The following is a 70,335-nucleotide window of genomic DNA, read 5'->3' as shown; positions in this document are numbered from 1 at the left end:
TCTGTAATCCCAGCACTTTGAGAGGCCAAGGTGGGAGGATCACTTGAGGTCAGGAGTTCAAGACCTGCCTGGCCAACATGGTGAAACCCCATCTCTACCAAAAATATATAAATTAGCCAGGCATGGTGGTGCACGCCTGTAATCCCAGCTACTTGGGAGGCCGAGGCAGGAGAATTGCTTGAACCCAGGGGGCGGAGGTTGCAGTGAGCCGAAATCGCGTCACTGTACTCCAGCCTGGGTGACAGAGTGAGACCCCATCTCAAAATAAAAATTATGGCTGGGTGAGGTGACTCACGCCTGTAATCCCAGCACTTTGGGAGGCTGAGGCAGGTGGATCACCTGAGGTTAGAAGCTCGGGCCGGGTGCGGTGGCTCGCGCCTGTAATCCCAGCACTTTGGGAGGACGAGGCGGGCGGATTACGAGGTCAGGAGATCGAGACCATCCTGGCTAACACAGTGAAACCCCGTCTCTACTAAAAATACAAAAAATTAGCCGGGCGAGGTGGCGGGCGCCTGTAGTCCCAGCTACTCAGGAGGCTGAGGCAGGAGAATGGCATGAACCCCGGGGGCGGAGCCTGCAGTGAGCCAAGATCGCGCCACTGCACTCCAGCCTGGGCGACAGCGAGACTCTGTCTCAAAAAAAAAAAAAAGAAGCTCGATACCAGCCTGACCAACATGGCAAAACCCAGTCTCTACTAAAAATACAAAAATTAGCAGCTGGGCACAGTGGCTCACGCCTATAATCCCAGCACTCTGGGAGGGCGAGGCGGGTGGATCACCTCAGGAGTTCAAGATCACCCTGGGCAACATGGTGAAACCCATCTCTACTAAAATACAAAAAGAAAAATTAGCCGGTCATGGTGGTGCACACCTGTAGTCCCAGCTACTCAGGAGGCTGCAGCATGAGAATCGCTTGAGCCACGGAGGTGGAGGTTGCAGTGAGCCGAGATTGTGCCACTGCACTCCCGCCTGGGCTACAGAGTAAGATACTGTATCAAAAAAAAAAAAAAAAAAAAATTAGCTGGGCATGGTGGTTCAGGCAAGTAGTCCCAGCTACTGAGGAGGCTGAGGTGGGAGGATCACTTGAGCCTGGGAGGCGGAGGTTGCAGTGAACCGAGATTGTGCCACTGCACTCCAGCCTGGGTAACAGAGTGAGACCCTGTCTCAAAACAAAAACAAAAACAAACAAATTACAAAACCAAAAAAAAACTTTTTTCAATGGGATGCATTAAATTAAAAAAAATAACTTTTAGTAGGCTGGACGTGGTGGCTCACACTTATAATTCCAACATTTTGGGCAATGAAGGCAGGAGGACTGCTTGAGCCCAGGTGTTCAAGACCATCCTGGACAACATTGTGAGACCCCGTCTCTACTTTAAAATTTTAGGCCAGGCATGGTGGCTCACACTTGTAATTCCAGCACTTTGGGAGGCTGAGGCAGGAGGATCACCTGAGGTCAGGAGTTCAAGAATAGCCTGGCCAACATGGTGAAAACCCGTCTCCATTAAAAATACAAAAAATTAGCTGGGTGTGGTGGCAGGCGCCTGTAATCCCAGCTACTTGGGAGGCTGAGACAGGAGAATCACTTGAACCCAGGAGGCGGAGGTTGTGGTGAGCAGAGATCATGCCATTGCACTCCAGCCTGGGCGACAGAGCAAGACTCCGTCTCAAAAAAAAAAAAAAAAGGCCGGGCGTGGTGGCTCACGCCTGTGATCCTAGCACTTTGGGAGGCCAAGGCGGGTGGATCACCTGAGGTCCAGAGTTTGAGACCAACCTGACCAACATGGAGAAACCCCGTCTCTACTAAAAATGCAAAATTAGCCGGGCATGGTGGCGGGCGCCTGTAGTCCCAGCTACTCAGGAGGCTGAGGCAGGAGAATGGCTTGAGCCCGGGAGTTGGAGGTTGCGGTGAGCCAAGATCGCGTCATTGCACTCCAGCCTGGGCAACAAGAGTAAGACTCCGTCTCAAAAAAAAAAATTAGAAAAATAAATTTTCGATAAGAAAAAGTGTTTTGTCTCTGTCTTACTAGTGTGCATACTGGCCTTGTTAGAGCCATCTCTCCTTGAAATGTTCTGTGCAGCACTCTGAATACAAGCAGTAAGTGACAGGGTGGACTTGGCCTTGATTGTGTTTGATACATTGTCTATAAAGAAGTCATGGTAGCTCTATGCCATGAACAATACTTTTTAAGCAGATTTTAATCTTTTTTTTTTTTTTTTTTTTGAGAAGTAGTTTGTTCTTTTGCCCAGGCTGGAGTGCAATGGCAGGATCTCGGCTCACTGCAACCTCTGCCTCCCAGGTTTAAGCGATTCTCCTGCCTCAGCCTCCCAAGTAGCTGAAATTACACGCATGTGCCACCAAGCCTGGCTAATTTTTTTTTTTTTGAGCTGGAGTTTTGCTCTTGTTGCCCAGGCTGCAGTGCAATGGTGCGATCTCGGCTCACCACAAACTCCACCCTCTGGGTTCAAGCGATTCTCCTGCCTCAGCCTCCCAAGTAGCTGGGATTACAGGCATGGCCCCCAGGCCCGGCCAATTTTGTATTTTTAATAGAGACGGAGTTTCTCCATGTTGGTCAGGCTGGTCTCAAACTCCCGACCTCAGGTGATCTGCCCGCCTTGGCCTCCCAAAGTACTGGGATTACAGGCCTGAGCCACCATACCTAGTTGATCTTTTTTTTTTTTTGAGAGGAAGTCTCGTTCTGTCGCCCAGGCTAGAGTGCAATGGCATGATCTCAGCTCACTGCAACCTCTGCCTCCCAGGTTCAAATGATTCTCCTGTCTCAGCCTCTCTAGTAGCTGGGATTACAGGCGTATACCACCACAGCCAGCTAATTTTTTGTATTTTTAGTAGAGATGGGGTTTCACCATGTTGGCCAGGCTGGTCTTGAACTCCTGACCTCAAGTGATCTATCTGCCTCAGCCTCCCAAAGTGCTGGGATTACAAGCGTGAGCCACTACGTCCAGCCAGATTTTAATTTTAAATAGATTTTTCCTTCGGTTTTTTTGTTTTGTTTTGTTTTGTTTTTTTGAGACAGAGTCTCCCTTTGTTGCCCAGGCGGGAGTGCAGTGGCACCATCTGGGCTCACTGTAACCTCCACCTCCTGGGTTCAAGCAATTCTCCTGCCTCAGTGCCCCCTAGTAGCTGGGATTACAGGCACACGCCACCACGCCCGGCTAATTTTTGTATTTTTAGAAGAGACGAGGTTTCGCCATGTTGTCCAAGCTGGTCTTGAACTCTTGACCTCAGGTGATCCTCCCACCTCGGCCTCCCGAAGTGCTGGGATTACAGGCCTGAGCCACCATGCCCAGGCTTTCCTTCTTGTTTTGTAATAAATGACCAAAATTTGTTTGTGTGTAATAATGTTAATAAGTTAACATAGATATGTTATATTTATTATGTAGTATAGTATATATTATGTATTATTATATTATATTCATTTGTATTATTATATAATAAAACATATTAACTTATAAATGAGTTAACAAGAAGATGGTCAGGTTCCTACCACCTTGAAGGTAAAATCCAGTATCTTTTTTTTTTTTTTTTTTTGAGACAGAGTCTTGCTCTGTCACCCAGGCTGGAATGCAGTGGCGTGATATCTGCTCACTGCAAGCTCCGCCTCCCGGGTTCATGCCATTCTCCTGCCTCAGCCTCCCGAGTAGCTGGGACTACAGGTGCCCGCCACTACGCCCGGCTAATTTTTTCTATTTTTAGTAGAGACGGGGTTTCACCGCATTAGCCAGGATGGTCTCGATATCCTGACCTTGTGATCCACCCGCCTCGGCCTCCCAAAGTGCTGGGATTACAGGCGTGAGCTACCGAACCCGGCCAAATCCAGTGTCTTAAGCATGGCTATGAAGTTCTTCACAGCTTATCTTCAAATTACTTTATCATTTCCCTATTCATACACACCAAACCCTTAAGCTGCACTTCTTTCATGACTTCATGTCTCCTGGTCTTTTCACTTTGCCTGGAATGTCCTTCCCCCACCTTCTGTACCTCATGAACACTTACCTAGTTTTTGGAACCCAGACCAAAGGGCACCTCCTCCGTGAGGCTTTTGCAATGCTTCCAGTGTCTGGGATTCTCTATATCTCATTGCTTTCCCCTCTGTTCTCCTATAGAATTTGCGTCCATGTCTCTATATTCACTTTCTTTCTTTCTTTTCTTTTTCTTTTTTCTTTTTTTTTTGAGATGGGGTCTCTCTCAGTTGTCCAGGCTGGAATGCAGTGGCACAATCTCGGCTCACTGCAGCCTCTGCCTCCCAGGTTCAAGCAATTCTCCTGCCTCAGCTTCTCAAGCAGCTGGGATTACAGGCACCTGCCTCCACGCCCAGCTAATTTTTGTATTTTTGGTAGAGACAGGGTTTCACTTTGTTGGCCAGGCTGGTCTCAAACTCCTGACCTCAGGTGACCCACCTGCTTCGGTCTTCCAAAGTATTCGTGCAGAGCTTATAGCTTGCAGTGAACGCCAAGAATGAGTTCTCAGACAATTCCAGCTGAGCAGGGCGGGGGGCAGCTCTTCTAAGAGAGTCAACCTTAGCATCCGTCTGTCATTTATTGAAAGGGCTTGTTAAACCACAAACATCCACTAGATGGCTTTTTTGAGGTCGGGTCGTGAGGCACCTGTGGCCTTGTAAAAGCACTCAAACTGCATTCTCAGGAGGCTGTTTTCAGCGTTCCTTATCACAGCACACACTCCACTCCCTGTCCTGTTTTCAGGGTCGAGTTTCCTTCTCATGCACAAATAAAACATACACACAGTGCCTTGGTATTTTTCCATGCCCCCACCTCAAATGCCTTGTACATAAGCTTGAATATGTTGCCATGTGCCTCCCACATCTCCCCCTTCTTTAATTCTTAGAGCTTGCTGGTCATCCCATGCAATGTAATTCTTCCCTGGTATCATTCTTCCCTGGTCACAGATGCATCGAGTGGCAGCACAAAGCCTTCTGCAAATGCCTAGCAAACAGATACAAAAAAGAATAAGTACAGCGGCCGTCATCCAAATGCATATATTTAACCCGGACAACAAAGTGTTCGGGTTTAACCATTGAAGCCTTCTTGTAATTGTTGAAGGGTACTTGTTTGTAATTACTGCAACCATTCTTCAAGTCGTTTCTTTAATTCACACTCAAGAGTGGAAATCTGAGAAGACAAATGGTCGTGAAAAGCCCCTTGCAGATGTGCTTTCACTCTCTCCCAATTATATTAGGAGCTATTATATGGCAGGGGTGTGATACAGATAGAATTATATTGCCAATCACAGTGTAAATTTTGACGGGTAACGAATGCCTGCTGCTGATTCCCCAGCTACGTAACAGAAGCTTCAAGTGCCTTCAGGTGAGACAGAATAGTTTTATCAATATTTACCTGTTCTTGAAATTCATGGGTTACATTATATACCATGTGGTTCTCCACTGAGGCTGTGTGAATAGATTCTGTCAGAGAAACAGCTGCAGTAGCAGCAGTTGCTAATATAATAATAGCTGAGACTAAAAAGGCAATTAAAGTGGCCAGAAATATCTTTTTTTCGAGTATGAGACAGCGCTTTTCTAAATAGCTGCAGGGTAGAATCTACTTCCCGGCTCGGGGTTAAATTTACAGGCAGCCACAATTCCACACACCATTTTAAGATCATGACATAGCTTATATTCAACTGTGTAACATTTCGGTGAGACAAGCATGTAGCATACCAACTACTGGAAGAGACTTTAATACTATAAAAGGATTGATTCTGCTCTATGTTAGGAACACCTTGCCCAAACAAAAGTATATAAGGCTGCATAGTACAAATCAGGACTGTGTCAGTAACATTATTATGCAAAGAGAGGGTATAGTTGCCACCGCTAGTAATATACTCACCATGTGAAATAACCCGTTCAAAAAGGGAAATCCTAATCTCCAAATTTGGGTATGAGCAGGGCTTAAAGCTTCTTTCCCTTTCAGTTGTAATACTGGTCCTGAAAGCCCACATTGTGACTAGGTAATAGAACTATTGGAGGGACTCCTAAGTCCAATAGTCTGATTTGCAGACATAAGATTACCATAGGGACCCCAATGAAGTAAGGTGACATTATCAAACAGAGGCCCTTGACACGGTGCAGGCTGTCTGCACGGCGACCACTGGATGGCCTTAAACTTATGTCGCCAGTCCCTACTCGGACGGCATATAGGAAGATCGGGCACTTGTGAAGCTTCATTAGAGACCTCGGTAAGATTAGTGGCAATAGTAGAAATAAAGGTCAAGTTTGCAAGCTTAGTATCCCTTTCAGGCTGACAGTAAAGATACCCCTGAGGGATGAGAGTAACACACTTACGTGCTATTGTGGAAAAACAAAGAGGGGGGTTACTAGACAGTAAAATCAAGGAGTCATTAAGTTTAATCCATCCCAAATTTTCAGTTAAGGGGTAACACAGGGGCATCCATCGGCCTTCTGTCCAAGAAGTATCATTAGATGACAAAGGCAGGTCAGCATCCCACCATGTAATAACATTAAAAACAGGGGGATTTAGAACATGACTCAAATAAACATGTTCTTGAGCTGATCCCACTTGACAAAGGACAAGAATTACCAGCCACCCCAACATCCATGTCTGTCTTACTTACTCAGAAGTTTCCCCAATTACCACCAGATACATAAGAAACCGATTCTCTGCAGTTGCAGGGGCTTCCATGGCTGCAAGCCGAATAGATGCCTGTTGATCCAATTTCTTTAGCTGTCCCCAGGTAATGTCAGGTGCCTTCCGAGTCATCACCATCATTGTCAGTTGGTTCTCCAACAACAGGTCTTGTTCTCGAGAAGAGAGTCCCATATTCCCCCTTTTTTGTTTATTAAGATACACTTCAAGAGTTTGATGAGCTCATTTAACAATGGCCTGACTGGTTGAGTTATAAGGAATACCAGTTTTGTCTTGTATGTGCCAAAGTTGCAATGCATATGCAAATCAAGCACTAAGATAGCAAGGTCCATTATTAATTTTTTTTTTTTTTTGGTGAGATGGAGATTCACTCTTGTTGTGCAGGCTGGAGTGCAATGGCGCCATCTCGGCTCACCACATCCTCTGCCTCCCAGGTTCAAGCGATTCTCCTGCCTCAGCCTCCTGAGTAGCTGGGATTACAGGCATGTGCCACCATGGCTGGCTAATTTTGTATTTTTAGTAGAGACAGGGTTTCACTGTGTTGCCCAGGCTGATCTCCAACTCCTGACCTCAGGTGGTCCACCTGCTTCAGGCTCCCAAAGTGCTGGGATTACAGGCCACTGTGCCCGGCCCATTATTAGTTTTTATAGTGTGTGGAAGGCTTAGAGTTATAATAGATTTAAACAAATGAGCAACTGCATCTTTAGTTTTTTCTCTGGTCTGGAGGGTAGCATGTATCAGGCCTGTATATGTGTCCATGGTAACATGGAGAAATTTGAAACATCCAAAGGGTGGATACTGAGTAGCATCAGTTTGCCAAATAGCATTAGGCAGACCTCGTGGGTTGGCACCAAGGCCTAAGGAAAAAGGGGAAAGAGAATGCCGTTGGCAATCAGGACAAGTTTTAATAATCATGCGAGCTTGAGCAAGTGTCAAATGAAACTGTTGTTTAAGACTGCGGGCATTCTGATGAAAAAAAGCATGATCAGCTTGAGCTCGCAAAAAGGCAGGAGAATTTGCAAACCACATCTGTGGTCATACCAGAGTATCAGCTCGAGCGTTCCCTTCTGATAAGGGACCAGGTAGCCCAGAACAGAATGAGAGCGGGTATCTGTGATGTAAAGAGGGTGACGACAGGCACAGAGGAGCTCTTGCGCTGCAAGAAACAAAGCTAATAAGGGTTTATTAGTAATGCCCTTTTAACATGTGCAAGATCTAAATGAGTAATACTATATACCACATAAGCGGAATCACTAACTATATGTCTTGGTGAGGACAAGTTTGTAAGGCCAATATCAGGGCACGTAACTCTGCCTGTTGTGTAGTTTTTAAAATGCTCCTGGATTTTGTGCTGCCAGTTCTGCATGGCATCTTGCCACACTATAGCTGCTTTTTCAGTTTTTTTTTTTTTGAGCCATCTGTAAGGACAGTGGTGGCATGAAGTAAAAGCCTCAGAGACAACAATAGATACAAACTTAACAGGCACAGTTTGTAAAAAGTCCAGGAGCTTAGAGGCTGGTAAATGAAAGCTGGTATTACCAACAAAGTCAGTCATTGCTACTTGCCAATCAAGATCACAAGCTAAGAGAATATGAAATTGTTCCTCGCTTAAAGATAGGAAAAGAACAGCAGGGTCATATCCTGACAGCTGGATGCAACGTTGGCATCCTTTTATGAGAAGAGAAGCTATTAAATCTGTAGCCTTTTGCATATGTTTAAAGGGATTATGAGACAGGTACATAACATATAAAATACAGAAATGGCAAAAGATAAACCTACCTGTTAAACTAAGGCATGGAAGGGATGGATATTTTAAGTGATTTTTACTATATTTTGGCCCTTGAAAGTCATTAGAATGTGACTGCAAGTTGCCAGGATAATAAACCTGCATTGAGTTAGCTTCTAAGTGTGCAAAAAAGAAAAAAATAAAAAATAAAAAGCTTTATTTTCCTGCATCAGCCTTTAGCTGGAATGTCTCAGAAGTGAGCTCGGGAAAGTAGGGTTGTGGCTGGTTTCTTTTTATTCATTCTGGGCTCCTTAGGTAGCTTCTCTTTTTAATGGCCCACCACTTGTTGCTGTCCTTACCCTGAGAGGAAGGAAGGAAGACTACAAGTGGCAGTAAGAGGCTAGAGAATGACCGAGTGGTAAAGCGCGTGTGTAAGTGTGGAGGCTGGAGGCAAGAGAGTAACAGGCTGGGAGAAAACCACTCCCCTTGTCTTCTAGGCCCCCTACGCCTGGAGCCAACCCTGTTAGGTAAGGTACTGAAAATGTACTTTTTATTATTTTTACCACCCCCAAGCAGAGAGGCTTAGGGGAGGAGCAGACATGCAGCACAGGGTCTGCTTTGAAGTTTCTTATCCACAGTGTTTTTAAACATTTTATAAAAAAGCAAAACAAATATTTCTTACTGCTGCGTCTGTCTTCTGAAGATGACAGCAGCTGGCAGAGCTCGTCCACCTTAGCCTAGTTAGCATTTAATATATGGCTATGGGAAAGCGTCCCTTATTAGCGGGCTCCTCCCCCAGGGTTCTGTACTCTAGGCTGCTCCACAGTCCTCTGCCCACCTTAGGCTAGTAAGGTTGGGGTGCACATGGACTGTTTCTTAGCCCTTTCCCTCCGGGGCCAGGGAAGACAAGGAATTGCTTGTCAACTGAGACATGCGAGGGGTGGCAGGGAAGGGCAGAAGGAGCAGCACACTGAGCAGCAGGCCACTTCCTGGGCACAGTTACTAAGGCATGTGACCGTGGTGAGGCGGATCCTCAGGACCCGGCTGGAGCTGCCTGCTCTGTGCCTTTTGGCCTCCCCTCCATCACCATAAACCCAGAAAGGGGTAACCTGCCCAGACTGCCAGTGACCACATGGGCACTCCCTGGCATCTTAGCAACTCTCCTGCCCCAGGCCTCTGTGGGCAGCAAGAAAGCTAGAGCTAGCTGGGATAAAACCCAGGAGGCAGCATGCAACTTCCCCTTATACTCCAGAAAAACAGAAAAAAGACAAGGCCAGAAAGGCTGATGCTAGAAATAGGAAACGGGAACTTGCGTATTAGGAAGACAATCATAATCAGCCACTTTCCTTCCCTCCTGGCGGCACCCCTCCAGCAGGGAAGTTGGTTGAGGAGACGCGGTCACCCGATCATGCCGATGTTGGCTGACCAGAGGGTCTTATCTAAGAACTGTCCCTTGGGCGGCCTCTAGTCTTAAGGGGCATGGGAGGTGCTGTTGGCTGAACGGGGCCAACAAATGCAGGTCCCTTTAAGGGTGGAGGAAAGGAGGGCAATGGGTTTTCTATAGGGGGAGGAAAAGGCTCCGGTCCGTCCTTATCCTCACTAGAAAAAATGTCCTCCGTAGGCCCCTCTACAGAAGGGAATGAAGTAGAGGGAGGAGCACTGCCCCGCCCCCGCTGTTCTGGTTCCTGTTTTTCCTCACTAGAAGAAATCTCTTCCTTATTCCCCATAGAAGGGAATGAAGTGGGGAGAGGAATCACTCCCTTTAAATCTTCTGAATTATTTTCAGGTGGAGATAATGGGCCATCTAACCGCGATCTGGCAGATAAAGAGGACACAACGCAGAGTGTACCAGCGCCCAGGTGGTCAAAATAGTAAAATTAGTAAAATGACCTTCCTCATATCCTCTTTTCAGGCAGCGACCTACCCGCTCCCATAGCTCTAAATCTAAGGTTCCTTGATCAGGAAACCAAGGACATTCCTGCCGAATTAAAACATGAACTTGTATAGAGCTCCAGGCTCTACAGTGCACTGGATAGCCTTAAGTAGCTGTTGTACTGTTTTAAAAAATACTTTCTGGGCCGGGCGCGGTGGCTCACGCCTGTAATCCCAGCACTTTGGGAGGCCGAGAGGGGCGGATCACAAGGTCAGGAGGTCGAGATCATCCTGGCTAACACGGTGAAACCCCGACTCTACTAGGCTGACGGGCGCATGTAGTCCCAGCTACTCGGGAGGCTGAGGCAGAGAATGGCGTGAACCCGGGAGGCGGAGCTTGCAGTGAGCGGAGATCGCGCCACTGCACTCCAGCTTGGGCGACAGAGCGAGACTCCATCTTAAAAAAAAACAAAAACAAAAAACTTTCTGTTCTTTGGTCATTTCCTGACCCATGATAACCCAACCCCTGATATTTTACGTGTGGGTTGTGTCCTCCTGATGGGAGTTAGGAATCTCTCCCTTTAAATCTTCTGAATTCTTTCCAGGTGGAGATTCACCGAAAATTGATGAGCTCTCCTCCTTCACACGTAACTTCAAGGCGATCATGTTGGGGACACCACTTGCAGAGCTTATAGCTTGCAATGAATGCCACGAAATGAGTGCTCAGGCAATTCCAGCTGAGCGGGGTGGGGGGCAGCTCTTCTTCTTCTTTTTTTTTTTTTAATTATACTTTAAGTTCTGGGTTACATGTGCAGAACGTGCAGTTTTGTTATATAGGTATACACGTGCCCTGGTAGTTTGCTGCACCCATCAACCCGTCACCTACATTAGTTATTTCTCCTAATGTTATCCCTCCCCTAGCCCCCCACTCCACAACAGGCCCCGATGTGTGAACAGACACTTCTCAAAAGAAGAGCCAAGAGACACATGCAAAGCCAAGAGACACATATGCAGCCAAGAGACACATGAAAAGATGATCATCATCACTGGTCATTAGAGAAATGGAAGTCAAAACCACAATGAGATACCATCTCACGCCAGTTAGAATGGGGGTGGCTCTTTTTTTTTTTTTTTTTTTTTTGAGACGGAGTCGCTCTGTCGCCCAGGCTGGAGTGCAGTGGTATGATCTCGGCTCAGTGCAACCTCTGCCTCCTGGGTTCAAGCAATTCTCTGCCTCAGCCTCCCGAGTAGCTGGGATTACAGGCACCTGCCACCACTCCCGGCTAATTTTTTGTATTTTTAGTAGAGATAGGGTTTCACCATCTTGACCAGGCTGGTCTTGAATCGTGATCCACCCGTCTCCGTCTCCCAAAGTGCTAGGACTACAGGCGTGAGCCACCGCGCCCGGCATTGCGGGATAGCTCTTCTAAGAGAGTCCGCCTGGGCATCGGTCCGCCAAGTATTTATTGAAAGGGCTTGTTAAACCACAAACATCCACTAGATGGCTTTTTTGAGGTCGGATCGTGAGGCACCTGTGGCCATGTAAAAAGTACTCAAACTGCATTCTCAGGAGGCTGTTTTCAGGGTTCCTTATCACACCACCACACAGTCCACTCCCTGTCCTGTTTTCAGGGTCGAGTTTCATTCTCATGCACAAATAACATACACACAGCGCCTCAGTATTTTTCCATGCCCCCACCTCAAATGCCTTGTACATAAGCTTGAATATGTTGCCGTGCGCCCCCCACAGTTGGCATCACAAGCATGAGCCACCACGCTGGCCTATATTAGCATTATTATTACCATTTTCATGGTTAATGTGTCTGTCTTCTTGAGGGAAGGAGCATGTTCTATTTCTTCCTTATTTCTTGTACTGAGAGCTCTAGAAATGTTCGATAAATGAGGGAATGATGAAATGAAACAAATACATGGAACTGGAGAAAGTTACCCTTATCTCTTTGCAGGATATGAATTGAAGAAACCCACTTATCTTTCCAAACTTGGACTGCAAGTGAGAAATGGCAGGGTCACTGATGTGGAAGGGAAGACCAAAGGGTGTTATAGTGAGTCATATACCAGCTTGGAGCCCTAGACCTGGGGGGGTGGGGACATAGGTCACCTTTCTTGGCTGTTGACACAAATGAGAGTTATAAAACCTCCACCCCTTAGTTCCATTACACTTCATACCTGTTTTTCCTGTCCCTGCGTTTGGAAGCTTGCCTGTACCTTTTAAATATGCTCTCTGTAGCAAGCGACTTCTAGGTTTAATAAAGAAGAAGAAAAACCCATAGGTTTCTAGATTGGAAACTAGGAAAACTGTGGTATTCCTGAGTTGTAATCAGGAGGTCATAGAATTGAGAAAATAGTAATTAGCTGATTGGAAATGAAGAAATGCTTTTTCTTAGAGTACCTTTGAATAAATTATTTCAAATGATTATGAGTTGACTCATCTTTTAAAATTGTGGAAAAGTTCTTTTTTTGTTTTGTTTTGAGACTGAGTCTTGCTCTGTTGCCCAGACTGGAATGCAGTGGTGTAATCTTGACTCACTGCAACCTCCAGTTCCTGGGTTCAAGTGATTCTCCTGCCTCAGCCTCCCGAGTAGCTGGGATTACAGGCACCTGCCACCATGCCCAGCTAATTTTTGTGTGTGTGTATATATATATATATATACACACACACACACACACACACACACATTTTTTTTGAGACAGAATCTTGCTCTGTTGCCCAGGCTGGAGTGCAGTGGCCCAATTTCGGCTCACTGCAACCTTTGCTTCCTGGGTTCAAGCAGTTCTCCTGCCTCAGCCTCCTGAGTAGCTGGGATTACAGGTGCGCGCCATCACGCCCAGTTAATTTTTGTATTCTTACTAGAGGCAGGGTTTCACCATGTTGGTCAGGCTGGTCTTGAACTCCTAACCTTGTAATCTGCCTGCCCCAGCCTCCCAAAGTGCTGGGATTACAGGCGTGAGCCACCCTGCCACCATGCCCAGCTAATTTTTGTGTGTGTGTATATATATATTATATATATATATAATATACATATTATATATATATATATAATATATATATATATATATATAGACGGAGTTTCACTCTTGTTTCCCAGGCTGGAGTGCAATGGCACAATCTCAGCTCACCACAACCTCTGCCTCCCAACCTCTGCCTCCTGGGTTCAAGCGATTCTCCTGTCTCAGCCTCCCAAGTAGCTGGGATTATAGGCATATGCCACCACACTTGGTTAATTTTTTTTTATTTTTAGTAGAGATGGGATTTCATCACATTGGTGAGGCTGTTCTTGAACTCTTGACCTCAGGTGATCCACCTGCCTCAGCCTCCCAAAGTGCTGGGATTACAGACATGAGCCACCACGCCCAGCCTGGAAAACTTTATTTTGAAATAATTTTTGGGTCGGGCATGGTGGCATACACCTGTAATCCCAGGACTTTGGGAGGCCGAGGAGGTTGGATCACTTGAGTCCAGGAGTTCGAGACCAGCCTGGCCAATATGGCAAAACCCTGTCTCTACTAAAAAATAGAAAAATTAGCTCTGCGTGGTGGCGCATGCCTGTAATCCCAGCTACTCAGGAGGCTGAGGGGCAGGAGGATAGCTAGAACCTGGGAGGCGGAGGTTGTAGTGAACTGAGGTTGCACCACTACACTCTAGCCTGGGCTACACAGCAAGACTGTATCACAAACAAAAGAAAACTAAAAGAAAATAAAAAGAATTATTGGTTCTCAGAAAGTTACAAAAATAGGTGCAGTGGCTTGTGCCTATGGTCCCAGCTACTCAGGAGGCTAAGGTGGAGGATCAGTTGAGCCCAAGAGTTGGAGGTTGTGGTGGGTGACAGGGTGAGACCTTGTCTCAAAAAAATAAAAAATCAATATAAAAATAAGCGAAACAAAAAAATTGACCCTGGTTGACAATCCACAGACCTCATTTAGAGTTTCACATGTAAGTGTGTAGTTCTGTGCTATTTTATCACCTGTCCACCACCACATAGCCACTACCACAATTAAGATACACAATTATTGCATCACTAAAAGATGGTTTTTTTTTTAAGACAGAGTCTTGCTCTTGTCACCCAAGCTGGAGTGCAATGGCACGATATTGGCTCACTGCAACCTCCACCTCCTGGGTTCAAGCGATTCTTCGGCCTCAGCCTTCCGAGTAGCTGAGATTACAGGCACCCGCCACCACACCCAGCTAATTTTTGTATTTTTAGTAGAATCGGGGTTTCACCATGTTGGCCAGGCTCGTCTCAAACTCCTGACCTCAGGCGATCCACCTGCCTCGGCCTTCCAAAGTGCTGGGATTACAGGCATGAGCCCGGCCAACTAAAAGATTCTTTTACAGTCACACCCATTCTCCTCTCCTCCCTGCCTCTCCTCTCCCCATTCTTGGGAATGTTTTATGTTTTCTTATATTTGATATTTCTCGCTATTGCAAAAAAATAAGGGACAGATTGTCCCATCAATTTTTGTGCTGTTCTGAAAGACTAAAATAGAAAGGAGCACAGTTAAGAAGTTAGAGACCTTCTGTGCCCACCAGCAGGAAAATCATTAGTAGTAACACAAAGAGGCCAGGCACGGTGGCTCATGCCTGTAATCCCAGCACTTTGAGAGGCTAAGGCAGGAGGACTGCTTGAGTCCAGGGGTTTGAGACCAGCCTGGGCAACACTGTGAGACCCCATCTCTACAAAAACATTAAAAAATTAGCAGGGCATGGTGACATGTGCCTGTGACCCCAGCTCCTCAGGGGGCTGAGGTGGGAGAATCCTTTAAGCCCAGGAGGTCAAGACCAGTGAGCTGTGATCGAGTCACTGCACTCAAGTCTGGGTGACAGAGTGAGACCCTGTTTCAAAAACAACAACAACCAAAAGTAACACGAAGAGTCCTCCCAACAGAAATGATTCCCATTCCTATAATTGGATAGTTTCCAGGAAAATGTACATTAGCTCTGTGTAGATAAGCACTTGGCATGGTACTTAAAACTCATAGGACCTCAACAAATATTTATCAGGCAAGTACACTGTTTGAACAGGGAGCAAGGAATTCCCTAACAGATTCCTAAAAGAGATGTGAAACAAGTCTCCATTTGTCCCAGAAGGCAGTTGTTTTCAAATTAGTAAAGCTTACAGCAATAAAAGCAAATTTTTCTCTAAACTAAACAAAACCTGAGCGAAAAATAGGCTAACAGGCTATCTATTTGGTTTTTCTTTTTTTTTGTTGTCGAGACAGAGTCTCACTCTGTCGCCCAGGCTGGAGTGCAGTGGTGCGATCTCAGCTCACTGCAACCTCTGCCTCCCAGGTTCAAGCGATTCTCCTGCCTCAGCCTCCCAAGTAGCTGGGATTATAGGTGTGATAGTCACCATGCCTGGCTCACTTTTGTGTTTTTAGTAAAGATGAGATTTCACCATGTTGGCCAGGCTGGTCTCGAACTCCTGACTTCAGGTGATCCGTCTGCCTTGGCCTCCCAAAGTGTTGGAATTACAGGCGTGGGCCATCACACCCGACCTATTTGGTTTCACTTATTCACAGTTCCTTAATTTATTTCTCCAAGCAGGAGACAAAACCAAAACCAAAAACAGGCTGAAGTGGTGACTGAAGTCTCTCACCTGAAGCCCCAAGACTTAGGGTGCCCCCTAGTCCTAAAAATCCTGTCTAAGTCTCTCTTCTCAACATTGCGCAGCCTGTCTTCTGCTGGAAAGGAAAGGTACAGATGTGTGGCCAGCTAGATAATAACAATAGTTATCAAGTTGCCAGAGCGCTTACCTTAGCACAGTGCTAAGGACTTTAGCTGTAATATCTCATTTAGTCCATATGACAACCCTGTGAAATGTGTGATTTTATTATCTTCATTTTACAGCGAAGAAAACAGACTTTAAGAACCTAAATGTTGGGTCAGGCACGGTGACTCACGCCTGTAATCTCAACACTTTGGGAGGCTGAGGTGGGAATATCACTTGAATCCAGAAGTTCTGAGACCAGCCTGGGCAATGTAGCAAGTATCCCATCTCTACGATCAAAAAATTAGCCGAGCGTGGTGGCATACACCTGTAGTTCTAGGGAAGCTGAGGCAGGGGGATCACTTGAGCCTAGGAGTTCGAGGTTACAGTGAGCTTGCACCACTGCACTCCAGCCTGGGTGGCAGAGTGAGACTTTGTCTGAAAAAAAAAAAAAAAAAAAAAAAAAAAAGCGGCGGGCCAGGTGCAGTGGCTCAGGCCTGTAATCCCAGCACTTTGGGAGGCCAAGGCGGGCAGATCACGAGGTCAGGAGATGAGATCATCCTGGCTAACATGGTGAAACCCCATCTCTACTAAAAATACAAAAAATGTAGCCGGGCACGGTGGTGCGTGCCTGTAGTCCCAGCTACTCGGGAGGCTGAGGCAGGAGAATGGCGTGAACCCAGGAGGCAGAGCTTGCAGTGAGCCGAGATCGTGCCACTGCACTCCAGCCTGGGCTACACAGCGAGACTCCGACTCAAAAAAAAAAAAAAGAACTTAAATGTTTTGCATAAGTCTACACAACTAAGCTAGTGGAAGACAAGGGATTTGAACTCAGGTTAGTATAATAAGTCAGCCCTAGGCAGTCTTGGTATTCATTAGGTCTGAGGTGTGACACAGAAATCTGCACACAGTACTTTTAAAAGCTCCCGGGTGATTCTGACTTACTGACTTCTTGGGAAGCATTGCTAGAATCTACTTCCAGCAAAGGAATCCCCTGCTATTCAAATGGGGTGGGAACATGAAGAGAACTAATAGATAAACTTATATGAGCGGTACTATTACTTCACAAACCCATACTTCAGGTAGACAATGCTAAATGACTAATTGCTTTTGCCTGATGCTTTGGATGAAATGTTTTCTTAAGTTGTGTCTTTATTATTTATTTATTTGTTTAGAGACAGGGTCTCACTCTGTCACCCTGGCTGGAGTGCAGTGGTATGATTTTGGCTCATGGCAACTTCCTGCTTCCTGGGCTCGGGTGATCCTCCCACTTCAGCCTCCTGAGTAGCTGGGACCACAGGTGCACTAAAGAATGTTTGTATTTTTTTTCAGAGATGGGTTTTGCCATGTTGCCCAGGCTGGACTGGAACTCCTGGGCTCAAGCGATCCACCCCCTTCAGCCTCCCAAAGTGCTGGGATTACAGGCATGAGCCACTGTGCCCAGCATATCAATTTATTTTTTATTTATTTATTTATTTTTTTGAGACGGAGTCTCACTCTGTCACACAGGTTGGAGTGCAGTGGAGTGATCTTTGCTCACTGCAAGCTCCGCCTCCCAGGTTCACGACATTCTCCTGCTTCAGCCTCCCGAGTAGCTGGGACTACAGGCGCCCGCCACCACGCCCAGCTAATTGTATTTTTAGTAGAGATGGGGTTTCACTGTGTTAGCCAGGATGGTCTCGATCTCCTGACCTCATGATCCGCCCGCCTCGGCCTCCCAAAGTGCTGGGATTACAGGCGTGAGCCACCGCGCCTGGCTTATTTTTTTTATTTATTATTATTTTTTATTAATTTTTTTTGCACACAAAAACAATAAACATTTTCTAAAAATACATACAAACAAAAAGATGCGTACCAAACATATTAGGAAGGTTGCACATGGGAAGTCGGGGAATAGAAATGGGGGGTGGGAGTTAAAATAAATGAGAGAGGGACTTTATATGTATCAGTGATAATAACTCAATCCTCTATTTGACAAAGAAAAGGGAGAAGGAAGAGGAAGAAAAAGAAAGTGGGATAAAGGATCAGAAAGGGAGGAAAATAGAAAAAATTAGAGTATGACTCCAGGGTAGACCTGTTTTGTTGTCACTGGGTTGGTTGGTTTGTCTGTTGTATTTTTCATGTTTCGCCAAGTTGGCCAGACTGGTCTCGAACTCCTAGCCCGAAGTGATCAACCCGCCTCGCCCCCCAGAGTGCCGGGACCACAGGCGTGAGCCACCACGTCCAGCCCCCACATTGCTTCTGGCCTCCGTGGTAGACCTCCCAGACGGAGCGGCCGGGCAGAGGCGCTCCTCACTTCTTCCCAGACACGGGGCGGCCGGGCAGAGGCGCTCCTCACTTCCCAGACGGGGCGGCCAGCGCCTGGCTTATTAATTTATTTTTAAGCTCATCAGACCACTAGAAGCCTGAGTTAGTGTTGCAAGCACTCTCACCAGAAAGGGAATTAAATTACCTTGGAGCTATGCAGCACAAGTTTAGTTACCTCTATCACTGAGATACATAGATTCTGGCATGGGGTTCTATTTGAAAGTTTTTCATTTATTTTTCCCTTTTATTTATGTATTTATTGTTTGAGACAGTCACTCTGTCACCCAGGCTGAAGTGCAGTGATGTGATCTGGACTCATTGCAACCTCTGCCTCCCGGGTTCAAGCAATTCTTGTGCGTCAGCCTCCTGAGGTAGCTGGGATTACAGGTGCGTGTCACCACACCTGGCTAATTTTTGTAATTTTAGTAGAGACAGGGTTTCGCCATGTTGCCCAGGCTGGTCTCAAACTCCTGACCTCAAGCAGTCCACCTGCCTCAGCCTCCCAAAGTGTTGGGATTACAGGCGTGAGCCACCGCGCCGGCCTGTTTTTCTTTTTTGAAAAAGATCTATTAGAGATGTAGAAATTCTACGTAGGAAGAAATACAAATAAAGAGATATAATACCAAAAAAAGTTTCTTTTAATCTGAAGCATACACATATATTTTGGCAAATGTAGATGTATAATTGGACCTAATGAAATGTTCTTAAAATCTAAAGGCTGCCCTATGATGAATGTGTGTATGAATTAACATAAAAACTGGCTTTGTATATACAGGCCAACAGATACAAACTGGATTTGTTATTTCATTCACAAGAACCAAGGGGGAAAAGATCTCAAGTCACACTTGGTTTCAACACACCAAGCCAAACAACTAATAAACCGCCCACGAAGAATGAAACTATTCTGAGCTCATCATTCTGCAGATGCAGATTATAATATTAAGATATGCATAAAATTCTATAAAGTAGACAATAACTGACCTTTTATTGAAAAGAGGAGGAGTCAAAGATCCTGAAAGGGTTGGGACTGCCTGCAGTCAGTCCCTAGGGAACTTCCTCTTGTCACCACACCTCTGAGACGTCTGAGCTCACTGTGAGCAAAATCCCGCAGTGGAAACTGTTAAGCCTCTTCGAAGTAAATCATTCTTGTGAATGTGACACACGATCTCTCCAGTTTCCATATGCTGAGATTCTACTTATTCATCAGTTTGATGTGCTTGGCAAGATCAGGTAGGTTATTTACTGACTGGTTTTCTTAACTGCTTAAAAAATAGAATTAGTTGTGTTGTCATTTTGCATGTCATCATTTCACTTCCTTCAGTGAACTTAAGTTCTATAGAGTCGTTTTTAAGGAAAAAGATTTAGGAAGCCTGTATCATTTCCTTAACCTTTCCTTTAAAAAAAAAAAAAGATATAGGTTAGATGAACTTTCTCATCCTGAAAAAAATTTCTCAATAATAAAAGAAGCTATTATGTCTTCAAATTAATTTCTTCTTATTTACAACAATCAAATATGCTGAAAAAGCTAGAAGTCTTATTTTCTTTCTTAGCCTATTTATCTGTGCCTTTCTAGTTCTGTGAAATGAGATGATTTATTTTCTGGAAATGTAAAAATCTATCTTGTATTTAATATGTGGAGGGTTGGTTTTTATATTTTCTTTCTTTTTTTTTTTTTTTTTTTTTTGAGACGGAGTCTCGCTCTGTTGCCCAGGCTGGAGGGCAGTGGCGCAATCTCGGCTCACTGCAAGCTCCGCCGCCCGGGTTCACGCCATTCTCCTGCCTCAGCCTCTCCGAGTAGCTGGGACTACAGGTGCCTGCCACCATGCCCGGCTAATTTTTTGTATTTTTAGTAGAGAAGGGGTTTCACCGTGGTCTCAATCTCCTGACCTCGTGATCCGCCCACCTCGGTCTCCCAAAGTGCTGGGATTACCAGCGTGAGCCACCGCGCCCAGCCGGTTTTTATATGTTCATGCATTGAGAGTTTATTTAAATTATTCTTAGAGAAAACATAATTTTATATAGACAAACTCCTTGGAATGGTTCCTGGCATTCTTATAACTTAAAAATTATTAATCATAATGAAGAAATCAAAATTAAAACTCTAATGTACCAGATAATGTAACAAAAATAAAGTGAAATGCTTAAAAAAATAAAATTCGACACTTTGCAGCCTTTTTAGGTATTCAGTTTTGTTTCAGATAGCTGTGGTAATGAAGGTTGATATAATTTTTTGAAGGGCAAAGTGTAAATATGTTATATATTAAGACCTGTAAAAATGTTCATATACTTTAAGCTAGTAAAACCATTGCTGGGAATTTATTCTAAATGAATAACTTTTAAAAGAAAAAAGCCTCCTATGCAGAGATAAGTCTAACTATATGACTTTCAATAACTTGAAACTAGATATAACCAAAATGTTTCTACATACAGGAATGGATAAAAGACGGTATATCAACTTAATTTTTTTAAAGTAGCCGTTAAACTAATTCTGATGATACGCAGAAATAAGCAAACATTTTTAAAGTAACGCAAAGTAGAAAAAGTAGAACTTAAATTTGTTGATAAACTATAATTACAACTATGTTAAAATCATGTGTGTATGCATGTGAATGACGTTTAGAAGGGAAATGGAAAAATAGGATTTCTGGCCTATAAATTTTTCTTTATATATGGTTTTGAGGTTGATTTTCTAGTAAGTTAAAATCATACCAATGATGATATTTTTAACTAAGAAGTCTATATTTTAAAGTATATGTTTATTATCTTTTTTTTTTTTTTTTTGAGACAGAGTCTTGCTCTGTCGTCCAGGCTGGAGTGCAGTGGCATGATCTTGGCTCACTACAACCTCCCCTTCCCTGGTTCACATGATTCTCCTGCCTCAGCCTCCCAAGTAGCTGGGACTACAGGAGTGCGCCACTGCACCTGGCTAATTTTGTATTTTTAGTAGAGATGAGGTTTCACTGTGTTGGCCAGGATGGTCTCAATCCTGTGATCCACCCGCCTTGGCCTCCCAAAGTGCTGGGATTACAGGCGTGAGCCACCGCGCCTGGCCTATTATCATTTTTAAATTAAAAAAATTAAGATAAACGGCCAGGCACAGTGGCTCATGCCTATAATCCCAGCACTTTGAAAGGCCAAGGCGCGTGGATCACCTGAGGTCAGGAGTTCAAGACCAGCCTGGCCAACATGGTGAACCCCGTCTCCACTGAAAATACAAAATTAGGCAGGCCTGGTGTCATGCACCTGTAATCCCAGCTACTCAGGAGGCTGAGACGGGAGAATGTCTTGAACCTGGGAGGCAGAGGTTGCAGTGAGCCAAGATCATGCCACTGCATTCCAGCCTGGGCAACAAAGTGAGACTCCATCTCAAAAAAAAAATAATAATAATAATACAAATGTAGAGGTATCTTAAGTGGGTCAGGGCCAACCCTAACACAAAAACAAGAGATGGCTTGCGGGTACCTTCTTCCAGTCTTTCATTATGTATCTCCATTTATAAAGTTGAAAAAATGGCAACTTAATTTTTTGTGACCTTCCTTTTCCTTAGCATCTTCTCAGAAGTAAAGTCTTGTTTTACATGATTCTAGAAGACTGTCACTGCTGCATGATAGAATCTCAGCAGACAGAGACACACAAGAATAAACTTCTGTAGGTAGAAGGAAAAAAAATAGTATGGTTGTAAGCTAATTCTAGTCTTCTCAGTGTCTAGGAAACCATAAACTTGGAACTTTCATTAGGGAGGGTGTTGAATAATATTCATCTGGTAGCAGACATTATTAATCTCAGACACATGGACTTTTTTTTTTCCCTTCTGCTTGCAGTTTAAAAATTAGCAAGCATTAAAATGGGCTTCAGAAATCCCAAGGATACAAGTCATTCAGTTTCAGAAATCTTTGTTTTGTTTTCTAATCTTTGTGAAATCACGTTAGGAATATTTGCCATAATCTTACCAGTGAACAAAGCAATGGCTAACAAACTAAAGTACACTAGAATCCCCTGAGGGCTTGATTAAAATGCAGACTCCACCTCCAAAAATCCAAACTTAGTAGGTCTGGGAGTGAGATCCTGGAATCTACATCTTAAAAAAATTTTTGTCTGGTCTAAAGGGCTCACACCTTTGCTGTAGTCCCAGCACTTGGGGAGGCTGAGTGGGGAGGATCGCTTGAGCCCAGGAGTTGGAGGCTGCAGTGAACTATGACTGTGCCTCTGAGTAGCCATTGCACTTCAGCCTGGCTGAACAAGACCCTGTCTCAAGAATTTTCCCGCCCTGTCTGTATCTGGAACTTACAGGTACATACCATTGTGCCTGGCCTGGAACCTGCATTTTTAACAAGCCCTCAGGGTTTTTCAGCTGCAGGTGGTGCAACAAACATAGGTTTTAAAATATTGTTCTAATTAAGGCTGCTTGACATAAGTATTTTTTAAAGTTACTCTGCTATCAATATTTTGACCCATAGCAACTGTAAAACTAGATAGATATTTTCCCAGAAAAAAATTGTTTAGTGCCAAAACCAGAATTATTTCCTCAGATATTTGCAATTCTCTAGAATGATTTAGAACTGTGCCTGTGTGGTGACTCCTCTTTCTCTAACGAGCTGGCAAAGGTGAATGAGGGGGTGTGAATGTGCATATTTATGCACATGATTCAGAAATGAGAATGAGAAAATCTGGCATCTCATCTATTTTCTTGGTTGCATCCTAAAGAAATACAGCTGGTGGTTAAAAGCAGGCATGTCCTTCCAATCAAGAGGGCATCCTGCCCATATGCTTCTTGCCTGTCTCTGCCCAGGGTAAAAAAGAAACAAATATTTTTTTTTTTTTTTTTTTTTTGAGATGGAGTCCTGCTCTGTTGCCAGGCTGGAGTGCAGTGGTACTATCTCGGCTCACTGCAACCTTTTTTTTGAGATGGAGTCCTGCTCTGTTGCCAGGCTGGAGTGCAGTGGTACGATCTCGGCTCACTGCAACCTCTGCCTCCCGGGTTCAAGCAATTCTCTGCCTCAGCCTCCCAAGTAGCTGGGATTACAGGCACCTGCCACCACACCCAGCTAATTTTTGTATTTTTAGTAGAGACGGGGTTTCGCCATCTTGGCCAGGATGGTCTTGAACTCTTGACGTTGTGATCCACCTGCCTCGGCCTGCCAAAGTGCTGGGATTACAGGTGTGAGCCACCATGCCTGGCAAAACAAATGCTTCACCAGGTTTGACCCTGTCCAACTGTAATCCTTTCACAGTCTGGCTCAGGATGAGGTTTTTTTTGTTTTGTTTTGTTTTGTTTTTGAGATAGAGTCTTGCTCTGTCTCACCCAGGCTGGAGTACAGTGGCACGATCTTGGCTCACTGCAGCCTCCGCCTCCCAGATTCAAGTGATTCCCCTGCCTCAGCCTCCCGAGTAGCTGGGACTACAGGCATGTGCCACCACACCCAGCTAATTTTGTATTTTTAGTGGAGATGGGGTTTCACCATATTGGCCAGGCTGGTCTCGAACTCCTTGCCTCAGGTGATCCACCTACCTTGACCTCCCAAAGTGCTAGGATTACAGGCATGAGCCACCGTGCTTGGTCTAGGATGAGTTTTTTTTGTTGTTCTTGTTTTTGTTTTTGTTTTATGTGAGACAGAGTCTCGCTCTGTCACCAGGCTGGAGTGCAGTGGTGTGATCTTGGCTCACTGCAACCTCCGCCTCCCTGGTTCAAGCAATTCTCCTGCCTCAGCCTCCCAAGTAGCTGGGACTACAGGTGCCCACCACCACGCCTAGCTAATTTTTGTATTTTTAGTAGAGACAGGGTTTCACCAGGTTGGCCAGGATGGTCTCGATCTCTTGACCTGGTGACTTGCCTGCCTCGGCCTCCCAACGTGCCGGGATTACAGGCTTGAACCACTGCGCTCGGCCCCAACTCATTTTCTGATACAAGGAGGGCAAAGTTTCTGGCCTAAAAAAAACTTCAGATTTTTATTTCTTGGACTTTTGGAAATTCCTTCAGAACAGTGTTTTCAGGCAAGCATAAGAGTGTGCTCAAGCATAGGTTACTGTGAACATTTTGGCATCAACGGCATCAACGTGTAATGAGCTTGTATCCCAGACAGTAACATCCATTGCAAGCATGCAGAATACTTGAAAATGTGTCTCTTAATCTTTATCTGGGTCTCAGTAAATTCTTTCTTTCTTTCTTCTTCTTTTTTTTTTTTTTTGGGAGACTGAGTTTTGCTCTTGTTGCCCAGGTTGGAGTGCAGTGGTGCAATCTCAGTTCATTGCAACCTCTGCCTCCCAGATTCAAGTGATTCTCCTGCCTCAGCCTCCCGAGTAGCTGGGGATTACAGGTGCCTGCCACCACACCTGGCTAATTTTTTGTATTTTTAGTAGAGACGGGGTTTCACCATGTTGGCCAGGCTGGCCAGGCTGGTCTTGAACTCCTGAACTCAGGCAATCCACCCTCCTCGGCCTCCCAAAGTTCTGAGATTACAGGTGTGAGCCACTGTGCCCTGCCTTCAGTAAATATTTTCGGGCAGCATCAAGTCAGTAAACCTGACTGTGGACCTCTGTTCTAAAGAAGTTATTAATATACATCTATGTCATGTTTGGGGTCGGGGTGGAGGGGAAGAAAGCTCAAGCACACCTTAGAAACCAAAACTCGAGATAAAAAGGCAGTATGAGTCAGGGCTGTTTTACTTCCTGACTGGGCAGTACACGTCAAAGTTAATTTCATGTAGGACTTGAAATTGACATGAAATTCTGTCATGTCCTACATGACAGAATTTCACTTTTGTAATGTAGGTTTGGAGGTCAGTGGACCAAAGGGTACAAGGCACCTTCATCAACCATGGGTCTGAGATACCTTCTTTTTTTTTTTTGAGACGGAGTCTTTCTGTCACCCAGGCTGGAGTGCAGTGGTGTGATCTCGGCTCACTGCAACCTCCACCTCCCGGGTTCAAGCAATTCCCACCTTTGCTTATTGACTATCGTAGAATCTCAGAACCTCCTCGCCTCTGTCCATAATTCTGTCTTCTTTTTTCACAGATGCCTCTTTGGATATGAATGAGGAGTCTCCTCTCTTTGAAGAGGGTTTTCTCCAATCAGAGATGTGGGAAATAAAATTAATTCCTCCAAAATGAGGTAGAAGTTAAGAAGCCAGAGCTGAGTGTGTAGCTGAGAGAGCAAGGCCGTTTTTTTGTTTTTTGTTTGTTTGTTTGTTTGTTTTTAGACAAGTTCTTACTCCGTTGCCCAGGTTGGAGTGCAGTAGTGTGATCACAGCTCACAGCTCACTGCAGCCTTGATTTCCTGGGTGCAAGCCAACCTTCTGCCACAGGCTCAGTGTAGCTGGGACCACCAGCATGTGCAACCACGCCCAGCTAACTTTTTGATTTTTTTTCTAGAGACAGGGTCTCACTTTATTGTTCCAGGCGGGTCTTGAACTCTTGAGCTCAACTGATCCTCCCACCTTGGCCTCCAAAAGTGTTGGGATTACAGGTGTGAGCCATAGCACCCGGCAGGAAATTTTTTTTTTTTTTTTTTAAGAGATGGGTCTTGCCATATTGCCCAGGCAGGCTTTGAACCCTGGACTCAAGTGGTTTTCCTGCCTCAGCCTCCCAAGTAGCTGGGACTATATAGGCCTGCACCACCATGCCCAGCTTTAGAAATTTTTTTTTTTTTTTTGAGGCGGAGTCTCACTCTGTCGTCCAGGCTAAGAGCGCAGTGGCACAATCGTGGCCCACCACAACCACCGCCTTCTGGGTTCAAGTGATTCTCCTGCCTCAGCCTCCCGAGTAGCTGGGATTACAGGTGTGCACTACCACACCCAGCTAATTTTTGTATTTTTATTTTTATTTATTTATTTATTTTTGAAACAGAGTCTCACTCTGTCACCCAGCCTGGAGTGCAGTGGCTGGGTCTCGACTCACTGCAAACTCTGCCTCCCGGGTTCAAGCAATCCTCCTGCCTCAGCTTCCCAAGTAGCTGGGATTACAGACATGTGCCACCACACCCAGCTAATTTTTTTTTTGTATTTTTAGTAGAGATGGGATTTCACCACGTAGGCCAGGCTGGTCTCAAACTCCTGATCTCAAGTGATCCGCCCGCCTCAGCCTCCCAAAGTGCTGGGATTACAGGCATGAGCCGCTGTGCCCAGCCTATTATGATTATTTTACAGGTGCAAAGCTGAGGTCCAGAGAGGTTAGGCAATTAATTACCAGCGGTCACAGAGCTAATAGGCAGTGGAGTTGGACGTCAAACCTAGATCTGACTCCAAAACTCATGATCTTTCCAAAGTTTTTTTTGTTTTTTTGTTTTGTAGAGATAGGATCTCACTATGTTGCCCAGGCTGGTCTGGCACTCCTCACCTCAAGGGACCCTCCCATCTCGGCCTCCCAAAGTGCTGGGATTACAGGTGTGAGCCACCCGCACTTGGCCTGTATTTGTGTTTAGGACATTAGACTAGGGTTGGCAAACATTTTCTGTAAAGAGACAGATAGTAAATATTTTCAGCTTTATGGGCCATTAGTCATAACCACTCAACTCTGCCTTTAGAGCAGGAAAGTAGCCACGGACAATATATAAATGGGCACGACCAGATTTGACCTGCAGGCGACCATGCATTAAATTGCAAGAAAACATCTCAGGCACAATTATGCTAAAGAAGTTACAGTCAGATTGCCCTGGTATCCTACTTGGATATGTTTCTTTTCTTTTAAGAGATAGAAGGGGATAAATGATAATCATGCCTGCTCTAACTAGGAGTCTGAATTCCTTATCAAAGGATATTGGAAACACCATCATCCAACTGTAATTTTCCACCTGTCAGCAGGAAATGGCATTTCAGAGTAATTGAATTTCAAAGTAGTCTGAAGAGGACAGGCAAAATTTCTCCTGTTTCAGATAAACTCAAATAGAAGAAGTCAAGCTTTAAAACCAGTTTAACATGTTCTGTGGTCACTGATTATATGTGCTCTGTTGCACTACCTCTGAACACCCTTGACTTTGTACCATAACAATAAAATAACTCAAAAAGATTTTGCTTTCTGAAGGCATACAAGTGTCTGATGACTTTAGAAATACCAACAGAAATGAATATTTAAAGAATGAGGCCGGGTGCAGTGGCTCACACCTGTAATCCCAACACTTTGGAGGATCTGATGTCTGCAGAACATGCTAGCAGGTTGATATTCATTTGTTCAAGTAACATTTATTGATGCTAACTCTGAACCAGGCTCTGTTCTTGGCACTGAGAATATAATGGGTGGAACAGATGAATTATCCTGGAGCTTCTACATCAGTGGGGAGTTTTTCTGGAAAAAGGAAATAATGCTTCAGGTATGTGGTAGAAAAAATGCAAGTGACATAAAAAGGAGAAAATTGTCTCCCAGGCTCAGTAACTCATGCCTGTAATCCCAGCACCTTGGGCAGCCGAGGCAGGAAGATCACCTGAGGTTAGGAGTTTGAAACCAGCCTGGCCAACATGGCGAAATGCCATATCTACTAAAAATACAAAAATTAGCTAGGCGTGGTGGTGGGTGCCTGTAATCCTAACTACTTGGGGAGGCTGAGGCAGGAGAATCACTTGAACTTGGGAGGCAGAGTTTGCAGTGAGCGGAGATCATGCCATTGCACTTCAGCCTGGGTGACAAGAGCAAAACTCTGTCTCAAAAAAAACAAAAACAAAACAAAACAAAACAAAAAAACAGAGGAAAGTTCTCCAGGGTAGAATTCAGTACAAGAAAATAGTAGAATATTGATTTTTTCTGAAGGAAAGAGTATGGTTCAAAGCCAGGTCATCATTTAGGCTAAGGAATTTATTCCCAGATACAAATGAATTTAGGCATTATATTGACCATGAGCCCTCCTTGAAAGACAGCAAGAGCGCCAGGCATGCTGGCTCAAGCTTGTAATCCTAGCACTTTGGGAGGCCGAGGCAGGTGGATCACCTGAGGTCAGGAGTTCGAGACCAGCCTGGTCAACACAGTGAAACCGTGTCTCTACTAAAGATATAAAAATTAGCTGGGCGTGGTGGCATGCACCTGTAATCCCAGCTACATGGGAGGCTGAGGCAGGAGAATCACTTGAACCTGGGAGGTGGAGGTTGCAGTGAGCCGAGACCATGCCATTGCACTCCAGCCTGGGGGACAAGAGTGAGAAACCGTGCATTAAAAAAAAAAAAAAAAAAAAAAAGACAGCAAGAGCCAGTCACCTAGTGGTAAAGGGAGAAGCTTAGGAAAAGGACTCAGTGAGCAATGGACATGTACTTTATAGAACTAAAACTACGTAACTGGAGAAGTATGGTTTCAGAAGATAATTACAAAAAAATAGATATGGAGTCTTGCTATGTTGCCCAGGCTGTCTCAAACTCTGGGCTTAAGAAATCCTCCTGCCTTGACCTCCCAGAACACTGGGATTACAGGCGTGAGTCCAGAAGATAATTTTTATATCCAGCCTGTTCTCATTATTTGTGTTAGTTATGTCCCATTAAGTGGACTCAAACACTGAATTAGCAAATACTGAACCATTGCTCCTAGGGGAAGTCCAAGGTTAGTTTTCTGCAAGCCTCTGGTCACAATATTTTTGTCAGTGGATAAAAACATAATTTTCTGTGTGTTTCTGTTTAAAGGCATCTGATTTAATATATACTGTTGATTCATTAATATTGGACTTATGGCCAGCAGCACTCTAACTCATGTTTGAATGAGGCTTACCTAACACATGTATTTTCTCTGTAAGGCACATCATAGCCGCCTTCTGCTTAGAAACATTAGACAGTACTCCAGCATTATGCTTGGGCACCATTTTATTTATTTATTTATTTATTTATTTATTTATTTATTTATTTATTTATTTTTGAGATGGAGTCTTGCTCTGTTGCCCAGGTTGGAGTGCAGTGGCGTGATCTCAGCTCTCTGCAACCTCTGCCTCCCAGGTTCAAGCAATTCTCCTGCCTCAGCCTTCCGAGTAGCTGGGATTACAGGCATGTACCACCATGCCTAGCTAATTTTTGTATTTTTAGTAGAGACAGGGTTTCGCCATGTTGCCCAGGCTGGTCTCGAACTCCTGAGCTCAAAGTGATCTGCCTGCCTTGGCCTCCCAAAGTGCTGGGATTACAGGCATGAGACACCACGCCCAGCCCTAGATATATTATTTAGCTCTCCTTTATAAGTGAGAACATGCAGTATTTGTGTTTCTGCTCTGTGTTATTTCACTTGAGATAATGGCCTCAAGTTCTATTCATGTTGCTGCAAAAGACATGATTTCATCCTTTTTTATGAGCACATAGTATTCTATTGTATATATACATCATATTTTCTTTTTCCAATCATCTGTTGAGAGACCCTTAGGTTGATTCCATATTTTTGCTATTGTGAATAGTGCTGCAGTAATGAGTGGACACCATTTTAAACAGTGAAATAACCAAGAAAAAGCACAGGAAGCGGTTGGGTGTGGTGGCTCATGCCTGTAATCCCAGCACTTTGGGAGGCTGAGGTGGGTGGATCACCTGAGTTCAGGAGTTTGAGACCAGCCTGGACAACATGAGGAAACCCTGTCTTTACTAAAAATACAAAAATTAGCGGAGCGTGGTGGCAGCCACCTGTAATCCCAACTACTCGGGAGGCTGAGGCAAGGAGAATCGCTTGAACCTGGGAGGTGGAGGTTGCAGTGAGCCAAGATCACGCCACTGCACTCCAGCCTGGGCGACAAGAGCAAAACTCTGTCTCAAAAAAAAAAAAAAAAGAAAAGAAAAAGAAAAAGAAAAAAAAAAAGAAAAAGCACAGGAAGCAAAAAACGTGGCACTAAGTGACTGTCACCTAAGTGTCCATGAAAAGGACACCTGTTTAGAGTATGAGAGCTGAAACAAATAAGAAGGCAGAGTGTTGCTCTCTCTGACCTCAGCTGAGATCACGCATGTCAGGCAACACAAATTTTTCGCCACTCTACACATGTCCATGAATGACTGAAAAGGTTCCTCAAGTATTGATTTTGGGGTGATGAATAAATCTGCACATAAGAATTTCACAAATATGGCCAGGCACGGTGGCTCACGCTTGTAATCCCAGCACTTTGGGAGGCTGAGGCAGGCAGATCCCCTGGGGTCGGGAGTTCGAGACAAGCCTGGCCAACATGGTGAAAACCTGTCTGTACTAAAAATACAAAAATTAGCCAGGTGTGGTGGCGCACGTCTGTAATCCCAGCTACTTGGGAGGCTGAGGTGGGAGAATTGCTTGAACCCGAGAGGCGGAGGTTGCAGTGAGCCAAGATCATGACACTGCACTCCAGCCTAGGCGACAGAGTGAGACGCTGTCTCAAAATAAAATAAATAAATAAATAAATAAACAAATAAAACACCCAAAACCAAAAAGAAATCCACAAATACGGCTGGGTGGGGTGGCTCACGCCTATAATCCCACAGTTTGGGAGGCTGAGGCAAGAGGATCATTTGAGCTCAGGGGTTCAAGATCAACCTGGGCAACATAGCAAGACCTCATCTCTACCAAAATTCAAAAAAACTAGCCGGGTGTGGTGGCACTCGCCTGTAGTCTCACCCACTTTCAGGGCTGAGGCAGGAGGATTGCTTGAGCCTAGGAAGTCAAGGCTGCAGTGAGCTGTGTTCGTGCCACTGCACTCCAGTCTGGGTGACAGAGTGAGACCCTGTCTCAACAAACAAACAAACAAAAAGAACAAAAAAAAGAAAGAAAGAAAGATCCAGAAATAATGAGAATTGACCATATTTGACAATGGGAAGAGAGTGCATGCTTCCAGGGGTGTATGTATATACTCTGAAGGAAGGATCAAGGAGGATTTGAGAGGCAATGTAGGTGTATTAACTTTCTCTTTTTTCTTGGTAGAGAATGAGTTGATAGAACAGATACAGTAAATAGAACAGAAACTCTGTGACTGATACATCAATACACAGAGGCTTAAACATTTATTTTGAAACTATACAAGGAATCACCAGGTGAGCTAAAAATAATTTTATAACTAATAAAAATCAGGAGGTAGAAGTCCAGTTAGTGGGGAGAAGTATTGAGTGTGTTAATGTCCTCGTCACGTATAACAAAGAATCATTAGATATTGTCTCAAAGCACTAACGCCAGGACTAGAGAAGAGTCAGGAAAGAGCTGTTCTGACAAAGATCAGCAGCAGAGCACATGGCAGAAGTTAGCAGCGCACTCCGAGTCGGAAATCCAGTTTCCAGATGCCCAGAAATCCTTGCCAGGGGTTGCACATTGGTGAATAAGTGTGGATAGATATATTTCAGTCTGGAACAGTTCTGCATGTAGTCTACTTCTGGCATACAGGTCACACACATCTACATTCCATGAAAAAGGATTTTAAATATTTCTTTTTTGTTGTTCTTTGAGAGGGAGTGTTGCTCTGTCGCCCAGGCTAGAATGCAGTGGTGAGATCTCGGCTCACTGCAACCTCTGCCTCCCAGGTTCAAACAATTCTCCTGTCTCAGCCTCCTGAGTAGCTGGGACTACAGGCGCACGCCACCATGCCTGGCTAATTTTTGTATTTTTAGTGGAGACGGTGTTTCACCATGTTGGTCAGGCTGGTCTTGAACTCCTGACCTCAGGGGATCCACCCGCCTCGGCCTCCCAAAGTGCTGGGATTACAGAAGTGAGCCACCGGGCCCAGCCTTAAATATTTCATATAGAGTTATCAAGGTGTTTACCGGAAGAATTAAAGCAAGCTATAAACTTCCCAATATGAGAAAGAACACATATATACAAAAGAATCCCTGATAAAACAACAACAAAAAACAAAAGGACAATCCGTAAAGCTAAAGATAGTGAACCTAGAAGGCACTAACCCTGGAAAATATAGCATTGCCGAATTCAGTTCAGTCGTGTCTATGTGGGACCTCTGAGAAGATGGGGATGGATGTGCAAGAGATCTATTTCAGAAAGTGTGAAGGATAGAGGAGGAGGGAGTGGGAATAGGCAGAGGGAGCCTTCACACCATGATGCAGGCAGTTTGGCAGCTGAGAAAGCAGAGGAGAAAGGAAAAGTTGGGTAGGAAGAGCCTCAGACCCCAGCACAGTTCTGAGAATATTTCAGCCAGACTGATGGGGAGTCCTTGAGCCAAAGTTTCCAGTTAGAGAGTGCCACATGGGACAGGAATGACCTGCCTGCCTTGGCTCAGTGATTGGTAGGGAGCAGCATGGGGAGCCATGGCTTCACATAAATGCTGTGGGGCAGCTGGAGGCTATTGGCCAACTCAGCTGTGCTTCCTCCAGAAGTTTCTCTGAAAGGCAGGTCTTAGGCACTTCTATGGGCACCACGCCAAGAAGTGCCTAAGTTATACTCATTTATCTTTTTTAAAGGATCTGAGAGTGGGTCATAAAATAATACCCAATTTGATCCTAAATATAAGATCCATAAAATGGGGCCGGGCGTGATGGCTCACGCCTGTGATCCCAGCACTTTGGGAGGCTGAGGCGGGTGGATCACCTGAAGTCTGGAGTTCGAGACCAGCCTGGCCAACACAGTGAAACCCCGTCTCTACTAAAAATACAAAAATTAGCTTGGCATGGTGGCGGGCACCTATAATCCCAGCTACTCAAGAGGCTGAGGCAGTAGAATCACTTGAACCTGGGGGGCAGATGTTGCAGTGATCCAAGATCATGCCACTGCACTCCAGCCTGGGCAACAGAATGAAACTTCGTCTCAAAAAAAAAAAAAGATCTGTAAAATAAAGGGATTCAGAAGGTAAAAAGGATGAATACATGGTAGGCAAATGCTGACAAAAAGAGAGCCCAGTTATGATAAAAATATCATTTGAGGCTGGGCGCAGTGGCTCACACCTGTAATCCCAGCACTTTGGGAGGCTGAGGTGGGAGGCTCACAAGGTCAAGAGATTGAGACCATCCTAGCCAACATAGTGAAACCCTGTCTCTACTAAAAATACAAAAATTAGCTGGGCATGATGGCGGGCGCCTGAAGTCCCAGCTACTTGGGAGACAGGCAGGGGAATCACTTGAACCTGGGAGGTGGAGGTTGCAGTGAGCCGAGATCACAGCACTGCACTCCAGCCTGGGCGACAGAGCAAGACTCTGTCTCAAAAAAAAAAAAAAAAAAATATATATATATATATATATATATATATATATATATATAAAATATATATATTATTTGGTGGAATTAAAGGTAAAAGGGGCATATTAAAATTAAAAAGGACATAACACCTGAAACATTAAGTATAGGTGGTAAAAGAAAAAATCCACAAAAATAAAGCTTAATAGTTTGGGTAACTTGAATTTGCCCAACTGTGATGTTATCGTACTTTGATGTTATGTTTTTATTCTTTAAAAAGAATCCCCCATTGTTGGCATTTAGATACTCATTACTTTCAGAGGATGCAAGAGAAAGAAGATTCCTGATCCCCAGACCAGACCAAGCTCCCTATTTAAGTTCTCATCTTACACTCTATATCTCTTTTATATGACACATATCACAGGTAGCAGTTTTATACTTATTTGTGTGTATTATTTCATTAGTGACTGATTCTTCCTCTAAAATGCCACCTGACATAGAATCTAGGATAGAGTAGATTCTTTTGGAATGAATTGCACATATTCTCTGAGGATGAGAGATAATATATATAAAGCTCTTATAATATTTAGTATTTAGAGGAACAAGGAAATCTATTTCACTCAATACTTACGACGGACTTCTCCGGGGGACAGTACCATTACAAAAATAACTAAGACTTAAAAGAAATTATGTAGGCCTGGGCGTGGAGGCTCATGCTGTAATCCCAGCACTCTGGGAGGCCGAGGCAAGTGGATCACTTGAGCCCAGGAGTTCAAGACTAGCCTGGACAACATAGCGAAAGCCTGTCTCTACAAAAAATATAAAAATTAGCCAGGCATGGTGATGTGCGCTTGCAGCCCCAGCTACTTGGGAGGTTGAGGTGGGAGGATTGCTTAAGCCCAGGAGGCAGAGGTTGCATGAGCCAAGATCGTGCCACTGCACTCCAGCCTGGGCGACAGAGCAAGACCCTGTCTCAAAACAAAACACAAAACCAGACAATTAAACAATCCTCTTCTTGGGAAAGTAATCTCTCTCTTCTCAACTATGAGCTCATTCAGAATTAGTCTCCCCAGGATTCCTCTCTTGGGCAGATAGGTGGCAAATGAAAGATGACATAATTTCCCCATGCCACCTGGTGAGTCAGTTGCACAACCAGGAACAAAACCCAGCCTTACTGATAGCTAAGAAGGAGAGGCTCAGCCCTACCCCAAGACACCTCCTGTTCAATAAGAAGATGACTAATTACACAGGCAACTCTTTGCTCTGGGTTTTGCTCTACAAACAACTGGGCAAGTCCATGTTCCCAGGAGCATGCAACTTACAGGAAGAGGAAATGAAAGAGGCCAATGGATGGAGAAAATATTTACATCACAAGCATGCCTCACTACACACGCTACTTGATGCAGTAAAAGGAGGAATGCGCGCATTTGGGGTTCAACATTAACCACCTGTTTTCTAGGATGAGGGATTTCAAAGCCTCCTTAACTTTTTTTTTTAAGAGATAGAGTCTCGCTGATTATTTATCTACCTGATTAACTGCAGTTTTGAGCACTAAACAGAGGATGCAGATAATTTTCACATACCAAGAAAAATTATTTAAAATGGCAAGCTTGGCTGGGCACGATGGCTCACGCCTGTAATCCCAACACTTTGGGAGGCCAAGGTGGGAGGATCACCTGAGGTCAGGAGTTCAAGACCACCTTGGCCAACATCATGAAACCCTGTCTCTACTAAAAATACAAAAATTAGCTGGGCATGGTGGCGGGTGCCTGTAATTCCAGCTACTTGGGAGGCTGAGGCAGGAGAATCGCTTGAATCCCAGAGATGAAGGTTGCAGTGAGCTGAGATTGTACCACTGCACTCCAGCCTGGGCAACAGAGCAAGACTCCATATCAAATAAATAAATAAAATGGCAAGATTTTAGTCCTAAATAAGTCTCTTTAACTTCATGAAAGCAGAAATCCTACAGATGGTGTTTTCTGGGAACAAATTTCACTAATTGTTAAGTAACGATAAAAACCATCAATTTAAGTGTAACCAACAAGTAACATCTAGCCACGTGTAAGTTTCCTTTAAGTTCATTTAATTTCTATTTATTTATTTATTTACATATTTATTTATTTGGGGGTGTTGGTTTTGTGCTGATTCTATTATGAAACTTCACTCACTCCTGAGTACCAGAGCCTTTGTGAAAAGTTTCAATAAATGCAGAAATGAACAGACTCAGGTTATTAAAGATGGGCTGGGACCCCAAGACGAAGGCTACTCTGAGGCTTAGAATGAAGGAGAATAATTCCTGTGTGTGCAAATGAAGATTCATTGAGAGCAGGGACCCAGAGCAAATGCTTCCTGAATTCCTATTGGAGGAAGTCGACAGATGTTTCCCAGGGCACTCTTGTCTTCTGTTGGCCCATTGCATGTTAACAGCCTTCCCTTTCTGCTCTTGTCCACCAAGAATGGCCATCGGTAGTGCCTTGCCTCTTCTGAGTATCTTACAGAAGATACTCATCATCTCCCACTTGGAGCTGGGGATGGCTTGCTGTTCCACATGTTATTGAGTCCTCTACCATGTGCTGGGCACTGTGAGGGAAATACAAGTAATGAGCTGCCATTTCAAAGAGATTGTGTTCTAGCAGGATAGACACATATGTACATAGATACCTATAATGCGTGCCTGAAAGTGGGTTTTCATTGTGTCATCCGCAAGGTGCATAAAGGGAGTTTTGGGAGTTCCTGGGTGAAGGATAGTACTTATAGCTGGGAGGGTCAGAGAAGGCTTCGTTAAGGTGGCTTTTGGGTTAAATCTTGAAGGAGGATAGGATTTGGAAGAATGGTTTTCTGGTGAAGCAAGAGGCCACTACTTACAAGCTCTGGATCAAATATGATTTTGTTGGCCTGGCACGGTGGCTTATGCCTGTAATCCCAGCACCTTGGGAGGCCAAGGTGGGCAGATCACCTGAGGTCAGGAGTTCGAGACCAACCTGGCCAACATGGTGAAACCTCATCTCTTCTAAAAATACAAATATTAGCCCGGTGTTGCGGTGGGCGCCTGTAATCCCAGCTACTTGGGAGGCTGAGGCATGAGAATCACTTGAACCCGGGAGGCAGAGGTTGCAGTGAGCTGAGATTGCACCACTGCACTCCAGCCTGGGTGACAGAGTGAGACTGTGTCTCCAAAACAAAAACAAAAACAAAAAAACAAATATGATTTTGCAGCCAGGTGCAGTGGGCTCAGGCCTGTAATCCTACTACTTTGGGAGGCCGAGGTGAGTGGATCACTTGAGGTCAAAAGAGTTTGAGATCAGCCTGGCCAACATGGTGAAACCCTGTCTCTATCAAAAAATATATAAACTAGCCGGGCATGATGGCATGTGCCTGTAGTCCCAGCTACTGAAGGAGGCTGAGGTGGGAGAATTGCTTGAGCCTGGGAGGTAGAAGTTATAGTGAGCTGATATTGCGCCACTGCACTCCAGCCTGGGTGACAGTGAGACTCTGTCTCAAAATATGTATATATGATTTTGCAACTTCATTCAACTGGATCCAGCCCTTAGCCAGGTCCTAACAAGAACATAAGAAGAACTCTTACAAATATAGAACAGCACTCTTGCTTGATGCCCAACTAAGGAAAGACCTGTCGTGATGCCATCTAATTTTTATTTTCAGACACAGAAGAAACATGTCCTTCATTCACCAGGCTGAGCTTTCACAGTGCAGTGGTTGGTACGGGACTAAATGTGAGGTTGTTGCTCTACACAAGGAGAAACCTGACCTGCGCACAAACCATCAACTCCTCAGCTTTTGGGAACTTGAATGTGACCAAGAAAACCACCTTCGTTGTCCATGGATTCAGGCCAACAGGCTCCCCTCCTGTTTGGCTGGACGACTTAGTAAAGGGTTTGCTCTCTGTTGAAGACATGAATGTAGTTGTTGTTGACTGGAATCGAGGAGCTACAACTTTAATATACACCCATGCCTCCAGTAAGACCAGAAAAGTAGCCATGGTCTTGAAGGAATTTATTGACCAGATGTTGGTAAGAGAATTCTCTTAGGTGATTCAGAGCTAAGTTGAAACTGGCCCATTATCTGAGGGCTTAAAGCCAAGAGACAGCTACTGTGAGCAGGAGGCCTATATTGCAACATTTTGCAAATGTGAATAAGCCCCAGGGAAGGTGGGATGAGGGGCTGTGCAAAACATCCATAGGCATGTTTGTTAGGCTGTGCACTGCACAGGGTACCCATCTAAGGGAGCACCCTTGTCATTGTGACATTATAGATTTATGTATTTATTATGATAAATTTCCACCAGATGATGACAAAGTGTCTTGAGGAAGGGGCATTTTTTTCTAGCTCACAATAAAGGTGTCTTACAGGTAGGAGAGGTTCTGTCTAGGAGTTCTTGGTTTAAATGCCTAGAGCTTCCTCAACTTCTTTTTTTTTTTTTTTTTTTTTTGAGAAGGAATCTCGCTCTGTCACCAGGCTGGAGTACAGTGTTGTGATTTCAGCTCACCACAACCTCTGCCTACCGGGTTCAAGTGATTCTCTTGCCTCAGCCTCCCGAGCAACTGGGACTACAGGTACACGCCACCATGCCCAGCTAATTTTTGTATTTTTAGTAGAGACGGGGTTTCACCATGTTGGCCAGGCTGGTCTTGATCTCCTGACCTCGTGATCCACCTGCCTCAGCCTTCCAAAGTGCTGGGATTACAGGCATGAGCCACTGCACCCGGCTAATTTTGTATTTTTAGTAAAGACGGGGTTTCTCCATGTTGGTCAGGCTGGCCTCGAACTCCCGACCTCAGGTGATCTGCCCACCTCAGCCTCCCACAGGGCTGGGATTACAGGCGTGGGCCACTGTGCCCAGCGGACAGACTATTTTGAATCCTGCTCTGCTGTCTCCCCAGCTGCCTGGTCTGGGGCAGATGACTTCAACTTGGGGCCTCAGTTTTCTCATCTGCATAATCAAAAGAATAGTATTTAGTTTGCATGGGTGTTGTGACCTTTAAATGAGATAATAGATGTAAGGTGCTTAGAATTACTTCTCCAAAGTCAACAGCCAGGAAATTTCTACAAATGTTAATTCCTTGGCCCCTTACAATTTACAATGATGGACCTCTTGAAATTCCAGGCAGAAGGAGCTTCTCTTGATGACATTTACATGATCGGAGTAAGTCTAGGAGCCCACATATCTGGGTTTGTTGGAGAGATGTACGATGGATGGCTGGGGAGAATTACAGGTAAGCGCCTGTGAATGAGCATGGGGTGGTGGCCTGGGCAGGGTGTTCACTGGGGGAGCATTATGCAGGCCAATCCAACTCCTTGGGTTCAAAGCCAGCTCCAATTACCTAACCTCTCTGAGCATGGGTCCTTGCGTGCAAAAGGAAGATCAAAATAATATTGACCTCAGGCTATTATGTAATAAAACATAAGTAAAGCATTTTGTAAATTGTATATACTATAGAAAAAATGGGTCATGACTTTCTTTCTCTTATGGCTGGAAAAACAGCTATGTCCCATTCAGGGGCTTGTGTGCCCCAAGCAGTTAGTCCTCTTCCTTTTATTTAATCCAGGAGACCCTGAACTATAAACCTAATACGCTTTAGTGCCCAGGCACAGCTGGAGTCTCATAAGAAAATGAGATGGGAATTTTGACGGCTGGGGCTTATTCTCTAAATATCAGCTTTCAGGCCAACACTGAATGAAAACCTTCAGAAATGCAGCAGGTCAGATCCCAAACAAAGACTCCCTTGCTGGAATCTCTTGCCTAGGGCTTAGTAGCTTTCCACAGCGCTCTCTCTTTCAGAGTCTCAAAGCCTCTCCCATTTCTCCTTTCCCAGAATCCATCCTCATACCTAGAGGGCTATTTTAAATCTATGGAAACTGAAAAGGTAGAAGTGGATGGAAAAAGGGGAGAGGTAAATGATTAAAAAACTACATTTAGGAGGAAAACTTTTAGGGCCGCAAGTTTTTAATTTTATTTTTAATTTAAATTTTATTTTATTTTATTTTCTTATTTATTTATTTTTGAGAAAGAGTCTCACTCTGTCACCCAGGCTGGAGTGCAGTGGTGCAATCTTGGCTCACTGCAACCTCCACCTCCCGGGTTCAAGCGATTTTCCTGCCTCAGCCTCCTGAGAAGCTGGGATTACAGGCATGCGCCACCACTCCTGGCTAATTTTTGTATTTTTAGTAGACACAGGGTTTCGCCATGTTGGCCAGGCTGGTCTTGAACTCCTGACCTCAGGTGATCCACCCATCTTGGCCTCCCAAAGCGCTGGGATTACAGGCATGAGCCACTGCACATAGCCTTTTTTTTTTTTTTTTTTTTTTACAGAGTCTCACTTTGTTGCCCAGGCTGGCACGCAGCTCACTGCAGCCTCAACCCCCCAGGCACAAGCAATCCTCCACTCAGCCTCTCAAGTAGCTGGGACTACAGGTGTGTGCCACCACACCTGCTTAATTTTTAATTTGTTTGTAGAGATAGAGTCTTACTATGTTGCCCAGGCTGGTCTTGAACTCCTGGGCTCAAGCAATCCTCTCACCTCAGCCTCCCAAAGCACTGAGATTACAGGTATGAGCTGCTGTGCCCGGCCTCATGTTGTATTTCTGTTGGACAGCACTTCCTTCAAGAGTTTATGTTGATCTTGGGTATGGGAGTAAGAGGCCGTGAAGTTGCATGCAAAATGTTGGGTGTCTGTCCTGGGGAGGGGTCCAGAATTTTCATCAAATTCTCAAGCCAGTTAAGGCTGCAATAAAAGCCAAGGATTCTTATCTGAACATTTTTCTGGTGATCTTAGAGAAATAAGAAAAAGCTCTTTGGCTGGTTGCAGTAGCTCATGCCTATAATTCCAGCACTTTGGGAGGCCAACGCGGAAGAATCGCTTGAGTCTAGGAGCTTGAGGATGCAGTGAGCTATGATCGTACCACTGCACTCAAGCCCGGGTGACAGAGTGAGATCCTGTCTCAAAAAAACAGTAAACAAAAAACAAAACAAAACAATAAAACAGGAAAAGGTCACTTTTTACATTGTTTGTATTCCACAATAATCTCAGAATGTTCTGGATTTGGATTCAGGACCCATTTATTTATTTTAATTTTTTAAATTTAGTGATGAGCTCTCATGATGTTGCCCAAGTTGGCCTTGAACTCCTGGGCTCAAGCAATCCTCCTGCGTTGGCCTCCCATAGTGCTGGGATTATAGGTGTGAGCCATCATCTGGCCTTAGGAGTCCTTTTATAAGTATTCTCTCTTTTTTTTTTTTTTTTTGAGACAGAGTCTTACTCTGTCGCCCAGGCTAGAGTGTAGTGGCATGATCATGGCTCACTGCAGCCTGAAGCTCCCCGGGCTCAGGTGATCACCTCTGAGGCTCCCATCTCAGCCTCTCAAGCAGCTGGGACTACCGGCGTGTACCACCATGCCTGGCTAATTTTTGAATTTTTTCTAGAGATGGAGTTTCGCCATGTTGCCCAGGCTGGTCTTGAACTCCTGCGTTCAAGCGATCTGCCTGCTTCGGCCTCCCAAAGTGCTGGGATTACAGACATGAGCCACCGCACCTGACCTTATGAGTCTTCTGAAGTAGCTATTAATTCTACCTCCATTTTATAACTTAAAGGAACTGAGATTCAGAAAAGTAAAGTAACCTGCCTAAGGGCACACAGCTGGTTAGCTCTCTAGGTTCGGGGCTCCGTACCTATCTGCTCACACATAGTATGCAGCTTTTACTACAATTTTTTTCTGACATTGGAAGCTAATCATTTGCTATGGCTTATCACTAAGGAAATCACAAGTCCAAGCCTGCCTGTGACAGTCCCAGTTTGTACATTTGTCTTAGTATAATTATTAATAGCACCCTTATCACTCTGAAAACTATCCTGGTTCAGATGTTTTATTCATCGTGAATCTGGAGGTTGCTATAAACTGAGGCTCTCACCGTTAATTTTATTTATTTATTTAGTTTTGAGACATGGTCTTACTTTGTTACCCAGGCTGGAGTGCAGTGGTGCAATCACAACTCACTGCAGCCTCAAACTCCCAGGCTTATTAATGGCATCCTTATCACTCTGAAAATTGCCCTGGTTCAGATGTTTTATTCATCATGAATCTAGAGGTTGCTATAAACTGAGGCTCTAACTGTTAATTTTATTTATTTATTTTTATTTTTTTATTTTATTTTTTTGAGACAGAGTCTCACTCTGTCACCCAGGCTGTATTACAGTGTCACAATCTTGGCTCACTGCAACCTCTGCCTCCCGGATTCAAGCAATTATCGTGCCTCAGCCTCCCAAGTAGCTGGGATTACAGGCACCTGCCACCACAACTGGCTAATTTTTGTATTTTTTAATTAATTTATTATTATTATTATTATTATTATTTGAGACCGAGTCTCACTCTGTCACCCAGGCTGGAGTACAGTGGCACAATCTCGGCTCACTGCAACCTCCGCCTCCTAGGTTTAAGAGATTCTCATGCCTCAGCCTCCTGAGTAGCTGGGACTACAGGTGCCTGCCACCACGCCTGGCTAATTTTGTATTTTTAGTAGAGATGGGGTTTCATCATGTTGGCCAGGCTGGTCTCAAACTCCTGACCTCAGGTGATCCACCCACCTCAGCCTCCCAAAGTTCTGGGATTACAGGCATGAGCCACTGTCCCCAGCCTATTTATTTATTTATTTATTTATTTTTGAGATAGGGTCTTACTTTGCCACCCAGGCTGGAGTGCAGTGGTGCAATCACAGCACACTGCAGCCTCAAACTCCCGGCCTCAAGCCATCCTCACAGCTCAGCTTTCTCTCCATCTTCCCACCACCTCAAGTAGCTAGGACTACAGGGACTACAGGCGCTTGCCACTGCGTCAGGCACTGCTTATTTCCTTCCTTCCTTCCTTCCTTCCTTCCTTCCTTCCTTCCTTCCTTCCTTCCTTCCTTCCTCCTTCCTTCCTTCCTTCCTTCCTTCCTTCCTTCCTTCCTTCCTTCCCTCCTTCCTTCCTTCCTTTCTCTTGCTTGGTCTGTCACCTGGGCTGGAGGGCAATGGCACAATCATGGCTCACTGCAACCTGGAACTTCTAGGCTCAAGTGATCCTTCTGTCTCAGTCTCCAGAGTAGCTAAGATTACAAGCATGAGCCACCACACCCAACAAATTTTTAATTTTTTTGTAGAGACAGGGTCTCCACATGTTGCTCAGGCTGGTCTCGAACTCCTAGTCTCAAGCAATCCTCCTGCCTTGGCCTCCCAAACTCTAGGATTATAGATGTAAGCCACTGCAACCAGCTGAAATGGAGGGATTAAAGCTAGAACCAGGTAGGCTGGGTGTGGTGGCTCTCACCTGTAATCCTAGCCTTTTGGGAAGCTGAGGCGGGAGGACTGCTGGAGTCCAGGAGTTTGAGACCAGCCTGGGCAACATAGCAAGTGCCCCCACAACCGGCTCTCCTCCCCTACCCCCACCAAAAAAAAAAAAAGAAAAAAAAGAAAAAGGCTAGAACTTAGGAGATAAAGGCAAAGATACTCTTGCATTTTATATGTAACACCAGGGGATAGGAGATATAAAATGACATTCATAGACAAAAACTTCAAGGGAGACTTCCCTTGAAACCTTCTTCACTCCAGGTAGGGATCTGGTAAACCAGACCTTTTGGAGCTGCTGATTTGTTTTTTCCTTTTTTCTTTCTTTTTCTTTTCTTTTTTTTTTTTCTTTTTTTTTTGAGATGGAGTCTCGCTCTGTCACCCAGGCAGGAGTGCAGTGGCACGATCTCGGCTCACTGCAACCTCTGCCTCCCCGGTTCAAACGATTCTCCTGCCTCAGCCTCCCGAGTAGCTGGGACTACAGGCGTGTGCCACCACGCCCAGCTAATTTTTTTTTTTTTGTATTTTTAATAGAGATGGGGTTTCACCATGTTAGCCGGGATGGTCTCGATCTCCTGGCCTCATGATCCGCCCACCTTGGCCTCCCAAAGTGCTGGGATTACAGGTGTGAGCCATCACACCCAGCTTTTTCTTGTTGTTGTTTAATCTTTATTTTTTGGTTACAGCATCATAGGAGCTTCTCTCCTGTTTTTCCAGCTGCTTCGTAGTGATGGTGAGGAACACCCAAATAACATTGACCAAGGGTGAGAAACCGGTTTAGGCATTTATAGAGCAGGTTAATTCTGCAGGGATTGACACCCACTTGGTTTCCTTCTTCAATACCTAGCCTGATACCTGGCCTGCCCAGTGAGTTTCGCCCTCTCCGCCGAGCTTGCTAAACTCAGGGCAGTGAAACCAAGAGCTCAACAGATAGAAGTGGTTGCATTAAGAGGCTGTGTTCTGATCAAGGCTCTTGATCTTCCTGAATCACAGTTCATTCATCCGGAAAATAATAATAGCTACCCCGCCTCCCTCACAGGTTTGTAATGTGGATCAAATGGGCTAGCATATATGAATAAGATTGGAAGTTCTTTATTTATTAACAACAACAAGGAAGGGCTGAGTGAGGTTTCTGGGTCATCTAAAGTGGGATAAAGATGAATATAGCATCTTTCTTTCTTTCTTTCTTTCTTTCCTTCCTTCCTTCCTTCCTTCCTTCCTCCCTCCCTCCCTCCCTCCCTCCCTCCCTCCCTCCTTTCTTTCTTTCTTTCTTTCTTTCTTTCTTTCTTTCTTTCTTTCTTCTTTCTCTTTCTTTCTCTTTCTTTCGAGACAGAGCCTTGCTCTGTCGCCAGGCTGGAGTGATCTTGGCTCACTGTAACCTCCACCTCCTGGGTTCAAGTGATCCTCCTGCCTCAGCCTCCCGAGTAGCTAGGACTACAGGCACACACCACCACGCCCAGCTAATTTTTTTGTATTTTTAGTAGAGATGGGATTTCACCATGTTGGCCAGGATGGTCTTGACCTCTTGACCTCATGATCCACCTGCCTCGGCCTCCCAAAGTGCTGGGATTACAGGTGTGAGCCACTGCGCCCGGCCTGCTCTTTTCTCTTTAATGCGCCCTTTGGTGCTTTTTTCCTGGGGAATGCCCGTTTATCTCCACCCCTTGAACCTCATGCATGTGTGCGTTCCCTACTGTTGAGCTCCGCATGAGACATGCCCCTGATGGAGTCTGGATGCCATTCTCAGGGGGCACAGCCAGGGTAACCGTCTCCACTGTGGGAACAAGCTGCAGAGCCATGGAAAGGAGTCCTGGCCAAGTGGGACGGGAGTGTGAGCGTTCGCCCACCTGAGGGTGCCCTGCAGCCTGGGAGCCACCCTCATCCAGAAGGATCAAAGGCTGGCTGCAGGTGACTCATGGTGTGGGGCTGCCAAGTGACTCTGTTTTCCTTCCAGGCCTCGACCCTGCGGGCCCTTTATTCAACGGGAAACCTCACCAAGACAGATTAGATCCCAGTGATGCGCAGTTTGTTGATGTCATCCATTCTGACACTGATGGTAATGCTCCTTTCCTTGTGGGCCAGTGGCTACCTCCAGGCTCCTAAAGAGTCTCCCCTGGGGAGAGATCATCACGTAGGAGCAGATCAGGTTCCTCTAGATTCCTACTTTTTTTCCGGGCAGGGTTCCAAATCCACCGAAATATTGAAGGGAAGCTGGTTTAATGTAGGCACCCAGGACCTTGTGCTAGAGCGTGGATGATTATCTCATGGTCTCTTCATATTTTTATTTTTAAAATTTTTTTTGAGACAGAGTCTCTCTCTGTCGCCCAGGCTGGAGTGCAGTGGCGCGATCTCGACTCACTGCAAGCTCTGCCTCCCAGGTTCTCGCCATCCTCCCGCCTCAGCCTCCCGAGTAGCTGGGACTATAGGCACACGCCGCCACGCCTGGCTAATTTTTTGTATTTTTAGTAGAGACGGGGTTTCACCATGTTAGCCAGGATGGTCTTGATCTCCTGACCTTGTGATCTGCCCGCCTCGGCCTCCCAAAGTGCTGGGATTACAGGCGTGAGCCACCGCGCCCGGCATATTTTTAAAGGAATCATCACGCTCAGTGAAGGACAGGCTAATTTTCTCAACATGAAGATAAGTGTTTTCCTATGTGCGACTGGGTTTGCATGCATGATTTCTTGGTGGTGTTGGTTCTTTTTATTTTCTTGAGCTGCAGGTGTTAAATCTCTCCACGCAGAGTCACTCTGATGCACCTACAGCTCCCTGGCTCTCTGCAGATCTTCTTGGACATTGCTGTCTTTATTTTTATTTTATTTTATTGTATTTTATTTTGAGACGGAGTTTCACTCTTGCCGCCCAGGCTGGAGTGCAGTGGCGTGATCTTGGCTCACTGCAACCTCTGCCTCCTGGGTTCAAGCAATTCTCCTGCCCCAGCCTCCAAAGTAGCTGCGATTACAGGCATTCGCCACCATTCCCAGCTAATTTTTGTATTTTTACTAGAGACAGGGTTTCACTGTGTTGGCCAGGCTGGTCTCAAACTCCTGAGGTCAGGTGATCCACCTGCCTTGGCCTCCCAAAGTGCTGGGATTACAGGTGTGAGCCACTGTGCCCGGCCATCTTTATTTTTTTAATTTTTAAATTTGTCTTCTTTTTGTAGAGATGGGGGGTCTCGCTATGTTGTCCACGCTGATCAATCAATCCTCTCACTTCAGCCTCCCAGAGTGCTGGGATTACAGGCTTGAGCCACTGGAGCTGGCCCATTTCTGTCTTTCACGGTGCTGTTTTTGTGTCTGGGATTGGACACGTGTCATGTGGGGTTGGGTGATACTCAAGGATGGGTACCTATATCCAGATGTCTGGGAGAAGAGCTGGAGTAGGAACTTGGGGAGGATTGAGGAAACAGCAGAGTGGTCATTTAATCGGACATTCTCTTCATGATACAACCACCTAAAAAAACCTTTGCCATCTCTCATCGGCATTCTGGTGTGGTGTTCCACAGTTATTTGCCTTGAAAGAAATTGTCTCTTTGTGAAACAGTGGCATTCTTACTATGAAGTTTGCAAAGTACATTTTAATGCTTGGTAGAAGAGAATAGAGCAATTTATTTTTGGGAAGTGAATTTTGAAGGAAAGGGTATAGTTTTGCCATCAGGCAGATGTAGATTCAGATCCCAGGTTTTGCCCTTTCTAGTGATGTCATGTTAGTTCCTTAAGTCCTCTGAGCTTCCTTTTTTTTCATTGATAGAGATGAGGTCTCCCTATGCTGCCCATGCTGGTCTCAAACTCCTGAGCTCAAATGATCCTTCCGCCTTGGCCTCCCAAAGTGCTAGGATTACAGGCGTGAGCCACCATGCCTGGTCCCATATCTTCACTTAAGTTGTTTCATCTGAATTTACCAGTGGCCACTTTGCATTGTGAAACACCTAGTACCACACCCAGAGACACATGTGGGTTCTCAATATATAATAACTATTATTATTATTACTATGATGCGTTATGTATATACATGTGCATATGTATGTACACCTACATTAAATTAATTTATATTAAATCAAGCACTTTACTGATTGGGGGTTTAATAAAGACCATAAACAGTTATTAAATCTATATATACTTTTTAAAATTTTTATTATTATTATTTTTTAAGACAGGGTCTGTCTCTGTCACCCAGGCTGGAATGCAGTCACGCTTTTGGCTCACTGCACCCTCCTCCTCCTAGCTCGAGTGATCCTCCCACCTCAACCCCCTTGAGTAGCTGGGACTACAGGCACACACCACAATGCCTGGCTAATTTTTGTATTTTTTGTAGAGACAGGGTTTCGCCATTTTGTCCAGGCTGGCCTTGATTCTCCCACCTCAGCCTCCCAAAGTGCTGGGATTATAGGCGTGAACCACTGCACCCGACCTATATATACATTTCTAGGTCCTCATTTTCTAGAAGTAGTTCCAATCTTTTTACCATCCTAGATCTCAAATATTTAAAGATTTTATCTACTAAGTAAAAATTCATTTTTTCCTGTCTCCTATTTATTAGTTATACAAATGCAAATAGAGGCTCCAGGCAATTAAAGGGTTGCAGCAAAATATAAGGAAGAAATGGGGCCGGGCCCAGTGGCTCATGCCTGTAATACCAGCACTTTGGGAGGCCGAGGCGGGTGGATCGCGAGGTCAGGAGTTCAAGACCAGCCTGGCCAACATGGGGAAACCCCGTCTCTACTAAAAACACAAAAAATCAGCTGATCATGGTGGCACATGCCTGTAATTCCAGCTACTCGGGAGGCTGAGGCAGGAAAATTGCTTGAACCCAGGAGGTGGAGGTTGCAGTGAGCAGAGATCGCGTCATTGCACTCCAGCCTGGAACAGAGCAAGACTCCATCTCAAAAAAAAAAAAAAAAAAGAAGAAATGTATCATTTGCAGTGGATGAGTGACTAAACTCCCTTAGGTCGTTAAAAATATTGGAAGTAAATTCCTTAACATCTTCACAGTTGCCTAGTTGGAAATCATTGCCTTCTAACTAACTAGCTGGGTGACTTTGGGCAAAACACTTGCATAGGTATAACAATAATGATATAACAACAATAATAATACAATTCCTGCTTATATCCGGCAGGCAAATGAGCTATGAGATAGGAAAAATTCAAAGCAGGATAAAAGCAGAATGTATTCTCTTTTAGCACTGGGCTACAAGGAGCCATTAGGAAACATAGACTTCTACCCAAATGGAGGATTGGATCAACCTGGCTGCCCCAAAACAATATTGGGAGGTAAGCACAGATACTTTATATTTTGTAAAATAGTGGTATAAAAAGGCATATTTGGAGGCCGTGCATGGTGGCTCATGCCTGTAATCCCAGCACTTTGGGAGGCCGAGGTGGGTGGATCACCTGAGGTCAGGAGTTTGAGACAAGCCTGGCCAACATAGTGAAACCCCATCTCTACTAAATACAAAAAATTATCCAGGCGTGGTGACGCATGCCTGTAGTCCCAACTACTCGGGAGGCTGAGGCAAGAGAATCTCTTGAACCTGGGAGACAGAGGTTGCGGTGAGCTGAGTTTGCACCACTGCACTCCAGCCTGGGCAACAAGAGTGATACTCCATCTCAAAAAAATAAAAATAAAAAAAATAAAAAGGCATATTTTGGCCAGGTGCAGTGGTGCATACCTGTAATCCCAGCACTTTGGGAGGCCAAGGTGGGAAGATTGCTTGAGCCCAGGAGTTCAAGACCAGCCTGGGAAACAGAGGGGAGATGCCATCTCTACAAAGAATAAAAACAAAATTAGCTGGGTGTTGTGGCATGCTTGTGGGCTCAGCTACTCCGAAGGCTGGGTGGGAGGATCGCTTGAGCCTGGGAAGTAGAGATTGCAGTGAGCCATGATCATGCCACTGCACTCTAGCCTACGCAACAGAGTGAGACCTGTCTCAAAAAAGAAAAAAAAAAAAAAAAGAAAAGAAAAAGGCATATCTTTAAAATCTGACATTATCCTACATGTAGTAATTTTTAATAGAAAACAAACTTCCTGAGAAGATACAGGTAGTATAAATATAAATTATAAATTATAACTCAAAGATACTACTTTTAAAACTATAGCCACATGTTTGAAAGCTATTATGAATTATTTCTCTCTCTTGAAAAGGTATGTCTTTGATCTAGAAATTCCACACCTGGAAATCGCTCCTAGAGAAATAATGGAAAATGCAGACAAGAATTAGAGTGCAAAGATGTTTAACATAACATTATTTATAATAATTAGAGCTTTTGAAATAATGTAAATGGCCAGCTTACAAAAATTATTAAATGAATTATGGTATGCTCACAAAAAATGTAATTCTTAAAAGTCACATTTTCAGAGATTAATAAAAATTCTTAGTGTGATAAGTGAAAAACACAAAACTATATAATATGATGCCAATTTATTTTTTTAATCTGTATTTGTACAGCTGTAAATATAGATAAAAAGACTAAAAGTAAATGCTCCAAGTAATTTTTTTTTTTTGAGACGGAGTCTCGCTCTGTCACCCAGGCTGGAGTGCAGTGGCGCGATCTCGGCTCACTGCAAGCTCCGCCTCCCGGGTTCACGCCATTCTCCTGCCTCAGCCTCTCCGAGTAGCTGGGACTACAGGCGCCCGCCACCACGCCCGGCTAATTTTTTGGTATTTTTAGTAGAGACGGGGTTTCACCGTGGTCTCGATCTCCTGACCTCGTGATCCGCCCGCCTCGGCCTCCCAAAGTGCTGGGATTACAAGCGTGAGCCACCGCGCCCGGCCTGCTCCAAGTAATTATTACTGGCAATCTGTTGATATCAGACTTTTAGGTGTTTTTGCATCACTATTTCCTATCATTTTGTGTTTTTCAAATAATTATATATTACTTTTACAATGAGAAAAAACAAAAACATAAATGGAGAGTTAGAGGGCAACATAAAAGTGAGGTGACTGACAATATGACGACCTCTTTCTTTTCTTTCTTTCTTTCTTTCTTTCTTTCTTTCTTTCTTTCTTTCTTTCTTTCTTTCTTTCTTTCTCTCTCTCTCTCTCTCCCTCCCTCCCTCCCTTCTTTTTGTTTTTTCTGTCTCCTTTTTCTCTTCCTTCCTTCATTCCCTTCCTTCCCCTCCCTCCCTCCCTCCCTTCCTTCCTTCCTTTCTTCCTTCCTTCCTCTTCCTTCTTTGCGATCCTCCTGCCTTGGCCTCCCAAAGTGTTAGGATTACAGGTGTGAGCTATACCTGACAGCAATAACGTCAGCATGCCCTGAGAATGACCCTTACTGCAGACACAGCTGACAGCAACACTTCAGTAATGAGGGCTGCCATGTGGAGGTTGCTGGGTAGGGTGAGGGTGCTAAGTGAAGATGCTGTAAAAACTGCACGCTTTTTACAAGTGGTTGCAGTTCTCCTGTCCGGCCTGTTGTCACTGGACTGTCCCTGTATGTAAGTTCCTCCAATAAACTGTAGGTCTTGTTCACTGGTTCTGGGTCTCTTCTTTAGCCTTTTGAACCTGGTGTCATCCTTACTGAAGTCAACAGGGGCCCAGCACAAACAACCATTCCTGGCTGTCGATAGTGTTTCTGATTGTTCTATTTCAGCAGTTATAAGTACAATGTATACATTTCTGGTTTTAAAATATTTGAAAACAAATTTGGGATATTTAATTTGCTGAGTTAGGAAAAAATCCTAAACCACAAAAATACATCTATCATCACCATTATTTCCATTAAATAAAGGGCATTGTAACACATACACCCACAAAAGAAAAGACATAAACCCAGAGCATGCAGAACTTTACATTAATTGCAGTTAGCTTAATGAAATAGTCACTGTCTCATCTGTGTGGTTCCCATACTCTACTATAGACTCGTGAACACATTGTCATAAACCAGCACTAGTCCAGAAATGGAACTTCTGGTCTTTTTGGAACTTACTAGCATTTTGGAACTACTGAGCAGTTGTATTTTCCAATGACCCTCAACATCTGGCAGGTGTCCCCCATGTCTCTCTTGATTGCCTGCCTGGTTTCTGTGCAGTGCCAGGCCCCGTTGCCTTTGACATGAATGGAAAATGTGGCAGGAATCCGAATGACTCTTGCTCTTGAGTTTTTGGCAGTTGTTGGGATTATTGGCACTGAACAGTACCAGACCGAGGAAGCTCATAAGAACCAGACTTCCAGTTAAAGCCTCGAGCAGAAATAAAGCAAAGGGGTTTCAGCAAACAGCGGAACCCGCTAGAGGTTGCATTTATTCATTCATCCAACAAATACTTATTAATTTGCCATGTGTCTGGCACTGTGTTAGGATCTGGAACTATAGGAGAACAGTTCAGTATAGTATAACAGTTCAGAACAGTATAATAGTTCAACTATCATGGTGAACTAAATAGGTAAAGTCTGTACATTGAGAAAAGCAGGGTCAAAGTTATTCTATTCAAGATAGAAACTAGTACTCAGTCGGGTATGGTGGCTCATGCCTGAAATCCCAGCACTTTGGGAGGCTGAGGTGGGCAGATCACCTGAGATCAGGAGTTCAAGACCAGCCTGGGTAACATGGTGAAACCCTGTATCTACTAAAAAATACAAAATTAGCCGGAAGTGGTGGTACGAGCCTATAATCTCACCTACTCAAGAGGCTGAGGCAGGAGAATTGCTTGAACCCGGAAGGCGGAGGTTGCAGTGAGCCGGGATCACGCCACTGCACTCCAGCCTGGGCAACAGAGCGAGACTCCATCTCAAAAAAAAAGGAGCTAGTACTTGATTAGATCTAATAGTGGTGTTTAACAGTGAAAGATTGGTTTTTAAATGCCATAATGCAGGAGAGTAAGTGAAATAAGAATGGGAGAATTTTGATAATTACTCAATTACTGGAGTGGGGATAATTTGGGCATGAGCGTTCTTTGTATCCTTCCCCCGATTTTTGTGCCTGTTTGAAAATTCTCATAATAAATGTGGCAGGGGAGTGACAGAGCTCCATGACTGAAGCTATTGTTTGCGTTTTTCAACCTTTCTCTAAGTAAATATATCATATGAAAAGGCAGAATGAAAAGGAATTAGTTAATGATTCACAATTAGCTTTTTCTTTTTTTTTTTTTTTTTTTTTTATTTTTTTTTTTTTTTTTTGAGATGGAGTCTTGCTCTATCGCCCAGGCTGGAGTGCAGTGGCTCAACCTCAGCTCACTGCAACCTCCACCTTCCGGGTTCAAGTGATTCTCCTGCCTCAGCCTCCCAAGTAGCTGGGATTACAGGCACGCGCCACCACGCCCGGCTAATTTTTGTATTTTTAGTAGAGACGAGGTTTCACCATGTTGGTCAGGCTGGTCTTGAACTCCTGACCTCATGATCTGCCCATCTCAGCCTCCCAAAGTGCTGGGATTATAGGCGTGAGCCACTGTGCCCAGCCAGCAATTTACTTTTATGATAACGATTTTGGTAATTCCTTCTGATTCTCCATGACCTAGGGAAGGTTGGCCTTGGACCCAAACACCCTCACCATGTCAGCTTGATGAGCAGACACAGCGTCTTTGTAGTCTGAAGTAGGCCTGCAATGTTAGACCAGGGGCTTTCAAACTTACATGCTTCGGGACCGCATGGAAGACAGGGGACAGTGTTTGTTAAAATGCTGATGCCTGCGCCTCCTCTGAATTAGAAATGTTTGAGGGTGGACCTGAACTCTGTATTTTAACAAGCACGATTTTGATGCAGGCAATCTATGGATCAAGCATTGGATGACAGTGAAAGATACCTCGATTGCTACATGAGCAATCATGGTCTTTTTTTTTTTTTTTTTTTTTTTGAGATGGAGTCTCACTCTGTTGCCCAGGCTGGGGTGCAGTGGTGCAATCTCGGCTCACTGCAACCTCCCCCTCCCAGGTTCAAGCGATTCTCCCTGCCTTAGCCTCCTGAGTAGTTGGGACTACAGGTGCCCGCCACCACTCCCGGCGAATTTTTGTATTTTTAGTAGAGATGGGGTTTCTCCATGTTGGCCAGGCTGGTCTCGAACTCCTGACCTCAGGCAATCCACCCGCTTCGGCCTCCTAAAGTGCTGGGATTACAGGCAGGAGCCACTGCACCTGGCCCTGGGTCTTTCACCAAAGCATATTTGCTCTAATTCTTGCCACAATCTTAATTTGATGTCATCTTTTCTCCTCCCACTTGCCAGCATGAATTCTTATCTATGGGATTTTATAAAGATGTCATGAAATAAAATACACTGAAAGAGCGCAGGGCCAGATGAGAAATTGTGTGTGTATAGAATATGTGATATAGTATTACTAAATGCTTCAACCGCTCTACTCTTTCATCACTTCTTTTACAACCAAGGATTTCAGTATTTTAAATGTGACCACCAGAGGTCTGTATACCTGTACCTGTCTTCCCTGAGAGAGAGCTGCACCATCACTGCATATCCCTGTGACTCCTACCAGGATTATAGGAATGGCAAGTGTATCAGCTGCGGCGCGTCACAAAAAGAGTCCTGTCCCCTTCTGGGTAAGTCCAACCAGCAGTTTCCTCTCTGATTCACAAAGAACTAGTTTTTGGTATGAATCCCAGAACCACTTTATCATGTAAAAACCGGCCCCATAATTGTATTAAAAACTTGATTTTCTGCTGGGCACAGTGGCTCATGCCTGTAATCCCAGCATTTTGGGAGGCTGAGGCAGGTGGATCACTTGAGGTCAAGAGTTCGAGACCAGCCTGGGCAAAATGGTGAAACCCTGTCTCTACAAAAATACAAAAAGTAGCCGGGTGTGGTGGTGCGTGCCTGTAGTCCCAGCTACCCAAGAGGCGGCTTAGGTGGGGGGATCACTTGAGCCCAGGAGGTTGAGGCTGCAGTGAACTGAGATCATGCCACTGCACTCCAGCCTGGGTGACAGAGCAAGACCCTGTCTCCAAAAATAAATAAATAAAAGGTTAAAATTTAAAAAAATTTTTCTTAAAAAGAAAAAAATTTTTTTAAAAAGACTTTTTTTTTTTCTAGTCAGCTTTTTCTAGCCAATTTGTTCTTTGAACTACTCTAGTCTCCTACTAATAAACAGTGTTAGAACGCAATGTAGGCTGGACGTGGTAGCTCACGCCTGTAATCCCAGCACTTTGGGAGGCTGAGGCGGGCGAATCACAAGGTCAGGAGTTCGAGACCAGCCTGGCCAACATGGTGATACCTCACCTCTACTAAAAATACAAAAAAATTAGCCAGGCATGGTGGCGGGTGCCTGTAATCCCAGCTACTTGGGAGGCTGAGGCAGAAGAATCACTTGAACCCAGGAGGCAGAGGATGCAGCGAGCTGAGACCGTGCCATTGCACTCCAGCCTGGGCAACAAGAATGAAACTCCGTCTCAAAAAGCAAACAAACAAACAAAGAAAAAAAGAAAGAAAAAAGAAAAGAAAAGCAACTGTAGAGTATTCCATCCGGAAGGCAGTACAGCCTCCCTGGACCCTCTATTCTAGCATGGAAAAGAAGGTTCCAGAGGAGTTTCCAAGCTTACCCAGGGTACAGTCACTCTGTATAGCCTTCTCCTGTGGGGACAGGAATACCCTTTCTGTGCATACAACCTCTCTGCTGGGAGAGGGTCCACAATGAGCCCAGAGACCTTCCTGACAAGTGAACTTTTTCACAGACTCATGTCTGTGTAAATGCCCTCACTCCACATTCCAGCTCTTGTGTGCACGTACAGCAGGTGGAATGAGGTAACAGATATTGTGGAGGCTGCTTGGATATTCTCTAGGGATTAGTACAGATATTCTAGGTGGTTAGGACTTTGAAACTGGATGGCCATGAGGATTTTCTATTTTTTGCCAAAAGGAAAAATCCAAGTTAACAACAGGGCATGGTATAGACAAGGGGTTCTCAACCTTGATTGTGCTTTAGAATCACCTAAGGAGTTATAACACAATACTGATGCCTGGGTCCCACCCTGTATCAATTAAGGCAGAATGTGAAGGCCATTCTCTAGGCTAGGGACAGAGGAGAGAAAGAGGGCCCTCTGGACAGCACACGAAGGAGGACACTCACCTGCTTGGTGACACAGTCAGTCACGTGGCAAACCCAGGTCTATGCAATTTAGGGGCCCCATTGTAGTTCTTGAAGAAAGCATATTGCTTTTCAAGAGTGATGCTATTTTAGGTATGAACTTGAATCTGTTTTAATCTAGAAAATGAATGTATTACTGAAAAATGTCGGTAGTTATTTTTAGTCCACACCAGTGTGTGCCACACCCTACACCCTCCCTCATCCTGCTACTGAGAACTAGTAAAGGGGGAAAATCACTGGAGGGTCCTGTTGCCTTTCAGCTCTTAGGGACAGGATCAGCCAGCAAGATGGGTCACCCTGCAGGCCCTCACCGTGGGGGATGGAGATGGGAGGGAGTTTCCCTCAGAAGTGGTGGATACAGTCAAACTCAACGTTCTTGCTACCGCAGTTGCTTTTACGTTTATATAATACATGTTAATCTTACAATTTTTTAAACTTGTTTTCATAGGCTATTATGCTGATAATTGGAAAGACTATCTAAGGGGGAGAGATCCTCCAATGACGAAGGCATTCTTTGACACAGCTGAGGAGAGCCCATTCTGCAGTGAGTGGTGAATGTGGTTGTTGGCTTTTGCCTAACTCTTATTTTGGGGATGGCTGAGTCTCAGCTTCCTGGCTACTTCTTGGCAAATAAGGGCCATGATGAAGCATCAACTTTGGAGCTGGAAGGGCCTAGGTTGACTCCTGAGTCTACCACATAATAGCTGTGGGACCTTGGTCAAGTCATTTGACTTCTCTGAGTCTCAGTGTCCTGACTGGTCAAATGGGGTAATAATGTCTGTCTTCTGGGATATTAGGTTTAATCTGATGCAATTTAAAAATATTAATTTAATAAAATCTCAACAAATCAGAGTTGTTAGTTTCACTGGATGACCATTCTAGTCACTAAGATCTTCCAGAAAACTGCTTGATTCCCCAAGAGACATAAAATTGAGACTAGGAAAAAATCAGGTGCCAGCCATATCTACAGGTCAGTTCCAGCTCTAAAGCAAACATGATGACCTAAAGGCCTCGAGAGACTAAGTATTCCAGATGGGAATTAAAGGGGGCAGCCGATGATTAGACGCCTTGGGAAACAACTAGAATTTCCCTGGGCAGATGTGTTTTTCCTACAGTCTTGTACCCATTTTCACTTTCCTTAGGAACAACTATTTTATTTCATTTCATTTTATTTATTTTTTTTTGAGACAGGGTCTCACTCTGTCACCGAAGTTGAAGTGCAGTGGTGCAATCTCAGCTCACTGCAACCTCTGCCTCCTGGGTTCATGTGATCCCCCTGCCTCAGCATCCCAAGTACCTGAGACGACAGGTGTGCATCACCATGCCTGGCTAATTTTTGTATTTTTAGTAGAGACGGGGTTTTGCCATGTTGGCCAGGCTGGTCTCAAACTCCTGACCTCAGGTGATCTGCCTGCCTTGGCCTCTCAAAGTGCTGGGATTACAGGCATCAGCCACCATGCCCAGCCTATGTTAATTTTTTTTTTTGAGACAGGGTGTTGTTCTGTCACCCAGGCTGGAGTGCAGTGGCACAATCATGGGGCACTGCAGCCTCAACCTCCTGGACTCAAGCAATCCTCCCGCCTCAGCCTCCCAAGTAGCTGGGACTTCAGGCATGCACCACCATGCCCAGCTAACTGTTTTTTTTTTTTGTTTCTTTTAGAGACAGAGTCTCACTATGTTGCATAGGCTGGTCTTGAACTCTTGGGCTCAAGAAATCCTCCTGCCTTAGTGCTGGGATTACAGGTGTGAACCTCCATGCCAGGTGTGAGCAACTCTTTTAAAAGAGCCTGGAGGCTAAGCATGGTGGCTCACGCCTGTATTCCCAGCATTTTGGGAGGCCAAGGCAGGTGGATCACTTGAGGCCAGGAGTTCAAGACCAGCCTGGCCAACATGGTGAAACCCCATCTCTACTAAAAATACAAAAACCCCAAAAACAAAATACAAAAATTAGCCAGGCGTGGTGGTGCTTGCCTGTAATCCCAGCTACTCAGAAGGCTGAGGCTGGAGAATTGCTTGAACCCAGGAGGCAGAGGTTGCAGTGAACCGAGATTACAGCACTGCACTCCAGCCTGGGCAACACAGAGAGACTCTTAAAAAAAAAAAAAAAGCCTGCAGATCACTGGGTTTCCCTCTTTCTTTGGAGCCACGTGTGGCAGCCCAGGATTTGGCACCTACCTGGTCTGTATGGGGCAAGCCCCTGAGCAACTTGGACCATAAAACGGCAAATCCAGGAGTGACCTTACTCCTTCGTGGGACTCTCATCTCCCTGATTAGTTCCTGTTGTAGCGTGTTTTAATTTTATCTTTTTTTAAATAAACCCATAAGACATTATTCAGGTAACATTTCTATAGATGTACCCACATATTTACCACTTTTTTATTTCTCTGAGTCTGCTGGTTAGGGAATGCCACTTTATTTTTATTATCATCCTTTCTCGCATTTTGTAAATACAGGAAAGTGTGCTGAGTAATAATGCGGGGAGTCCAGAGTATGGCAGGAACTTCAAGAAAGGAGACCTGACTTAGTCTGGGGGTCAGGGAAAGCCTTCTGGAGGAATGATATTAAGCTGAAACCTGAAAGGTGGGTTCACAGAGCTGGCAAAGTAAGAGTGCCCAGGTGGGTGAAGGCCCAGGAGCCTTCACAGTGCAGGGAGTGCAGGTGGTTGGGCATGATTGGGAGAAGGATGAGGAAGGCTAGGTAGGCTGGTGGACACGGCCCAAATTGTGGAAAACCATCTCAGCCATGGGGGGTCTCCAAATGGCCCCTCAGATGGTTGAGTCTAAAACTGGCAGGAATTGATGTGAACCACACTCAGCCGTAGGCCCTAAGACTTCACAATACCTGGAAACACTGGTTCAATGATGATGCCTGACCATGGTGACTGGAAACCAGTGAACTCTGCATTCACTCATGCCATCTTTACCAAAGAGAAGAGAAGGGAATATTAGAAACTTCTGACCTGGATCTTTGCAGAGAAACCAGAGAGAAAGAGAAGAAGAGACTCAGTGATTAGGGAGGTTCAGTTTTTAGGAACCAACCCTTCAGGGGATCAGTTGGTAATATCTCTCTCTTACCGTTTTCTCTCTCTGTTTTGCAGTGTATCATTACTTTGTGGATATTATAACATGGAACAAGAATATAAGAAGAGGGGACATTACCATCAAATTGAGAGACAAAGCTGGAAACACCACAGAATCCAAAATCAATCAGTAAGTTGAGTTACAATTGTTTGCAGTGCGCTATTTCGCTTTTTGCTCAGAGAAATTAAATCACAAATCCACCTACTTTGTTATTTACAGATCTATGTTTTCCTTGTTCTATAAAAGATATAAGGGGACCTATTGCTTAGTTGTTTCCCTGGCTCTTGATCTCCCAAGCTCTGGGATTGGTGCAAGGGTTTTCTTTCCTCCCCTCCTTCTCTTCTTCCTTTCCTTCCTCCCTTTTTCCTTCCTTTCCTCCCTCTTTCCCTCCCTTTCTCCCTTCGTTCCTCTCCTCACTTCCTTTGATTAAACATGTGATACAAAAGTTATCTTTGGTTGCTATAAAGGATTGAACAATGAGAACTCATGGACACAGGAAGGGGAACATCACACTCCGGGGACTGTTGTGGGGTGGGGGGAGGGGGGAGGGACAGCATTAGGAGATACACCTAATGCTAAATGACGAGTTAATGGGTGCAGGAAATCAACATGGCACATGGATACATATGTAACAAACCTGCACATTGTGCACATGTACCCTAAAACCCTAAAGTATAATAAAAAAAAAAAAGGAATATGCTGATTTAATTATTCCACATTGTATACATATATCAAAACGTCACATTGTATCCCCTAAATCTATATAATTATGATTTCTCATTATCAATCAAAAATAATAGTAATTTAAAAAAAGGAATTTCAAACATAAAAGTACAAGTCCTTGCCGAATCTCACCAACAATCCCAGCCCCAAAGGCAAAAGGCATCTCTACCCGCACACATTTCTATTCTTTCATGAGCTCATAATATATATGTAAACATGTATAATACATATATAACATATATATGTTGTGTTTGTATATATATGTTTCTGAAACTCAGGAAATGTTATTTGCTGCTGGGCATGGTGGCTCACGCCTGTAATCCCAGCACTTTAGGAGGCCGAGGCGGGCAGATTACCTGAGGCTGGGAGTTCAAGACTAGCCTGGCCAACATGGTGCAATCCCATCTCTACTAAAAATAAAACAATTAGCAGGTGTGGTGGCCTCTGCCTGTAGTCCCAACTACTCGGGAGGCTGAGGCACGAGAATGGCTTGAACCTGGGGGGGGGCGGAGTTTGCAGTGAGCCAAGATCACGCCACTGCACTCCAGCCTGGGCAACAGAGCAAGGCTCCATCTAAAGGGAGAAAAAAAAAAAAAAAAGAAAATGTAATTTGCAATAAAAATTGGAAACATTCTAAAAATCTAACAATGGGAAAATGGTTAATGTAAATATTCCCACTATACACTGAAGTCATTTATAAAACATAGAAAAGGAAATGCTTATAACGTGCTAAGCAAAAAATGTAGAATATCAAATGATATAAAGCATAAAATTAGCTTAACAATGTAAAAATCAATGAAAAAGAAACATGCCAAAATGTTACATTGCCCTTTGGGTGGTGGGAATTTGAGTGTCTCTTTTTTCATCTTCTCTTTTGTTTTTAACTTTCTGATGAATATATACATATATGTGTTTAAAATTAATTAATACTTTAGAAAATCTTTTATTATCAGGAAAAGGGGGGAGGAGGCTTTAAGCAAAGGAATTTGAAGCTCATTTTATTCAGGAAATGTTTTCTGGGACCTATTGTTTACTAAGCACTTGGGTTGTCTCTTGGCCACATCCACAGAAGACTGCATAGAATGTCATCTGAAAGTGGCAGTCACCCAACGGGTTCATTGTGTAGATAAATAGAGAAAGTGGGTATGGGGTGGGTGGTTTGTAGGTGGCTTTTTAAAATGCATTTTTGGATCATAATAATAACCTTTGTTTATTGAACTAAGCATGTTATACAAATTGGCTAATGCAATTATACAAAACCCTATGCGGTAGTATTAGCATTCCCATTTCATCTATGAAGAAACTGAGGCTCAGAGAGACCAAGTAATTTGGCCAGTATCATACAGCTGATCAGTGTGAATCAGGTGAAATCAGAAGCAGGTCTATCCAACCCCAGCACCTAATAGTTTTAATCACTACATTAGATTCCTCCCATTAAGCTGTATTGCTCCCCCTACCCCCACCACAGTTGAAGTTTGGGAGTGCAGTGGGTTTTTTGTTTGTTTGCTGTTTGTTTTTGAGATGGAGTCTCGCTCTGTCGCCCAGGCTGGAGTGCAGTGGCGCTATCTCGGCTCACTGCAAGCTCCGCCTCACGGGTTCACGCCATTCTCCTGCCTCAGCCTCCCGAGTAGCTGGGACTACAGGTGCGTGCCACCACGCCCGGCTAATTTTTTGTATTTTTAGTAGAGACAGGGTTTCATCGTGTTAGCCAGGATGGTCTCGATCTCCTGACCTCTTGATCCGCCCGCCTTGGCCTCCCAAAGTGCTAGGATGACAGGGGTGAGCCACCGCGCCCCGCCGGTTTTTTTTTTTTTTTTTTAGGGTTCCCTGCTGGTCGGTTTCATTGCTAATGTCCCCACACCCACGGTGGGGCAGCATTTTCAGAGAGGGCACCGCTAGGGGGCGCATCTTGAGGACTCTTCAGTGAGGAAGCTAGAGCAGAGACCTCATCTAGAATCTAGAATTTTCTATTCTGGAGATTCTAAGAGCTAGCAGGGGAGATTGTGCAATTATATAAAGAAATTTTCTCACCTAGCAAAGCTTAAATATTCTGTCAATAATTTGTTACATATTTGCTTTACATATGTCTTAGAATTTTTTTTTTTTTTTCTTGAAACAGGGTTGCACTCTGTCACACAGGCTGGAGTGCAGTGGCAAGATCATGGCTCACTGTAGCTCAACTGCCTGGGCTCAAGCAATTCTCTCTGCTCAGCCTCCCGAGTAGCTGGGACTACAAGTGCGCCACCATGCCTAGCTACTTTTTAATTTTTTTGTGGAGATGAGGTGTCACCATTGCCCAGGCTAGGCTTGAACTCCTGAGCTCAAGCGATCCTCACTCCTTGGCCTCCCAAAGTGCCAGGAGTACAGGCATGAGCCACCAAACCCAGCCCAGTTTTAAATTTTCTATAGTGAATGTCTCCCAAGTAGGAATTCCTAAATTTGGAGTTTTGTATCTTGATTAAATAAATACCTTAACATCTTTAATGCACATTCTTATTTTAGTCATGTTTGTGAAAACGTCACTGTCAATCAGAGAATATGTACAAAAAGGAAATAATTGTTCTAGTACATGGTGAGATTATGGGTACATTTCTCTTTTTTTCAAGATGTACTTTAACTTTTTTAAAATTATTTTTACCATTTAAGAAAAAGAAAATGATATCAGAGCATGTACCCTGAGTTGATCCAGTCTCACCAGACTATGGGAATAGATGAAGTCACAGTCAAGGTTATTATTGGCCTGGTGACTCTCCCTGTATTTATGTATTTGTATTTGCTTTTTTAAAAAATCATTTTAAAAGGCCAGGCCCAGTGGCTTACTCCTGTAATCCCAGCACTTTGGGAGGATGAGGCAGGGGGATAGCTTGAGCCCAGGAGTTTGAAACCAGCCCGGGCAACATAGCAAGACTGTCTGTACAGAAAACAAACAAACAAACAATCAAACAAACAAAAAACAAACAGCTGGGCTTGGTGGTATGTGCCTGTAGTCCCAGCTACTCAAGAGGCTCAACCAAGGGGATCACTTGAATCCAGGAGTTTGAAACTACAGTGAGCTATGATTACACCACTGCACTCCAGCCTGAGTGACAAGGTGAGACTTTGTCTCAAAAAATAAATTAAAAATTGAGATGTAATTCACATGACATTCACTCTTTTTTTTTTTTTTTTTTTTTTTTATAGACAGAGTCGTGCTTTGTCACCCAGGCTGGAGTGCAGTGGCGCAATCTCTGCACACTGCAACCTCCGCCTTGCGGGTTCAGGTGATTCTCCTGCCTCAGCCTCCCAAGTAGCTGGGATTACAGGCGCCTGCCACCACGCCCAGCTAATTTTTGTATTTTTAGTAGACATGGGGTTTCACCATGTTGGCCAGGCTGGTCTCTAACTCCTGATCTCAGGTGATCCGCCTGTGTTGGCCTCCCAGAGTGTTGGAATTACAGGTGTGAGCCACCGCGCCCGGCCACATTCACCCTTTAAAGTATACAATTTGGCTGGGTGCAGTGGCTCATGCCTGTAATCCCAGTAGTTTGGGATGCTGAGGCATGGGGAATCACTTGAGCTCAGGAGTTCAAGACCAGCCTGAGCAACATGGCAAAACCCTGTCTCTACAAAAAAATACAAAAATTAGCTGGGTGTGATGACTTGTGCCTGTAGTCTCAGCTACTTAAAGGCTGGGAGTGGGAGGATGGCTTGAGGAGGCAGAGGTTGCAGTGAGCCAAGATCGTGCCGTTGCACTCCAGCCTGGTCAATAGAACCAGACTCTGTCTCAAAAAAATAAAAGTTAAAAATAAAGTGTACAATTTAGTAAATTTTAATATAGTCACAAAATGTACAACAATCACCATCATTTAATTCCAGACCATTTTCATCATCTCAAAAAGAAACCCTATATCCTTTAGTAGTAATTCTACATGTCTACTCCCTACCCACTGGCAACCACTAAACTTTCTCTGAATTTGCCTATTCTGGACATGCCATATAAAGAGAATCATACGATATGTGGCCTTTTGTGCCTGCCTTCATTTGGTTAGTTTAATGTTTTCTTTTTTTTTTTTTTTTCCGATGGAGTTTTGCTCTTATTGCCCACGCTGGAGTGCGATGGCATGATCTCGGCTCACTACAACCTCTGTTTCCCGGGTTCAAGCGATTCTCTTGCCTCAGCCTCATGAGTAGCTGGGATTACAGGCATGCGCCACCATGCCCGGCTAATTATATATATATATATTTTTTTTTTTTTTTTTTTTTTGAGACGGAGTCTCGCTCTTGTTGCCCAGGCTGGAGTGCAGTGGTGCGATCTCAGTTCACTGCAATCTCTGCCTCCTGGGTTCAAGCGATTCTCCTGCCTCAGCCTCCTGAGTAGCTGGGATTACAGGCGCCCACACAACGCCTAGCTAATTTTTGTACTTTTAGTAGAGACAGGGTTTCCCCATGTTGGCCAGGATGGTCTCGAACTCCTGACCTCAGGTGATCCTCCCACCTCGGCCTCCCAACATGCTGGGATTACAGGCGTGTGCCACCGCACCAGGCTTAATTTTATATTTTTAGTAGAGACGGGGTTTCTCCATGTTGGTCAGGCTGGTCTCGAACTCCCAACCTCAGGTGATCCGCCCGCCTCGGCCTCCCAAAGTGCTGAGATTACAGGTGTGAGCCACCGCGTCCAGCCAGTTTAAAGTTTTCAAGATTCATCCAAGTTGCAGCATGTAGCAATACTTTGTTCCTTTTTATGGCCAAACAGTGTTCTGTTGTATTTATATGCCACATTTAATGCATCAGTTCATGGGTATTTGAGTTGTTTCCACTTTTTGGCTATTATGAATAATGCTGCTATGAACATTTTCACCATGTTGGCCAGGATGATCTCAATCTCTTGACCTTGTGATCTGCCTGCCTCAGCCTCCCAAAGTGCTGGGATTATAGGCATGAGCCACCGTGCCCGGCTTCCATCACTGTTTAAAACACTTCCTAACTTTCTAGCACACGGGTTTCCAGGATCACTTTGCATGTTTCCTGCCCCAGCCGTGGAATCAACCATTTCTCCGGGGAGCCCTGGTTTCTTTCAGTAGAGATGGTATTAAGAAAACAAAATTTGGGCGCCTTTCAGATGAGTTTTATTTGTGGCACTTCTGTACTCCATGGGACCTAGACATGATCCCAGTGGGGTGACAGATACCTCGTCACAATCACCCCATTCCCAAAGTAAGGATTAATATTGGCTAGACTCGGTGGCTCATGCCTGTAATTCCAGCACCTTGGGAGGCCGAGGCAGGCGGATCACCTGAGGTCGGGAGTTCAAGACCAGCCTGGCCAATATGGTGAAAGCCTGTCTCCATTAAAAATACAAAAATTAGCCAGGAGGGGTGGCAGGTGCCTGTAACCCCAGCTACTCAGGAGGCTGAGGCAGGAAAATCACTTGAACCTGGGAGGCAGAGGTTGCAGTGAACCGAGATTGCACTGCTGCACTCCAGCCTAGGCAACAGAGCGAGACACTGTCTCAAAAAAAAAAAAAAAAAGGATGAATGTCTAGAGCAAGCCTTCTGTTCCCAAAGCCAGGGGTTCCATGGTTCTTCCACCTCCCCAGAAAGACAGTGACTGACTGAACCTCTCCAGTGATATACCTTACCTTCAATTTGGTTTTCCACCTGTAGAAAACATCACTATACACTTGGAAAAAAGTATCAGACTCTGGATTTGCCTCTTTTAAGGTTCATCTTGAGAGGGAGAACTAAAAAAAAATACATGCTAAAGCACAATTCAATTAGCATCTAGTTTGGCTAAAGATATACTTAGGCATCTAGGGATGCAGTTTAATGGAAAGATCATAACTTTGAACTCAGCCAGAACTGGGTTGGAATCTCTTCACTGCTACATATAAGGCCTGTCACCTGGGGAGCTTGATCTCTGTAAGCATCTATTTCTGTCTATTAAATGAGGAGAATAATGCCCCCCTTGCGGAATGTTTCGGGGGGTTGGAGAGATGAGTCGAGAGACAAGGACATCATCTGGTGTGTACTAGGCAGTCATTAGCATCATACCTCTCTAATGTCATTTTGGGTCACTTACAGAGCCCTTTGGAGTCAGCATGCCCATCAAAGTCGACTCGTTCTTGGGAGGTTACTACACGCCAGCCTGGGCAACAGAGTGAACCCTGTCTCAGAAAAAAAAAAAAAAAAAAGTCAGCTGGTCCAGGCTATGGGATGAAATAGTTACCAGCTTACCAGTGACTTGCAGGCTTCAAAACTGCTTTCTCTCATTAGTAGTCTTTATCCATTTTTCAATATTATTTCTTTCTTCCAGTGAACCCACCACATTTCAGAAATATCACCAAGTGAGTCTACTTGCAAGATTTAATCAAGATCTGGATAAAGTGGCTGCAATTTCCTTGATGTTCTCTACAGGATCTCTAATAGGCCCAAGGTACAAGCTCAGGATTCTCCGAATGAAGTTAAGGTCCCTTGCCCATCCGGAGAGGTGAGCTGAGGGTAGGGTTTGACAAAACGCTGTTTTCCAAAGATATTGCTGGATCCTGTCCAATCTGCTTGGTCTGATGTTTTAATAAGACTCCATTATTCACAAGGAGGGACATGATGGGTTTTCCAAAAATAGTTTTTATTATAAACAAGTAGCCCAGGCCAAGTGTAGTGGCTCAAGCCTATCATCTCAGCACTTTGGGAGGCCAAGCTGGGAGGATTGCGTCAGCTCAGGAGTTCTAGCCAGCCTGGGCAACGTATGGAGACCCTGTCTCTACAAAAAAAGAAAAAAACAAAAAAACAAAAAAGAAAGAAAGTGGCCCAGCCCACCTGCATTTGATGGTACATGCCTGTAATCCCACTACTCAGGAGGCTGAGGTGAGAGCATCACTTGAGCCCAGGAGTTGGAGTCCAGCCTGGGCAACATAGCAAGATCCTATCTCAAAATAAAAACAAAAAATTAAATAAAAAATTTAAAAAATAAAAACAGGTAGCCCAGTAATCCAAGAAAATTATACTGCATGTACTTAAAGGTAGATAAGGTAGATGGCCTAGTAATCCAAGGAAATAATGTTGTTATATGCTTAGAATTATAAAGTTCTTCCCTAACTACCACACTGCTTATAAGCTGATAATTTGTTGTAGAAAAGAAAGCTTTGTATAATTTGGCAAGCTGATTAAACAGAGCCTAGTATAAAAAAAGGTACAGAAAATTGGAACATTTTATTCCCTTGACCACAGGCATGTCCACCACACCCAGCTAATGTTTGTATTTGTGATTTTGTATTTTTAGTAGAAAAAAATATTTTTATATTTTTAGTTTCACCATGTTGGCCAGGCTGGTCTTGAACTCCTGGCCTCAAGTATCCGCCCACCTCAGTCTCCCAAAGTGCTGAGATTACAGGCATGAGCCACTGCACCCTTGACAGTACAAAAGTATTATATTGAATTTCTTAAATTTGATAATGGTACTGAAAATGTCCTTGTTCTTAGGAAATATACAATGAAGTATTACGGAGTAAACAATCTATTCTCAATTGCTCCAGAAAAAATAAACAATGTATGTTTTGGGAGAGAAAGAGAGAGAAACAGAGAAAGAGGGGAGAAGGAGAGAAAGAATTATTATTTTTTAAGTACAGAGCTGTGTTGACATGTATGTTTTGTGACAAATGCCACTCTACCATATAGTCCTAGCATCTAACCTGTGGACAGCGAGGGAGACAGGAAATGATGTGAGCAGTTAGTGCTTTGTGAATTCCTTTTTCTTAAAAGTTTAGGGACTGAGCACGGTAGCTCATGCCTGTAATCCCAGCACCTTGGGAGGCCAAAGTGGGCGGATCACCTGAGGTCAGGAGTTCTAGACCATCCTGGCCAACATGGTGAAACTCTGTCTCTACCAAAAATATAAAAAATTAGCTGGGCAGTGGTGGTGTGCACCTGTAATCCCAGCTACTCGGGAGGCTGAGGCAGGAAAATTGCTTGTACCTGGGAGGCAGAGGTTGCGGTGAGCCGAGATCGTACCACTGCACTCCAGCCTGGGTGACAGAGTGAGAGCCTGTCTCAAAAAAAAAAAAAAAAAAAAAGAAAACAAAAAAAGAAAGTTTAGGGTACCCTAAAACATTTAATAACACAAGTTTCTCCTAAAAGGATAGTCATTACATCCTAAAACTTTTTAATATTTTTTTCCCCTGAATATCAGACAATATATGTTTATTTGACAAAATCTAGAAAGTACAGAAATTGTTAGGAAGCAGAAAAATATCACCCATATTGTCATTATTCAGAGGCAACCACTGTTAATATTTATTGTTATGTCTATATAATCCTCCTTTCTTTTATTGTTTTTAAAGCTAAAGTTATATGGTAAATACAATTTTACATCTTTCTTTCTTTTTGGGATGGAGTCTCGCTCTGTGGAGTACAGTAGTAGCGCGATCTTGGATCACTGCAACCTCCACCTCCTGGGTTCAAGCAATTCTCCTGCCTCAGCCTCCGAAGTAGCTGGGATTACAGGCACACGCGACCACGCCTAGCTAATTTTTTGTATTTTTAGTAGAGACAGTGTTTCACCATGTTGGTCAGGCTGGTCTCCAACTCCTGGCCTCAGGTGATCTGCCAGCCTTGGCCTCCCAAAGTGCTGGGATTACAAGCGTGAACCACCGTGCCTAGCCATATATCTTGCTTTCTCCTTGGTGTTTTACTTACCATAAGCATTTTCTTTCTTTTTTTTCTGAGACAGAGTCTCGTTCTGTCGCCCAGGCTAGAGTGCAATGGCATGATCTCAGCTCACTGCAACCTCCACCTCCTGGGCTCTAGTACTGCCTCAGCCTCCTGAGTAGCTGGAACCACAGACACGCGCTACCACGCCCAGCTAATTTTTGTATTTTTAGTAGAGACGGGGTTTAGCCATGTTGGCCAGGCTGGTCTTGAACTCCTGGCCTCAAGTATCCGCCCGCCTCGGCCTCTTAAAGTGCTGGGATTACAGGCATGAGTCACCGCGCCTGGCCACCATAAGCGTTTTCTATATTAAAAACAATTGCTAAATAATTTTGTATCTTAAGGATATAATATTATTTACTAGACCATTGCATTTTCATAAATTCATTGACAAGGATATTTTGTCTTATTTTCCCAGGCCCCAGCTGTGTCGGTATGATCTTGTCCTGATGGAAAACGTTGAAACAGTCTTCCAACCTATTCTTTGCCCAGAGTTGCAGTTGTAACTGTTGCCAGGACACATGGGCATCAATAATAGAAAGAAAGCTACAACCACAGGCTGTTTGAAAGCTTCACCTCACCTTTTCTGCAAGGCACAAAAAGTATGAAAAAAACCAAGGCTTTTTTCAGTAGCGTCCTATGGATGTCACATTGTACAACATCAAACAACCTTGTGATTATAAAACGATCCTGGGAAGGGAGGCCCTAACTAGGGCAAGTCAGAAATAGCCAGGCTTGCGGCAGCCCAGCGCTGTGTCTGCTGCGTCCTGGGGCCTTGTTTGTTCCGACCTGTCAATTCTGCTGCCTGCCACGCGGGTGGTTCTGCCCATCGCGGCTGCGGGTCAAGCATCTTCAAGGGAAGGACGGACTGGAGGCCTCACCGTGGACTCAGCTCTGCATTCTCTGTGCCACATTCCTCCAGTTCCCACATGTAGAAGGGAACGAAACTGACGTCTACCTCATGGGGCTGCTGTGTGGGTTTGGGAGACAAATATCTATGAAGGGTTTTTTGAAATCCCATAGGTGCCACATCTATGAGATGTTTGATAAATGTGAATATGCTTTAATTTATTTTCATAGGGCTTATCTAATTTGCAGTAAGAGAGCCTCTCTCTGTCAACACCAGCTTCTCTCTCAGGCTGTTTGCTCAGGGAAGGCAAGAAAGCCACATGCTGGCCCTCTGCCTTCTCTAAAGTGTTGTTGGAGCATGGAGGAGCTGGAGGAGATGGGGATGGACTGACAGCTAAGAGGGCGGCTGCTGGGACTAGATAGTAAGTGGATGAAGAAAGAAGGACAAGGAAGCTGTGGGGCAGCCTCTCCACATGGGGACAGGGGATGGAGCATGAGGCAAGAGAAGGAAAAGCAGAGCTTATTTCTCACCTAAGGTGGAGAAGGATCACTTTACAGGCAACCCTCATTTTAAGCAACCCTTAAGAAATGTTTATGTTTCTTTATTACCAATGTAATCTATGATTATTGAAGGAAATTTAGAAAATGCATAGATACAAAATTAAAAAAATACTATCCACGATCCCACCTATTAGCGGTAATTAATGTTAGCCTTTTGGAACAAGGCTGTCACTTGTTTTGCTAACACGTGAATTCAAAGCATGAACCGGTTTGCTTTTGGAGAATCTGAAGCCTCCAGTTTGAGAAATCCTTTGCTTCCCTGGAGGTAGATGCTGTCTGCGAATCTAGAATGACAGCAGGAGTCCAGTCAAGAGGTCCTGTCGGGCAGAGGCCAGAAAGAAGGGAGGACAATCCCTGGGGCCAGATGCCCAGTGTGAGGGCAGGCACGATCTGTCCCACGGCTGTGGCCACTGCAGGAAGGTCTGTGAAAAGGAGGTGACAGGCCCAGTCACCTCCTCTTCACCCAAGTGATTGCTCCTTCAACTGCTATCTGTGAAAATGGCCCTCGTTATGAAGAAATCGACTCTCTTTTTTTTTTTTTTTGGAGTTGCCTAGGCTGTAGTGCAACGGTACGATCTCAGCTCACCGCAACCTCCACCTCCCAGGTTCAATTGATTCTCCTGCCTCAGCCTCCTGAGTAGCTGGGATTACAGGCGTCGGGTTACAGGGTGACCACCACACCCGGCCAAAAGGATTCTCTATGTCATAAATTAAAGAAACTATAAAATATTCTGTGTGGTTTGCAGCAAATACAGAGTCTGTTTTATTTAAGTGAGGGATGACTGAACTCTGAGTGGAACAAGCTCTTGGACATGTTACCATCCTTCCTCCTCCTTCCCACATTTCCTCAGCAATTGTGGATAGAGAGATCAGTGTGCTGTAGGCCCTGGGTTTTGTTTTTGTTTTTTGTTTTTGTTTTTTTTTTTTTAGATGGAGTCTCGTTCTGTTACCCAGGCTGGAGTGCAGTGGCATGATCTTGGCTCACTGTAACCTCTGCCTCCCGGGTTCAAGCAGTTCTCTGCCTCAGCCTCCCAAGTAGCTGGGATTACAGGCGCCCGCCACCATGCCTGGCTAATTTTTGTATTTTTTAGTAGAGACCTGGTTTCACCATCTTGGCCTTGAACTCCTGACCTCATGATCCACCCGCCTTGGCCTCTCAAAGTTCTGGGATTACAGGTGTGAGCCATCGCGCCTGGCAGTCCTGGTTTCTTCTTAGTTTTATTGGTCCGTATTTTGATCAGCACAGTCACTTTTTTGTTCTCTTTCCTGGTAAGCAGGGAGTCAAAACAATAGCAAGAAAATGCCAGAAATAGAATTTCTACCAATTTGTAAACCCTAGGCTCATGTACCTGGCTCACTGTAGGATGAGTAGATGGGTGAATGAATGGATAAAAAAGGAAGTTTGTTCACTGGAGAGGAGATGAATTTCAGTAAGTTTCATGTAACAGTGATCAGAAATAAAGGCAGTTATAAGTGTGACCACTCTGTTCTCAGAATCTTTCTTCCAAGGGCCCCTGGAACTTTTGACTGTCTCTTGTTATCCTTGCTTCTCCTCCCCTCTTTCTCAGTACCATATATCTGTCTGAGTGCCAAATTCAAAGCACAATTAAATTACAGTCTACCCTCTTCCCTCCTCTCTTCACTTGTGACCTCCTACTCATCATTTGGATCGTGGCTCAATTGCCACCTCCTCAGGGAGTCTTCTTGGACCTTATTTCCATACAGAGAGGTTCCACACTGTACCTCTCCTTCATAGCACTTTTTAATTGTATTTTTTTAACTTTTTTTTTTTTTTTTTTTTTTTGAGA

General features: G+C 44.5%; 1 protein-coding gene across 1 annotated transcript; it reads left to right on the top strand.

Moving 5' to 3' along the window:
• The first annotated feature begins 19,459 nt into the window (after positions 1-19,459).
• On the top strand, positions 19,460-67,634 carry LIPH (lipase H). The gene is made up of 10 exons (XM_032171827.2): positions 19,460-19,502; positions 36,944-37,311; positions 38,406-38,514; positions 44,570-44,671; positions 47,796-47,885; positions 52,925-53,092; positions 55,082-55,177; positions 57,731-57,842; positions 64,728-64,901; positions 67,536-67,634. Exons 1-10 carry the CDS (start codon positions 19,484-19,486, stop codon positions 67,621-67,623), a joined length of 1,326 nt encoding a protein of 441 aa, XP_032027718.2. The 5' UTR covers positions 19,460-19,483; the 3' UTR covers positions 67,624-67,634.
• The last annotated feature ends 2,701 nt before the right edge of the window (positions 67,635-70,335 follow it).

This window comes from Hylobates moloch, unplaced genomic scaffold (genome assembly GCF_009828535.3).
Source record: "Hylobates moloch isolate HMO894 unplaced genomic scaffold, HMol_V3 SCAFFOLD_13, whole genome shotgun sequence".
In the NCBI taxonomy this organism is placed as follows: Eukaryota; Metazoa; Chordata; class Mammalia; order Primates; family Hylobatidae; genus Hylobates; species Hylobates moloch.
The sequence above is the reverse complement of the archived record's forward strand: the minus strand, read 5'-3'. Positions and strand labels throughout refer to the sequence as shown.

What these genes read in the sequence shown, in the direction of transcription:
- LIPH (XM_032171827.2), top strand. An exon ending in AGAGTCCTGTCCCCTTCTGG is followed by an intron (nt 53,093 to 55,081) that starts GTAAGTCCAACC and finishes TTGTTTTCATAG; the next exon opens with GCTATTATGCTGATAATTGG. An exon ending in TGAGGAGAGCCCATTCTGCA is followed by an intron (nt 55,178 to 57,730) that starts GTGAGTGGTGAA and finishes TCTGTTTTGCAG; the next exon opens with TGTATCATTACTTTGTGGAT.